We start from the raw sequence: 72,089 nt of genomic DNA, 5'->3' as shown, positions 1-72,089 counted from the left end.
TCTTTCTCTCCAGGCCAAAGTCACTCCCAGCGTCTGAATCATTAAGAATTGTAGCAAAACAAAAGATTGCTTTCCAAGCTCAATGGAACGGCTCACATGGAGACGTTTCACCATGCAATGTTATGCCTTCCCACACCATAACATCTGGACCTCCCAAACGATCGTGTTCGTCGGTTTTACACTACAGTTCATTCTATACATGGTCAAAGTTTCATAGAGGTATTTTACTTGGCAGCGAAAGTTATTTGCGTCCTTACGTTTTGCACTCCAGTGTAGTTATCTTATAGGGCGATGTAGCGAAAGTGACCTATTTACATATTCTGTACAGATATTAACTGCAGAACTATGTCTTACTTTTGAACGAATAAGTAGCTACTAGTGCATGATACTGGACACTTCTTGTTACCATGAGAAGTCATCTAGACAATTTGTTTCCTTCATAACGAATTAGATGTGAAGACCCTGTATATTTGCCAGTGGTATCGCGAGACCTTAATCCACATGTTTCCTTCTCACTGGTGTAACTGAAGGCTTCCTCTGTGCGCGACCTGCGGGACCCGTATCCTAGCTGCTGGCCACCGCGGCGACCTCTGCCTCCTCACGGGTGGTCCGCGGGTACAGAACGTCTGATTTCCACACGCCTCCGGCAGACCTCTGCAGTAGCAGCAGCAAGTCTGCAGCCGCCAGCTGCCAACTCGGTATAATTCACCTGTAACACCACAGAGAAAAAGTGAAACGTTAGACATACTGCAAGACTTGTTTTTCTGCAAGGGCATGCCACGGTACCATACAGTGTTAACATTACCTTCGTAGTTTGTCGACATTATACAGGGTGAGCGTAAAGTCATTCCCTGATTACAGATATTTGTTTCTAAGGAACTGTCCCAGATACAGCTACGCAGTTTGCTGCAAATGCTAGCTTAACTCATAAAGTTTTTATAGATCTACTTCTGCATGTGCTGTGACAGCATCTAGTATGAAAAGTTTAAAGAGTTCAAAATGGTTCAAATGGCTCTGAGCACTATGGGGCTTAACATCTGTGGTCATCAGTCCCCTAGAACTTAGAACTACTTAAACCTAACTAACCTAAGGACATCACATCTTTGGTGTGACGTCATAAGCGAGTGACTACGTGTGAGATCACTCACCAAGTTTTTATATATTTTTAGGTTTCAGATACATATTTTAACGGTTTTTGTGATAATATTTACTATATAAGTGACTTATTAGTGGTTTCTTCATTCTCCTCTGCCTTTCTTGTGTTGTGACCTGATATTTGTGAGTGTTTCGTATCGAGCAACGTAACCTCTTACCTGTGTTTACATTCCGCGCTGACCAGTTGCAGCTGTAGCGGCGCATCGAAAGCTAAGTACTAATTAATTGTTTGTGTATAGTGGTTTATTTAGGAACTTTAGTAGTCTTCAACCGAAGTTTTTTGTTTTGTGGTGAAATAATTTCAGAAGAACCTTTTGGGAACTGTTTTCAGCTTCGCTACTGTGTCATTAGACGTTTGATTCTCTTTCTGTATTAGTCTTTTGTTATATTCACATTTGTTGTTTATTAATACTGTTAATAATAGTAGTTACTTCCCTTGTAGAGTAAGATTGTGATTATTGTAGTCAGGTTTTTAACATCTTCTTATTGTAGTAGCGGAACTTAGTAAAAGTAAAATTTTACCATGAGTGAGAAGTGTGGGCTTTGCCGTAGGTTCGTGAGTAGTGGATTGCGGTGTGAGACTTGTTCGAAGTATTTTCACTGGGGGGGAATGCAGTGGGGAAGCCAGTGGGCATTCTGGTGTGATCCTCTCCTGGAACTGCAGGTTATGTAGCAAGAGCAAGTTGATAGATGAGCAGGAGCGTAAGATCTGTGCTCTTCAGGTGCAGTTGAAAAACGCACAGGAGGAGCTAGAGAGGAGGGAGAAGGGGGTTGGGGAATGGGGGCTGGCTGTTGGCAAGAGATCTGCTAGGAGAAGAAGATTTTCAGATAGTTTTACTATTGGTGTTTAAAATAGATATGACCAACTGTCAGAGTCTAGTGGAGAGGAATCTCTAGTAGCTGTAGATGTAGGAAGTATGCAGCAGACCTCAGTAGTTCCGGTGGCTAGAACAGTTGCAAATCGAAGACGAAGAAGAAGGTTCTGCTGTTAGGTAGTTCTCATGGCAGAGGTGTAGGCCAGCAGTTGCAGGAAGTGCTGGGGAGTGAGAACCAGGTCACCAGTACTGTGAAGCCTAATGCAGGATTGGCTCAGGTGACTGTTAACATAGGGGGGTTATGTAGGGATTTTACTAAAGAGGATCAGGTAGTGATTGTGGGTGGGGCCGGTAATAGTATTGATAGGGATGGGGAGTATGACATAGATGGTGACCTGGAAAAGATAGCCACTCAGACTGGCAACACGAATGTGCATTTCGTGGAACTGTTTCAGCGTCACGATCAGCCACGTCTTAATACAGCCGTCAGGCGTAATAACATGAGACTTGGGGGTGCGCTGATGACAGAAAGCATGGGTCACATTTCTGTGGTGTCGGTGGAGTCTGTCAGCAGGACGGGTTTCACTAGACATGGCCTGCACCTCAACAGGCATGGGAAGGGGAGGTTGGCAAAGCTTATAGGTGACAGCATAGGTGGGGTGGGTGGGATCACTAATGGGAAAATTCCTACAGTAGTGGGTGTTAGAGCTGCACCTTTTTTAGATTGAAGTCAGCTGATAGGTTTTCCTGCTTAAGGGAAGTCTCTCTAACAAAGGAACCAATTTTGACAAAGCTTAGGTATCCGAGTAATGAGGAAATTAGTATATTTATCAAAATATACAAGGTATTAGAGATAAAGTTAGTGAACTGCTTATAGATGTTGACTCTGAAATTATTGGTATATCTGAACACTTCTTAAATAAGGAGATAATTCAGAGGCTTCCTTTACCAGGATACAGGTTGGCTGGCAGCTTTTCGAGGAGCTCTTTGCGGTGTGGGGGAGTAGCCATGTATGTGAAAAACGGCATCCCATTTGAGTCAATTGATGTTTCAAAGTACTGCACTGAAAAGGTGTTTGAATGTTGTGCAGGTGTGGTTAAATTGAACGGAGCTAAACTGCTAACTGTTGTTATTTATAGATCCCCAGACTCCGATTTCACAACATTTTTGCTAAAGCTAGAGGAGCTTCTTGGTTCACTTTATAGGAAATAAAAAAAGTTAGTTGTATGTGGTGACTTCAATATTAATCGTATAAGTGATTGTGGAAGGAAGAGGATGCTGGTAGACCTCCTTAATTCATATAATAAGAGTGGCAAGATGTTTATAGCGCTGATACAGTAGACGATAAATATAATGCTTTTCTCAAGACTTTTCTCGTGCTCTTTCAAAGTTGCTTTCCGTTAGAACGTTCAAAACAGGGTACTAGCACAAACAGGCAGCCTGGGTGGCTGACTAGAGGGATAAGAATATCTTGTAGAACAAAGTGGCAATTATATCAAAACGTTATAAACAGTCAAAAACTAAATTCAGCAGCCTATTACAAACAGTATTGTAAGGTGCTTAAAAATGTTATTAGGAAGGCAAAAAGTATGTGGTATGCAGATAGAATAGCTAAGTCTCAGAACAAAATTAAAACCATATGGTCAGTCGTAAAGGAAGTGGCTGGTCTGCAGAGACAGGTCGAGGATATAGAATCAGTGCGTAGTGGGAATGTCCGTGTTACTGACAAATCGCATATATGTACAGTATTTAATAATCACTTTCTGAATATAGCAGGTGAACTAAATAGAAACCTAGTCCCAACAGGGAATCATATAGCGCTCTTAGAAAAAAGTGTTCCGAGACTGTTACCTAAAATGCTCCTCCATGATACTGACAAGAGGGAGATTGAGTTAATAATTAAATCACTAAAAATGAAGAACTCTCATGGATATGACAGGGTATCTAGCAGAATAGTGAAGTATTGTTTCATGTATGTTAGCCCAGTACTTAGCCATATCTGTAACTTTTCCTTTAGGAGTGGTCGGTTTCCTGACCGATTAAATTACTCGGTAGTGAAGCCACATTATAAAAAGGGAGACACTGATAATGTTGACAATTTTAGACCTATTTCTATGCCATCGGTGTTTGCTAAAGTTATTGAGAAGGTTGTATATACAAGGTTACTGGAGCATTTAAATTCACATAATTTACTGTCAAATGTCCCCCCATGAACCATGGACCTTGCCGTTGGTGGGGAGGCTTGCGTGCCTCAGTGATACAGATAGCCGTACCGTAGGTACAACCACAACGGAGGGGTATCTGTTGAAAGGCCAGACAAACGTGTGGTTCCTGAAGAAGGGCAGCAGCCTTTTCAGTAGTTGCAAGGGCAACAGTCTGGATGATTGACTGATCTGGCCTTGTAACAATAACCAAAACGGCCTTGCTGTGCTGGTACTGCGAACGGCTGAAAGCAAGGGGAAACTACGGCCTTAATTTTTCCCGAGGGCATGAAGCTTTACCGTATGGATAAATGATGATGGCGTCCTCTTGGGTAAAATATTCCGGAGGTAAAATAGTCCCCCATTCGGATCTCCGGGCGGGGACTACTCAAGAGGATGTCGTTATCAGGAGAAAGAAAACTGGCGTTCTACGGATCGGAGCGTGGAATGTCAGATCCCTTAATCGGGCAGGTAGGTTAGAAAATTTAAAAAGGGAAATGGAAAGGGTCAAAGTTAGATATAGTGGGAATTAGTGAAGTTCGGTGGCAGGAGGAACAAGACTTCTGGTCAGGTGACTACAGGGTTATAAACACAAAGTCAAATAGGGGTAATGTAGGAGTAGGTTTAATAATGAATAGGAAAATAGGAATGCGGGTAAGCTACTACAAGCAGCATAGTGAACGCATTAATGTGGCCAAGATACATACGAAGCCCACACCTACTACAGTAGTACAAGTTTATATGCCAACTAGCTCTGCAGATGACGAAGAAATTGAAGAAATGTATGATGAAATAAAAGAAATTATTCAGATAGTGAAGGGAGACGAAAATTTAATAGTCATGGGTGACTGGAATTCGAGTGTAGTTAAGAATCATGATAGAAGGTTGTATACATGGAAGAACCCTGGAGATACTAAAAGGTATCAGATAGATTATATAATGGTAAGACAGAGATTTAGGAACCAGGTTTTAAATTGTAAGACATTTCCAGGGGCAGATGTGGACTCTGACCACAATCTATTGAATATGACCTGTAGATTAAAACTGAAGAAACTGCAAAAAGGTGGGAATTTAAGGAGATGGGACCTGGATAAACTGAAAGAACCAGAGGTTGTAGAGAGTTTCAGGGAGAGCATAAGGGAACAATTGACAGGAATGGGGGAAAGAAATACAGTAGAAGAAGAATGGGTAGCTTTGAGGGATGAAGTAGTGAAGGCAGCAGAGGATCAATTAGGTAAAAAGATGAGGGCTAGTAGAAATCCTTGGGTAACAGAAGAAATATTGAATTTAATTGATGAAAGGAGAAAATATAAAAATGCAGTAAATGAAGCAGGCAAAAAGGAATACAAACGTCTCAAAAATGAGATCGACAGGAAGTGCAAAATGGCTAAGCAGGGATGGCTAGAGGACAAATGTAAGGATGTAGAGGCTTATCTCACTAGGGGTAAGATAGATACTGCCTACAGGAAAATTAGAGAGACCTTTGGAGATAAGAGAACCACTTGTATGAACATCAAGAGCTCAGATGGACACCCAGTTCTAAGCAAAGAAGGGAAAGCAGAAAGGTTGAAGGAGTATATAGAGCGGTCTATACAAGGGCGATGCACTTGAGGACAATATTATGGAAATGGAAGAGGATGTAGATGAAGATGAAATGGGAGATAGGATACTGCGTGAAGAGTTTGACAGAGCACTGAAAGACCTGAGTCGAAACAAGGCCCCCGGAGTAGACAACATTCCATTGGAACTACTGACGGCCTTGGGAGAGCCAGTCCTGACAAAACTCTACCATCTGGTGAGCAAGATGTATGAAACAGGCGAAATACCCTCAGACTTCAAGATGAATATAATAATTCCAATCCCAAAGAAAGCAGGTGTTGACAGATGTGAAAATTACCGAACAATCAGTTTAATAAGCCACAGCTGCAAAATATTAACACGAATTCTTTACAGACGAATGGAAAAACTAGTAGAAGCCGACCTCGGCGAAGATCAGTTTGGATTCCGTAGAAATACTGGAACACGTGAGGCAATACTGACCTTACGACTTATCTTAGAAAATAGATTAAGGAAAGGCAAACCTACATTCCTAGCATTTGTAGACTTAGAGAAAGCTTTTGACAATGTTGACTGGAATACTCTCTTTCAAATTCTAAAGGTGGCAGGGGTAAAATACAGGGAGCGAAAGGCTATTTACAATTTGTACAGAAACCAGATGGCAGTTGTAAGAGTCGAGGGACAGGAAAGGGAAGCAGTGGTTGGGAAGGGAGTAAGACAGGGTTGTAGCCTCTCCCCGATGTTATTCAATCTGTATATTGAGCAAGCAGTAAAGGAAACAAAAGAAAAATTCGGAGTAGGTATTAAAATCCATGGAGAAGAAATAAAAACGTTGAGGTTCGCCTATGACATTGTAATTCTGTCAGAGACAGCAAAGGACTTGGAAGAGCAGTTGAACGGAATGGATGGTGTCTTGAAGGGAGAATATAAGATGAACATCAACAAAAGCAAAACGAGGATAATGGAATGTAGTCGAATTAAGTCGGGTGATGTTGAGGGTATTAGATTAGGAAATGAGACACTTAAAGTAGTAAAGGAGTTTTGCTATTTGGGGAGCAAAATAACTGATGATGGTCGAAGTAGAGAGGATATAAAATGTAGACTGGCAATGGCAAGAAAAGCGTTTCTGAAGAAGAGAAATTTGTTAACATCGAGTATAGATTTAAGTGTCAGGAAGTCATTTCTGAAAGTATTTGTATGGAGTGTAGCCATGTATGGAAGTGAAACATGGACGGTAAATAGTTTGGGCAAGAAGAGAATAGAAGCTTTCGAAATGTGGTGCTACAGAAGAATGCTGAAGATTAGATGGGTAGATCACATAACTAATGAGGAAGTATTGAATAGGATTGGGGAGAAGAGAAGTTTGTGGCACAACTTGACCAGAAGAAGGGATCGGTTGGTAGGACATGTTCTGAGGCATCAAGGGATCACCAATTTAGTATTGGAGGGCAGCGTGGAGGGTAAAAATCGTAGGGGGAGACCAAGAGATGAATACACTAAGCAGATTCAGAAGGATGTAGGTTGCAGTAGGCACTGGGAGATGAAGAAGCTTGCACAGGATAGAGTAGCATGGAGAGCTGCATCAAACCTGTCTCAGGACTGAAGACCACAACAACAACAACACTGTCAAATGTTCAGTTTGGTTTTAGAAATGGTGTAACAACTGAAAATGCTATATTCTCTTTTCTCTGTGAGGTTTTGGACGGATTAAATAAAAGGTTGCGAACGCTAGATGTTTTCTTTGATTTAACGAAGGCTTTTGACTGTGTTGACCACAAAATATTACTGCAGTAGTTGGACCATAATGGAGTATGGGGAGTAGCTTACAATTGGTTCGCCTCTTACTTTAAGAACAGAAAGCAGAAGGTAATTCTTCGCAATATTGAGAGTGGTAGTGATGTTCAGTCCCAATGGGGCACTGTTAAGTGGGGCGTTCCCCAAGGGTCGGTGCTGGGGCCACTGCTGTTTCTTATTTATATAAATGATATGCCTTCTAGTATTAAAGGTGATTCAAAAATATTTCTGTTTGCTGATGACACCAGCTTGATAGTGAAGGATCTTGTGTGTAATGTTGAAACAGTAGCAAATACTGTTGTTCATGAAATAAGTTCGTGGCTTGTGGAAAATAATTTGATGCTAAATCACAGTAAGACTAAGTTTTTACAGTTTCTAACTCACAATTCAACAACAACCGATATTTTGATCAGACAGAATGGGCATATTATAAGTGAGACGGAACAGTTCAAGGTCCTAGGCGTTCGGATAGATAGTAAGCTGTTGTGGAAAGCCCATGTCCAGGATCTTGTTCAGAAAGTAAATGCTGCTTTATTTACCATTAGAACAGTATCTGAAATAAGTGACACTTCAACACGAAAAGTAGTCTACTTCGCATATTTTCATACGCTTATGTCGTATGGTATTATTTTTTGGAGTAATTCTTCTGATTCAAAAAGGGTATTTTTGGTTCAAAAACGGGCTGTTCGAGCTGTATGTGGTGTAAGTTCGAGAACCTCTTGTCGACCCCTATTCAATAGTCTGGACGTGAATGCCATTTTTCAATCCAGAAACAAAGCGCCAGTCAGCTCAATGGAAGCACACAGATTCACCGCCACCAAAAAAATTTCGGGTAACCGCCAGTGCTGAAAAGATGATGGTGTCCATGTTCTGGGACAGGGAGGGCGTAATCCTTACCCATTGCGTTCCAAAGGGCACAACGGTAACAGGTACATCCTACGAAAGTTTTGAAGAACAAATTCCTTCCTGCACTGCAACAAAAATGTCCGGGAAGGGCTGCGCGTGTGCTGTTTCACCAAGACAACGCACCCGCACATCGAGCTAACGTTACGCAACAGTTTCTTCGTGATGACAACTTTGAAGTGATTCCTCATGCTCCCTACTCACCTGACCTGGCTCCTAGTGACTTTTGGCTTTTTCCAACAATGAAAGACACTCTCCGTAGCCGCACATTCACCAGCCGTGCTGCTATTGCCTCAGCGATTTTCCAGTGGTCAAAACAGACTTCCAAAGAATCCTTCGCCGCTGCCATGGAATCATGGCGTCAGCGTTGTGAAAAATGTGTACGTCTGCAGGGCGATTACGTCGAGAAGTAACGCCAGTTTCATCGATTTCGGGAGAGTAGTTAATTAGAAAAAAAAATCGGAGGCCTTAGAACTTGAATGCACCTCGTGATGATGATGATGATGATGATGATGATGATGTTTGGTTTGTGGGGCGCTCAACAGCGCGGTTATCAGCGCCCGTAGAATTTCCCAACCTTTGCGCAGTCCAATTTCGCCACTTTCCTGGATGATGATGAAATGATGAGGACAACACAAACACCCAGTCATCTCGAGGCAGGTGAAAATCCCTGACCCCGCCGGGAATCGAACCCGGGACCCTGTGCTCGGGAAGTGCACCTCGTAGATGAAGTTAAGCGATTCTGCTACCTAGGCAGCAAAATAACCAGTGACAGACGGAGCAAGGAGGACATGAGTAGCGGACTAGCGCTGGCAAAAAGAGCAGTCCTGCCCAAGAGAAGTCTACTAATATCAAACGTAGGCTTCAATTTGAGGAAGAAATTTCTGAGAATGTACATCTTGAGCACAGCATTGTGTGGTAGTGGAACATGGACTATGGGAATGAACATAAGAGAATCGATCCCAACGGCCAGTTACTTAAAAAATCAGGAGAAGAGAACCAACATTGCAATCTTTCGTCTTGTATCATTATAAATTAGTTTATTGACCAGAAAGCGTGGTTTTGTTTTCTACTTGGTCTGTAATTTGGCTCGTATTGTTTCATAATGCTACAGCTAACGAATAAGGTAGAGGTAACTTTAGCAACGCACATTCGACGAAAAGCGGAAAACGATAATAAGATACTGTTTACATTCTTTCGTGTAAAATGTCGGATTTATATATTGTATGGCATGGTCTCGGTCTTCTTACGACACAAAATTAGAGTAAAAACTTTAGTTTTCGTGGACTAACTTCACCATCTTCGTCAGGAACAACTGGCTGTCCTGGCTGCACTAATATGGAGTTTAGTACGCTAACTCTACGCTGCAAGAATATCTGAATATTATATATAACATTACCACGCAAAACTTTTCGATCAGGTGTTGCTGGATAATCATAAAAACAAATATATCTACGATCTAATTGCTGCCCTTAAACCAAGAGTGCTTTATGTAATGGTGGTTCACCTCTGTCTTACGGTACTCGTTTTTCCTCAGTGATGCTTCCTGAGACCTCTAGAATTGCATGGATACCTTCAGTTCCATAATGTGTCCTACACTAAGGAACCATCTTGAAAGATGTCACAGTCCTTTTTTCTAAATTATCCCTTTGTTAAAAAGAACTGTATTGCGAAAAAGGATGAACGTTCACATATCTGCTAGCTCTAACGATCCCCAAATTTGCAGTGAGTCTATTCTCGGTTTTAAAGTATATCATTCGTGTAAGAACTGTGAAATGTACTGCCTTAGTGATTAGGGTATAACTAACGAGTTAGATACATTCAGTCTGCAGTAAATCGCTGCTGTAAGATAATCCATATTATTTATGTTCTTTACCGTGTTTCAGTTATTTCTGTAACTATTCGTAACCACATAGTACCCAACACTATGTCCTACTCCTGGGGATCGACTGTTTCACACAGACACTTTTGTATGCCGTATAGAATTACAAGAGTAATTCGACCTTGTCTTCGCATTTACTGCGGACTAGATCAGCTGTGATAACAGGGTTAAGGACAGAAAGCGTTACCGCGACTCTACTTGAATAAAAGTCGCCTAATTGGTTGATAAGGACTCACAAATATATTAATGCAGCTCACATGAGTAGACAAGATAAAAAGTTATTGAAATAGGTGGCGAAAGCGCTTGGATACAATAAAGTTACGATTGGTCTGCGAGACAATACTTCGTCAATCAAGAAAAAGCAAATATAGAAATCTTACAATTTTGAACATGGCCGATAATGCAGCAACCGTAGACGAAACTTATAATATAAATTGACAATAGTGAATGACAAAATCTCTTTCAATATTTTTCGTAAGGATTCTTTTTCTGACCAAATTGTGCCAGCCTGTTCCACACACCCACGATCTCACAAAAAAGCATTTTTTCGGTCTGCTGTTCATAGAGCAATCTCTACCCCTTTGTCCTCTGAAAATTTAAAAACCGAATTGAATCTAATTAAAACCATTGCAGTTAATAATGGTTACGAACCAAATATAGTAGATGATGTCTTCAGACAGAAAACCAATAACAGAATTAACCACGCTTGGGACCACTATTGACGAGCCTAGCGATTTGAAGAAATACTTCCTTTTACCGTATGTAGGGCCAATAACCTACAGATTGCAACGTCTTCTTAAAAGAAATATGGCTGCAACATAGTTTTCTCTACCAACAACTCCCTCAAAAATAATCTTATCCATAATTTAAAACCAAGACGGTCGCCTCTGCAAAACTCAGGTGTTTATAAAATCACCTGTGACACTTGCTCAGCTTGTTATATAGGACAGACTGGACGAGCATTTTCGATTAGATATAAAGAGCATCTATTAGGGGAAAAAGGTACGAACGTACGTAATTCGTCTTTCGCTGACAACCTTCTTATCACAGGACACAAACCTAAAGATGTTCATGATATTAGTATCTTACATACAGAAAAGAAAGGCTTCAGACTTGATATTCTCGAACAGTTGGAAATTTTCAAACATTTTTCCCGTAACGACCATTTAATCCTCAATGAGCAATTACAATTACGTGATAAAAATTTCTTTGATGGTGTAAAGCCGTTGCTTAAAATCACTTAACGCGGATAAAATATTGCTATTATGCTTCCCATACTGTAACCTTAAATATTGTTCTCTCTCTCCCTCTCTCTCTCTCTCTCTGTTTTACAGTATAATATTTTGTTCAATTTTCGATCTGTTACATACTATCTGACATAATGTAATCAGCACATTACGTGCACTCCTGTTCCAATGCTTCTGACAGCTGTTGTCACTGTAAATTACAAGCATTCAATACTAGATGGCGCAATACAAGGTGCCGACTTGCTAACATCGACGGCGCGCGCGCCTGCCAGTCTGATGCTGCTTACGGTGCCGGCCGCACACGCGACCCTTAGCGGCGCGTCTTAATCAAGTTGCATTCCTAGGAATATTTTATAATTTACAAATATATTTTTATCTTTAACGTGAGCACTGTTCCTCTAAACCATTTTATAACTATTTACTCTATGTAAGTATGCTTTATTTGTCTACTGTACCGTAGCAGTTAGCTATGATGTAATTTTATTACATATGTTTAATTTAATAATTTTTATATTATTCCAGAACTCTGTTATAGGTAATGTAAAAAGTTTTTACTGCTGATGAAGGCTGCCTTAGAGCAGTTGAAACCTAGGTAAAGTTGAAAATTTTTACCTGTGCAACCGAAGAGCTGTATTTTCAAGTAATATTATAAATATAGAAATTGTATGTATGTAGACTGAAGCGACGAATGAAAATTTGTATAAAGACATTGATTCGAGGTCTACCAAGTGGGCTGAGGCGTGAATGGAAGTCTGGATTGAGAAGAGAGGCATGCTTAAGTAGTCCATGCAGTCGTGCAAAGCCATTGTGCCAAGGTGGCGTAATGGTTAGCGCGTGTGCCTAGTCCCGGCTTCGAATCTTGGCTTTGGTAAAAATTTTCATTCGTCCCTTCTGTCGCCGCATACACATCATAGACGTCTGAGACTTGAAAAGGTCTCTGGAACCATATAGTTTCATTTGACACATATTAGTAATCAGAAGACACAAAATGAAAAAATAAAGCAAGTAATTGAGGGCAACCAATATAGATAGGGTCCAATGATGGCACGTTAACAAGTTGCCACCGTAATATAATGATCTGATTGTCTCACCTAGCAAGCAATAAGGTCATCAACCAATCTGCAATGTCTTATCAAGTCTTCTGGTGCCTGGAGGTCTCAGCTAAGCTGTCTCAACATAGTGCCTAAATGACAGGTCTGGAGCCTGTATCATCCACGGAAATGTGTTTCTGTAGCAAAGGAAATCGGGTCCCAGAGAGACAGAGCTCTTTCTGTTTCAAGGAAACTGGCCGACTACTCTCTACATTTCGCGACCAACGTAACTGAGCTCAATGGCACCTATTTGGTCAGGTTACTTAGTTGCAGAAGAAATTTATTCCGTCAATAGTCACAATAGTTTCTGCCCATTAGACCAAGGAGAAGAATTTTTTGTGATCATTGGATGGCTCTGAGTACTATGCGACTTAACTTCTGAGGTTATTAGTCGCCTAGAACTTAGAACTACTTAAACGTAACTAACCTAAGGACATCACACACATCCATGCCCGAGGAAGGATTCGAACCTGTGACCGTAGCGGTCGCTCAGTTCCAGACTGTAGCGCCTAGAACCGCACGGCCACTCCGGCCAGCTGTGATCATTGGAATTAAAGACATTTGTTCTACACTTTTTGGGTTACTGTTTTACATCCGACTATGGTAAGGAGTGTGTTATTTAAAGGGAGGATGGAGGGGGGGGGGGGGAACCACGTAGCAACCGGACTTCTGTGATTTTTTTATAAATATATTTATGCCGTTCCCAAAGTAGTTCGATGCCACTCTCAAAAATTCTTGAGAAAATCGTCTTTGAAGTTTTATGACCACGTTTAATATGCTGAAATAATATTGATATTTTTCGACAAACGGTGACCCTGTGGTAGAACTCTTGCTCGCTGCGTGAGAGGGGCCGGGGGAGAAGGCGGGTGGTGCTACAGAAGAATGGTGAAGATTATGTGGAGAGGTTGAGTAACTAATTAGGAGGTGCTGAATAGAACTGGGCATAAGGGAAATTTGTGGCGTATCGATTGGTAGGAGACTACCTGAGGCATCAAGGGATGATTAATTTGGTAATGGAGCGAGGTGTGCTGGTAAAAATTGTAGAGGATGACCAAGGGACGAATAAAGTTAGCAGATTTAAATGTGCGTAGTTTTCAGTGGTTATTCGGAGATGAATAAATTTGGTCAGAATATACTAGCGTAGAGAGCTGAATCACACTAGTCTTCGGACTGAAGATCACAATAGCAACAGTGTAATCGAGCTGGAATGGATCTTTCCGCATGTTTTTTCGCAAGAACGTTAATGAGTGGACCCATGACTCTCCATAACGATTCCAGTCCTCTTGGACCATTTGTGAGGGGTCGTGCACGAGCGGCTCGCTATTAACTTCACATCCAGGGCCTTCCCATGTCTTTTCTCGAATAAGTTCAGCAATTAGTTGTGGCTTTATTTCAAACTACTGCAAGAGGTAACTATCGGGAGGGCGTAAGTAGAGTTGGTTCTGTGTCAAGAGGCCTTTTGCCCGTTCGCTACTTGCCGATTTTCCTCGGAAGGATGGTAGTGACCTGTGGTCGCAAGTAGGTGCAGTGAAAGAAGATTCAGAATTAGTTTTGTATAAGTATAAAAATACAGGTAGCGTCTTGACTTGTTGTTGGCATCGTCTGTCAATGAGCGCTGAGGAATTGCGTCGGCGGCGGCCTTCAGTTCGCTCAAGGCAGCTGCACCGCACACTTTGTTCCAGCCGGCTGCGATGGCCCCAGCACCGGCTGTGCTGCGACGCCGCGGCAGTGAGTGGCGGCGGCGCGACTTGAGAAGTGCTGTGTCGCCTCCCGCTCACCACCCCCCTTCGTCGTCTGTCTTACAGCTATGACGGTTGTCGTGTGGCCGTGGAGTTCGACGATATTGGCCTGCCGTTCAGGTAGGCTCTACTCAGTTCGCCAGAATGTCAGGAATGCTGGTGTCTGATCCTAGTGGGAAGTAAAGACCTCCATGTCCTCTCACCTGCGACAGAGGCACACTGTGGTGTTGAACTATGCGACTGGTGATTACGGCGAGTTAGCCATCTCTTCCAGTAGTGGCTGCTGTTGTCCGCAGCGTGTAGGAAATCTACAACAGACTTGTACCAGACGTCACTTCGCTGCGATCAGGGAATGGAGGGCTAACGTAATGTATGTCATCGATCCGTCTGACCGACTACATTACGAGCTAAACTGCTGAGGCATTTTTGGAGTGAACTAGTTGCTAAAGTTTACCTGACGTGGGTAGTCATGACCGCATAGGTCTCGCTATTACGAACGTATCAGCGATTTTCCTTCTGTCGTGCTTGCTTAACAAGTTTGTTACAGTATAGAACTGGTTCGTAAAAGCTCCTGGTACCATTTCTTGCATTCGCCTTAAACTTTCTTTCGTCACTCACTGAAGGTGACGTGACCCTGTTTGGTTGCTCTGATCAACTGAAGCCTGCTGTCTGGCTCGCCAGCAACGCCAATGTTGTGTTTCGCCCTGACCCGGTTTCGGTGGCGAAATGTTTTCACTGCGGCCGCCTAGTGTCGACACTGACGTAATGTGGCGAGGTAGCTTCTCTCTGGGACTTTGAAAATTTTACCCGTTTTACTGCCCTGTGCAAGGTTGGCATGCAGCTCTGCGAAAATGCCTTAGCGCGCCAAGAAGGCACGTTTGCGTAACCGTGACGTGTGGCCAAGTAGCAGGCGAAGACTTGAGCCGTTCCCTTTGCCGCTGAATATTCCAAGAACGCAGGGGTGGCATAAAGAGACAAGCCGTGGCAGCAGGAACCTCTGTATGACGGCTGGCGAGACCGTCCGTGCTACACGACAGGCGTCGTAAAGCCGCTGGCTCGCCGATACGTGAGTCGCCCACTGACGCCGAGCAGAAACGCAAGGCGGTGACAGAGGACCACGCTGAGTCCGGCCACTACGTTCTGTAAGTGTAGAGTAACTTGCTACTAGCAAGTCCGTAGTTTTAAAAAATGCTTTCACTCATTCCCTTGTATTCACTGTACTTTCATCAAGCAGTAGTGCCAAAACATCATCATATACAAGGTGGTCCATTGATAGTGACCGGGCCAAATATATCACGAAATAAACACCAAACGAAAAAACTACAAAGAACGAAACTCGTCTAGCTTGAAGGGGGAAACCAGATGGCGCTATGCTTGGCCCGCTAGACGGTGCTGCCATAGATCAAACGGATATCAACTGCGTTTTGTTAAATAGGAACCCCTATTTTTATTACATATTCATGTAGTACGTAAATAAACATGAATCTTTTAGTTGGACCACTTTTTTCGCTTTGTGATAGATGGCGCTGTAATAGTCACAAACTTATAAGTACGTGGTATCACGTAACATTCCGCCAGTGCGGACGGTATTTGCTTCGTGATACATTACCCGTGTTAAAATGGACCGTTTACCAATTGCGGAAAAGGTCGATACCGTGTTGATGTATGGCTATTGTGATGAAAATGCCCAACGGGCGTGTGCTATGTATGTTGCTCAGTATCCTGCACGACATCATCCAAGTGTCCGGACCGTTCGCCGGATAGTTACGTTATTTAAGGAAACAGGAAGTGTTCAGCCACAGATAAAACGTCAACTACGACCTGCAACAAATCATGATGCCAAAGTAGGTGTGTTAGCTGCTGTCGCAGCTAATCCGCACATCAGTAGCAGACAAACTGCTTGAGAATCGGGAATCTCAAAAATGTCGGTGTTGAGAATGCTACATCAACATCGATTGCACCCGTACCATATTTCTATGCACCAGGAATTGCATGGCGACGACTTTGAACGTCGTGTACAGTTCTGCCACTGGGCACAAGAGAAATTACGGGACGATGACAGATTTTTTGCACGCGTTCTATTTAGCGACGAAGCGCCATTCACCAACAGCGGTAACGTAAACCAGCATAATATGCACTATTGGGCAACGGAAAATCTACAATGGCTGCGACAAGTAGAACATCAGCGACCTTGGCGGGTTAATGTATGGTGCGGCATTATGGGAGGAAGGATAATGGCCCTCATTTTATCGATGGCAATCTAAATGGTGCAGTGTATGCTGATTTCCTACGTATGTTCTACCGATGTTAGTATAAGATGTTTGACTGCATGACAGAATGGCGATGTACTTCCAACATGATGAATGTCCGGCACATAGCTCTCGTGTGGTTGAAGCGGTATTGAATAGCATATTTCATGACAGGTGGGTTGGTCGTCGGAGCACCATACTATGGCCCGCACGTTCATCGAATCTGACGTCCTCGGATTTCTTTCTGTGGGGATAGTTGAAGGATATTTGCTATCGTGATCTACCGACAACACCTGGCAACATGCGTCAGCGCATTGTCAGTGCATGTGCGAACATTACGGAAGGCGAACTACTCGCTGTTGAGACGAATGTTGTTACACGTATTGCCAATTGCATTGAGGTTGATGGACATCATTTTGAGCATTTATTGCATTAATGTGGTATTTACAGGTAATCACGCTGTCACAAAATGGTTCAAATGGCTCTGAGCACTATGGGACTTAACTTCTGAAGTCATCAGTCCCCTAGAACTAGAACTACTTAAACCTAACTAACCTAAGGACATCATACACATCCATGCCCGAGGCAGGATTCGAACTTGTGACCGTAGCGGTTGCGCGGTTCCAGACTGTAGTGCCTAGAACCGGTTGGCCACTCCGGCCGGCACGCTGTAACAGCATGCATTCTCAGAAATGTTAAGTTTACAAAGGTACATGTATCACATTGGAACAACCGAAATAAAACCTTCAAACGTACCTACGTTCTGTATTTTAATTTAAAAAACCTACCTGTTACCAACTGTTCATCTAAAATTGTGAGTCATATGTTTGTGACTATTACAGCGCCATCTATCACAAAGCGAAAAAAGTGGTCCTATGGCAGCGCCATCTAGCGGGCCAACCATAGCGCCATCTGGTTTCCTCCTTCAAGCTAGACGAGTTTCGTTTTTTGTAGTTTTTTCGTTTGACGCTTATTTCGTGAGATATTTGGCCCGGTCACGATCAATCGACTACCCTGTATATAAACTTTCGTCTCTCCCTGAAAAAAAAAAAAAACAAAAAAAAACAAAAAAACAAAATCCGTAAGCGGTGGTACCAGTCATATTTAAGGCGACTATGTATAAACATTATTTATCACTGCGTTTCTTGTGTTTTTTCGTGATTTCTTGCTGTGAAGGTCCCAATTTAGGGTGCCGGTGAGTTTTCTAATATGAGAATGCCACTTCGACCAGTGAGGTCAAACGTAAAGCTGTTTGATACGCAAAGCTCTGAAATGGTTATGCATTGGAAAGTGTGTCCTAGGATTGCGGTTACATAAAGTTTATTACTTTATTTTATCCCTTTCCTTACAGGGCAGTCCCAGCAATATATATTCTCAACTGTTCCCTTGTGCTCTTTTCTCTTCCTGAGGGCAGCGTTCTTAATCTATGATCATGCGACTCTCTCTCTCTCTCTCTCTCTCTCTTAGGCAGAGCATTTGACTGACTTTGACTGTGGTTAGTGGCTAGGAATGTATGAAAGAGAAAATTTTGCGTTTTTTTCAGAAAACTCGTCGCTACACTACAGCTCCTAATGATATATCGATATCCCAGCCTAGATTGACCAGTTAGCCGTGGAATCATACAGACCCCATAAGTATGTTGTGATGCACGCAAAAAGAAGGACGTCTGGTCCACGACATTATGGGCGTACAATCGTACAAACCCTATTTCGTCACCCGATGTTTCGGCCGTGTATCTTCCAGCCATCATCCGCGTGAACCGACAGACTGAGGCTACACCACTTCATCCGTCCTTTTAAACCTGAACCACTTTGTATCCAGCCACAGGTACACAGGCGCCAGAAACGTCGTTCGCTGGTAGAAAACTATGCATAAATCCTGTAGTTGAGGTTGGACGACGGTCCTATTATGAAGTGACTTCTGGTAGTTGATCTAGAATTGGCCTGTGAGGGTCATTAGCTACATTACTTGTTTGCCGGTACCAGTACCAAATGCATGAAATAACACTTGTGATGTAATTATGAAACGCACCTTTCGTCGATGCCTCGGACTTTCTATAGTGTCACTCGAAATCATACTCGATGCCGCGACTGGAATCCATTTATTCTTTGCAATGTATCTGGCACGAGACAGATTATCACCGACATGCTGCTCCACAGATTTGGTCGGAAACGCGTATTGGCGGTCAGAGACTCCTTCTCTGCACTGTTATACATGTAAAATCAACTTAAATAACAGAAGTCAGCCTGGACTTGATAGTGGGTCAAACTGTTCCAAGGTCAATAATAATTAATGCTCTGTAGCTACTTAACTATTGTCTGTAGGATTCCGAGACCCGAACACTGTACTGGAAAATATTCGTCGCTAACAGTTCACACAACTCCTCCAACTGGTTTCTAAAAACTTCCGCCACTACTCTCCACAACTACAAAACAGGAACACAGCTTATCGTCAAGAACTCAAAAGACACGCAATGACGCATACACTCAAATTACCATGTCTAACATTCTGCGTGGTTTCTGTTGTTCTATACCGTGTCTCCCTACCACTTTCGCGCAACGACGCTCTGAGCGTGTTTTCTAGGGAATTGACTAGTTTGAACCTGGGACCTGTTGCTGGTAAGGAGACGCCAGACCACACATGACATATAGAATTCAGAAGAGTTCAGCGAGACTAGCGATGATATAACCAAATACTTAATGATTTCAGCGTCAGTTCCACTGCATTCCCTGTAAAAGAATCTTAATACTAACTAAATTTAGTGGAAGGGGTTCAAGGCTTTCCTATTTTTAGTTAGCTGATAAAATAACGTCGAAAAAGCAGTTAAGTTTACCATTGGAAATTTTATTCTACTCACAAAACATCGTTTATAAATTGCACTATTGATAAAAGGAAATGTTTTAATACGGGATGGTAAAAACCAACTGCGTTCAACAAAAATGTGAACGAATATTCCCTGAATGGGTTTCCAAGTTCTACAATGGACCGAAGGATGACCTATGCCATATCACATCTATAATCTAGGTTTAAATTAAGTTTCATAAAAGAGAAAACTATCAAAATGATCTACAGTGACCCTCAATTATCTTTAATTACTTATCTAACTTGTCGTAAATTACAGTGGCTGATTTGGTTTCTCAATAACTATATAACAGAAAAATCATCACGTTTCAGATTTTTACTTCAAGTGGCAAATGTGAACACCATGAGCTTTAATTGACGATCGACACTAGTATTAAGCAAAAAGGGAGTGTAACAGATGAGACTTCTGCAGTTCTGAGTGAAGCTTTATGCGCTATTATGCGGCATCGCGTGCGTTCATTACCTTGTCGGTGTTCGTCAGGGGGTGGCGGGCAGCACAGCTCCGCTCACCTCGCCATCTCGGAAGCACCTCTCTCTCTTAACTTCTCCTTACTACAATTTACCGAAGTTGGTTTAAAAAAAAACTATCTGGCTGTGTTTTCATCTGACCAATCAGGGTCTCCATGTTAACCTTAAGCACCGCCTACAAAAATTCTGTCTAACCAATAAGAAACGTTATACTTTTCGTGATGGGGCAATGTTTTTAAAGTTTGCAACGTAACAGAGACGCGAAAAAGTCTCACGCTGAAACTTGCAGCTGGTGTGGTCCTTTTAGTGTTATCGTAAGATCTATACTGTTCTTCTGGAGGGCTCTATCTTTTAACATGGGCTGGGGGGTGGTCCTGACGTAACAGAGACGCAAAAAGTCTCACGCTAAAACTTGCGGCTGGGGTGGTCCTAGCGGTTAGCTGGCGACGTGGGTGTCCGTCCCTTATCGTAGGGCCTTCTAACTTAACACGGTTCTGCTCTCGGCTTCTGTTCTCGTTTCTCCCCTCCGAACTGCGTCTGTCTCACGGTGGGAAGGTATGACATGCATTTAGGCATTCTTGTGTTAGTCTGTGGTATTCCGTTTGCTCACTCGTTACTCGTATTACTTTGGTTAATTTAATGTCTCGATTTATTCGGAGCTATGTGACATACTACTGGATTTGCTTATCATGTCAGGGTTTTCATGGAAGGTGTTGGATTTGCCTGACACCTTACACATAGAAACAGATGACAACTCTTTCCTTCATTTAAGCGTTGTCAAGTCTGTCTCGTTGAACAAATTCCACCGTCTTGATAGCTCCTTGCCTCCGCAACCTTAGCACAGATCTCTCTATGCACGCTTGTTAAATGGGAACACTCGCCTAAAAGACTGGATGACTCAACCCGAAATACAGCGTTATTCAAAATGATCTTGATACGCAAGAAGTGGTTTTTCTTACAGCGATCACCGACAATAGTGTATCAGGCCATCGGAGAAGGTAGTTATGGTGGTTCATGCCGCAACTGCAAGAAGACAGTAATAATTTCATGTTTCAACAGAATGGTGCTCCATTGTACTTTCACAACGATGTTCGTGAGTTGTTGGAAACTGAGTAACTAGGAAGGTGAACCTGTCGTGCATCTGCTGGTAGTGTTCAGTTGCTGGCATGGAAACCACATTCTCTGGACCTCATAGGGTGTGATTTTTACCTGTGGAGATTTGGCACAGCTTTCATTCTTCCACCTCCCCATGAAACCGCTGATTTACGAGAACGTATGAAGGCAGCTGTGACTGATATCGATGTGGTCACCTTCGGACCAGTGAGGACCGCACTGGACTGTAGACTGGACGTCTGCCGTGAGACTAATGGTGCGAGCATGGCACAAAAAACTTTTTCAAGATATTTTTGAATAACCCTGTGCACACACACTTACAGGAAAGTACTTTCGGATTTTCATAATTTTCCATACCACAATGACTAACTCGGTTGATCACGAAGGATCACCTTCTCTCGACTTCTGAAATACACTGCGAAAACACCACCTCTTCCCCAATAGGCACAACACGACTTCTACATCCCACGGGGGCTGCAGGCAACTCCGCCGTTTCACGACCTGTGAATCGTCCCAGGAATTTATTAATATTTAGCTCTTGCAGCCAATAAAAAATCAGGCGAAAAGGCTTGAATTAAAAAAAAATCTTCTCTGTATTGAGAAGCACAAATAGTACTACCACGAAATAATGAAGTCCCCAATGAATTAAAGTAATAATAAAACATTTCTGAGTTCTTTGCACCTACACATGAAGATGTTTTGTCAATAGATAAATGGAGAAAAATAAAACACTATTTGAACATCTACCCTGTTCACCAAATTGGGAAGCCTCTACCTTCTACCCAATTCTAAAGAAACTTGTGGCTGAAAAATGTTTTGAGTGCAACGATATGTTTCGAGTCCAATGACGAGATTAGGACACCAGCTGGTGTGTAGGTACATACTTTGAATAATTTTACGAATCTTATCCAAAGGGCGGAATCCAGTCACTAGACAAAGCGTTTCGCCGTACAAAGAGACGAAGTCCATGTGACCTAAATAAACAATCTTCCATTACTAGGACAAGATATTTTATTCCTGATTTTACTGGTGCAAAAGATATATTTCCTGGAACTCTGGCACCGTATAGAGGGGTTTTCTAGTGGTGAACACAGCCAGCCATATACCATGTGTGGTCCAGATATACATTTTATAGAAAATAAACCACTTCCACAATTAATTGTAATTTGAGTAAAACATACACATCCACAAACAAACACACACACACTTGGTATCATTTCAGCGGCAGAGACACGCCATAGCACTTGCTTTGTTGTTTCCTCTACACTGCCGAATGCTACCCCCCAATAAATCATACTTAACTTGGGGAAGTGTGCTGTACAGCAGTGTAGTTGGACGGAGGAAGGAAGAGGAACCAGTCACGATATCCCAAGAGAATACTGCGCAGCACTGTAAGATCCGTGACACATGACCACCTCTCCGACAGTTACATTTATTATCTGTCTTATCACCTGTGTGGTGCTGCCCTACACAACTTCCTTTCCTGTGCCAATCTCTTCATCTCAGAATAGCACTTGCATCCAACGCCCTGAATTATGTGTTGGATATATTCGATATCTGTCTCCCCTAACTGTTTTTGTCCTCTATGGATCCTTCTAGTAAGTGATGTCGTAACAAATGTGCTGTCATGAGGTCCCTTCTTCTAGTCGGTGATTTCCATATGTTTATTTCTACGCCGATTCAGCGAAATGCTCTCACATTTCTAATTTTTATCAGTCCACTTAATTTTTAGAATCTTTCTGTGACATCTCATACATTTCGATTCTCTCCCTTCCGGCTTCCCCACAACCCAAGGTTCACTTCCATACAATGCTGAGCTTCGGACACACATTCTCAGAAATTCTTTCCACAAATTAAGGTCAATGTTTGACACTACTAGACATTTCATGGCCACGAATGCTTTCTCTGTCTGTGCTAGTCTGGATGTTATATAATTCTCGTTTTGTCACGCGTAATTTTGTTTCCAAGGTAGATGAATTCCTTAATTTTGTATTCTATTCAATCTCAAATTTCAATTTCAAATTTGTCGCTAACATCATTTCTATTAGTTCTCCCTATTTACGTTTACTTCGGTTCACTCTGAATCCATGTTCTGCATCAGTTTGTTCATTTCATTCAACACGTCCTGTAATTACTCTAATTCATTTTCTTGTGATCATGTTGTAAATGAAGTAATGATCTCATAAATCGGTTGGTTATAGGGGATAATGAGGTAATTAGTTAAAATCGATAGAGTTATTGAAAAAATAAGGTATTGAGCTAAAGCTTAGAAATCGGTTGAGGTAATTAAATAGACTGAATTTAAAAAAAAATCAATCGAGTTAATTAGTAAATGCGGTATTGAGTTAAGTGAGCAAGAACCTACAAAATATATCTACTTCAGTCCCTTCCACACTCATAAGTTATGATGCACTAATCAGTAACAGAAAATTACCGACCATCTGTCACTTACGGTGATAGCGAGGATCTCAGAGCACTACTGTATTTCTTCCATTTACACTTCTTGCTAACAGAGTAGTAGTGCGAAATTTAGATCAGCTCCTTTCTCCGCCAACCATTATAACCAGTTTTGAAGAACAGGAGCTCTATCCATTGCTAATCGTCTACGTAAATGATTGTTCAGGATGGAACTCACAGTTTAACGTCCCACGCACAAAGGAGGTTATTGGAAACGGATTACAGGAATTCGATCATAGCCACGTTAAAAATTTTGTCCTTGAGTAAAAGTGGCTGATGAGTGATTTGGGGAATCCACCCAAACATTAGATCGGGGTGGCTGAATTGGGATTTGTGAAGTCTTCCCTTGAATATCAATTTATCATCTTGACCGTGCACCAACTTGCACTACTGGACTCTCTGGTGTACACACAGAATTCCGTTTCCGAAATTTGCGTTTGCCAGGTACTTAACTCCGACATAGATATATATATAAAATGCTCTGTTGACAGAGAATTAAGTCTCAGTCAACGAAAATTACAGATCTAATAGTGCGTTTCATCTCGTCCGACTGTTTACCAAATACAAGGTTTTTATAACTGTAAAAAGAGTCAATAACTCACAGCACTGATTGCATTATATCTTCAAGTTTATTCACGCCTAACACTTAATTCTCGACGTTCCCGCTATGTGGCATGCGCGAGTGATTTATTCCAAAAGTCATCACAGAGTTGTACACTAACGGAAAAAAACTGAAACACCAAAAAGTAATTGATGTAGGGTAATGAAATTTCGGGGACACATTTGGCTAGATAACATATTAAAGTGATTAACATTTCAAGAACACAGATTATTCAAGTATGAAGTGGTGGTGGATTAACAACCTGGTGTATCCTCCATAATGTTGAGTGCAGGCGTGCAAACGTGCACGTATTGTATTGTGTAGGTGCAGGACGTCTGTTTGTGAGATGGAGTTTCATGGCCGGCCGCTGTGACCGAGCGGTTCTACGCGCTACAGTCTGGAACCGTGTGACCACTACGGTCGCAGGTTCGAATCCTGCCTCGGGCATGGATGTGTGTGATGTCCTTAGGTTAGTTAAGTTTAAGTAGTTCTAAGTTCTAGGGGACTGATGACCACAGATGTTATGTCCGATAGTGCTCAGAGCCATTTGTACCAGATTTGGAGTTTCATGCATGTTGCACTTGCTCGGTCAATACAGGGACAGTTAATGCTACTTGTGGATGCCGCTGGAGTTGTCCAATGACTTCCCATATTTGGTCTACTGGAGAGAGGTCCGGTGATCGAGCAGGCCAAGGCAACATGTACAGCATGTTGGGTTGCGTCAGTGGTATGTGGGAGAGTGCTATCCGGATGGTAAACACCCCCTAAAATGCTTATCATGAATGACAGCACAACACTTCGAGTCAACAGACTGACATTCAAATTTGCAGTCAGTGTGCGTGGGATAACCGCAAAAGTGCTCCTGCTGTCATATGAAATCGCACACCAGCCCATAACTCCAGGTGTAGGTCCAGCGTGTCTAGCACACATACAGAATGAGCCGGCCGCGGTGGTCTAACGGTTCTGGCGCTGCAGTCCGGAACCGCGGGACTGCTACGGTCGCAGGTTCGAATCCTGCCTCGGGCATGGGTGTGTGTGATGTCCTTAGGTTAGTTAGGTTTAAGTAGTTCTAAGTTCTAGGGGACTTATGACCTAAGATGTTGAGTCCCATAGTGCTCAGAGCCACGTACAGAATGGTTGCAGACCGTAAACTGGCCTCCTTTTAGCCAACACACGGCCATCACTGGCACTGGGGCAGAACCAGCTTTCATCAGAAAACACAACAGAGCTCCATTCTGCTCCCTATTAGCTCTCACTTGACACCACTGATGTCGCATATGGCGGTAGTTTGGGGTCAGTGGAATGCACGCTACGGGGCGGCTGGCTCTGGGCTGACCTTGAAGCAACCGATTTGTAACAGTTAGCTGTGTCGCAATGGTGCCAACTGCTGCCCGAATTGCTGATGCAGCTGCAGTACCATGAGACAGAGCCATACGCCGAGCTAGATGCTCTTCCCTCTCGGTGGTGCCACGTCTAGTGACCACCGCTGCCATTGCCAGCTATCATGTGCAATGGTTACGTTCTTGCCAACTCTTTCTGCAATATCGCAGAAGGAACATCCAGCTTCTCGTAGCGCTATTACACCTCATCGTTCAAACTCAGGGAGGTGCTGACAAAGGAGTCTTTGGCGCCTTAAAAGCATTCTTGACTAACATCAACCCGCCACGTCCAACCTCAATGGTAATTTCCACGAACGTTACAAAGTGTATTTAAAGCAAATCTTATATGTATATATCCTCACAGTGGCGTTGCTAGCGTCACTCTTGTGCGACTGGCGCCAAATTTCAATAGAGTCGTCTTTCCGATACAGAATCTTTGCTTAACAACTTTAGTGTACGTCGCGCAACTGCTTCTCGGTGTTGCAGTTTGTTCCCGTCAGTGTATAACGTTGCAGAGCGTGTGCAGTGTTGTTTATGGTTTTATGAATCCAGATCCACTACTACAGTTCAGAGACAGTTCAGGACTAAATAATGCAAGCCACCACTTCAAAGGCAAAGTGTTATTAATTGGTACAATCGTTTCACCGAAACTGGCTGTGTATCACATAGGACGCCGTGTAAGGGTCGCTCGGCAGACCCTCACCCAGGAATTGAATGAATTCAGCAATCGTACATTCGTAGTCCGGGTAATAAAACTGACGTGCCAACTTAGAATTGAACATGCGTGGGGTTACCTTGTGGAAGGTATAGCGGAAACACCTGTCATTCGGGCCCTACAAATTGGAACTGTTGCAAGTCTTAAGCGAAAATAACAAAGAAAATCATGCTGAATTTTGTGTAGTAAGTTTAACAAAATCCAGACTGAAGATGATTCTCTTAATAAAATTGAATTCAGTGACTGAGAAACCTTCCATACCTGCGGTAAAACATGACATTCGTATATTGGGTGAGCAAAAACCATGTCATGTAATCGAACATGAACGGGGGTCGCCTAAGGTAAATATTTTTGCGCTGTAAGCTGTAACAAGATTTACGGTCCTTTTTTTTTTGCCGATTCAGCTGTCACTGCCCTATCGTAGCTGTACACGTTTAAGGATTATATAACGCCTGAATTATAACCCTATATGGGGACAGAATTTATTTCCAGAAATATGATGCGCTACCACATTCTCTTCGCGAAGTTGTCACGTATGACTGTAGGAGTGTGCCGAATTGGACTGGACGTGGTGGAACAATATTCTGGCCACCACGATCACCTGATATGACACCAATGGACTTCTGTGCAAGGGATTAGTTTAAAGACAGTGTGTTCGTTGCTCCGCTTCTGGGAAACGTGGAGGAGTTGCGACAACGGATAACACAAGCAGTTGCCACCATACATCAAGGCTTGTTTCACAGAATTTGGCAGGAAACTGAGTAAGGACGGAACTTTAGTTGTCTTAACAAAAGGTAGCCATAATGGATATGTAAATCAAACTTGAAGATATACTGCATTCAGTGCAGCATCAAAAATTTCTGTAGTCATTTATTTTCACAGTTAAAGGCTACTTTCGTATAACTAGTTTATAAACACTCTATAATTCTTAGTTCGTATATGTACTTCTCCGCCTTTTGCGGTTTATCAAAGTCGTGAACTAACGTGACACTCTTTTTGTTCTCAGTGAGTGTCGAAATTTCGCTCATTTAATTTATGTCTCTGTTAAAAACATGTCATTAAATGAAAAATAAAAGTACCATGGGTTTTTTGGTTCGTGGTGACAGTTGACTGATAGTCCTCAGAAGAGAGGCCTGTTTTGTCAATGGAGATGAGTCTAACAACACTGATAGACACCTGTAAATAGTCTCCGGCACTGCCAATTCTTATTCTCGTTTCGTTAACTCTGTTTCCGTGCTCGTGGAAGAAATTCTGGGGAACGATCTCTAAATTGTTAGTTGAAGCAATATTTTAATGTTTCGTGTGACACTACGTTGAACTTACTGGAACAGCAAGAGCATCTCATCGACATTCAGTGATTTTATTATCTCCACCAATAGCGATCCTAACTCTTTGAGTGTGAATAAGGAAAGGTACATATAACCGATAATTTAGTTGCATTCTTTCATTCCGTTTCCATTATCTGTAGTTACTTGTAGTGGTATAGCCTGTATCTGCACTCAGTGGGGTTAGACACGAATAGTCCGACAGCATTACCCTTTTTTTTATGAAGTATTTGGCGATGGAGTTTTTACAGAAGGAGCATCTACAAAAAGGCGGCGGACTGTCGAACGTTGTTCCTGAAAGATGAAAAGGAATTAAATAACGTCCAGGAGCTATGAAGTAGGTGTTCGTGTTTCGTTCTCCACAGACCCTGACGTGCGTGTTGTCTAATTCGTTGTACACCGCTGCTCCTTAATATTTTGAAGTCTTCTGTCATCCTTATTTTCAGAATGTATAATTTAAAAATGAGCTTTCTGTTTGTACAAATACAAATAATTAATTTTAAAGAATCGGATGGCGGGGCTCCTATTTTAATTTTGCATTTGCCTTGTGTTGCTACTTGTCTTCTCAGTGAGACAGACGGAGAAACAGCCCAGAAATTCTCATTTTTTGCTGGCAAAATAGTGTGTTGAACTGTAATTCGGTCTCAGGGATGACGTAGAACGGATCTCGTAACAGAATAGCCTGAAAGAACGTATATGAAGACCTTTACTCGGTTTATTTCCAGGTGCACAGCTCGTGTGACTGTAATCCGGACGGGGTTTAACAAGTGATTTCACACTCTTGAACACGTGAATAGGGACGAAACAATGGTGTCACGTTTCCCGGAAACAGATAAAGCCCTGGGGAAGGAAATCCGGCTTTTCTGTGGTTTCTGGATCCAATATCCGCGATTCACAACCACGTTCTGAGGACGTATCTGCAGGCCGAACTCCGATGAGAGAGGCCTCCGAGAGAAGAACTGAGGCAAAATTTATTCAGAATTGCTCTAAAGTTTACTGAGATGTTTGTTACAACAAGTAATTTGCTATAAAGTCGTAAATTTGTAGAATCATATCAGGAAAAGTAGCCATGACAACAAGAAAAAAGGAAAGGTGCTACAGGGAATAGCGCTGTGGTTCGAGCAGAAATTAAAACTGCTATGTGTATGTTTACGAAGAATATGGATTAAATGAATTACGATATTGCTTTGTGTATTGAATTGTTGATCGATGTGAGATGTGATGTAATATTTAGTACAAAGTGTCAGATATAATTTTTATTAATTTTATGTCTGTCAAAGTAACAGTTCCTTATTTCAAAGCAGACTGAAGGAGACAAATTTGCTACTGTCGTCAAACATTTGTATTGGCTGTTCATTGTAAAACAGTATTTTCGCAAGTAGTATTTCTCTAACAGCAAGGAATGTTGTGTTAACTTTTACTAAGAATCCAGAGATTGAAATCATACTGACGACTGTATAGGCACACTCCTATCCGGATAACGGAAGATTCATTCCACAGAGCAGCTGTTCTGTTTTTGTGACAAACAAGGCTTACACATACGAGTATGTTAACAGGAGCCTTACAAAGTCACCCCAAAACGAATTAACTAAGATTCGTATAAATCACACTCATCAAGACTTGATGAATTCTTTCATCACACATGTGTGTGTTGAGGAATGATGTACGCTTAACTGTAATTAGACACTGAATTTCTCCAAGACAGAGGTCTTTTAAATATATTACATATTGATGTAGCCTCAAACGATCTTGTTACCTCACTAATTGGAAAACATACTCGGACTGAAGCACAATGTGAATCCTCGCCAGGCAGAATTATACTCGCAGATGTCGGTGTATGCATCTGGCAACCTACTCCAATAACTAATACAGAGTGTGCTTTTTTAAAAATTAAGCTGATGAATTCATCATAGGCTTACAGGATACTGACGACAACAGGACTGTTGTTAAATTTTCAGAAATGAAAAGTTTGCACTTCACAAAACATACAGAACTTGGTATCCTATGATTATGATATCAGTGAGTCGGCCAATTAATACAAATACCTGGGTGTAACGATTTATAGGGATAGGAAGTGAAATGAGCTCATAGGCTCAGTCATTGGTAGTTGACATCGGCTGATTTGTAGAATACTGAGGAAGTGCAGTCAGTCTACAAAGGAAATTGCTTGCAAATTATTCGTACGACCCTCTTCTAGAATATTGCAGAAGTGTATGGGATGCGTACCAAATCCGACTAACAGAGTATATTGAGAGTATACAGATAAGTGGAGCACAGGTTTCTCTGAATCGTGGGAGAGTGTCACAGAGATGCTAAAGAAATTGAACTGCCAAACTCTTGAAAATCGACGTAAACTATCCCGAGAAAATCTAATAACAAAGTTTCAAGAACCTGCTTTAAATGATGACTCCACAACCTGCTATGTCTAGCTCACATATGGATCGTGAGGACAAGATTAGAATAATTACACCATGCACAGAGGCATTCAAATAATCATTCCTCCTGCGCTCTATACCTGAACAGAACGGGAAGAAATCCTAATAACCGTTACAATGGGATGAACCCTCTGTCATGCACTCCACGGTGGTTTGCAGAGTGTAGATGTAGACTCTTGGAGTAAAGTAAATGAATTGTCATTGCGGTAAAAACGTGGATTGGTCCCTTGTTGGATACGGGGGGTAAAGAGGTTCCCTTTCATACGTCTATGAATTATGGAAAATTTTAGCTAATTATAGTGAACAGGTTACAGATTTATCGTAAAAACAGTTACTTTGGTTTTCTAATACTATTTAATCACCAATTCTATGTCGATGAGACATTTCAGAATTTACTACCTGGGTATTATAAGCCAGTTTTCATATTTGGCATTTGTGTATGTGACGTTTCCTAAACAGTTGTGATTGTAAATGTTGCATTCTATGGCTCTTCATTTCTGGAATATACACTCCTGGAAATTGAAATAAGAACACCGTGAATTCATTGTCCCAGGAAGTGGAGACTTTATTGACACATTCCTGGAGTCAGATACATCACATGATCACACTGACAGAACCACAGGCACATAGACACAGGCAACAGAGCATGCACAATGTCGGCACTAGTACAGTGTATATACACCTTTCGCAGCAATGCAGGCTGCTATTCTCCCATGGAGACGATCGTAGAGATGCTGGATGTAGTCCTGTGGAACGGCTTGCCATGCCATTTCCACCTGGCGCCTCAGTTGGACCAGCGTTCGTGCTGGACGTGCAGACCGCGTGAGACGACGCTTCATCCAGTCCCAAACATGCTCAATGGAGGACAGATCCGGAGATCTTGCTGGCCAGGGTAGTTGACTTACACCTTCTAGAGCACGTTGGGTGGCACGGGATACATGCGGACGTGCATTGTCCTGTTGGAACAGCAAGTTCCCTTGCCGGTCTAGGAATGGTAGAACGATGGGTTCGATGACGGTTTGGATGTACCGTGCACTATTCAGTGTCCCCTCGACGATCACCAGTGGTGTACGACCAGTGTAGGAGATCGCTCCCCACACCATGATGCCGGGTGTTGGCCCTGTGTGCCTCGGTCGTATGCAGTCCTGATTGTGGCGCTCACCTGCACGGCGCCAAACACGCATACGACCATCATTGGCACCAAGGCAGAAGCGACTCTCATCGCTAAAGACGACACGTCTCCATTCGTCCCTCCATTCAAGCCTGTCGCGACACCACTGGAGGCGGGCTGCACGATGTTGGGGCGTGAGCGGAAGACGGCCTAACGGTGTGCGGGACCGTAGCCCAGCTTCATGGAGACGGTTGCGAATGGTCCTCGCCGATACCCCAGGAGCAACAGTGTCCCTAATTTGCTGGGAAGTGGCGGTGCGGTCCCCTACGGCACTGCGTAGGATCCTACGGTCTTGGCGTGCATCCGTGCGTCGCTGCGGTCCGGTCCCAGGTCGACGGGCACGTGCACCTTCCGCCGACCACTGGCGACAACATCGATGTACTGTGGAGACCTCACGCCCCACGTGTTGAGCAATTCGGCGGTACGTCCACCCGGCCTCCCGCATGCCCACTATACGCCCTCGCTCAAAGTCCGTCAACTGCACATACGGTTCACGTCCACGCTGTCGCGGCATGCTACCAGTGTTAAAGACTGCGATGGAGCTCCGTATGCCACGGCAAACTGGCTGACACTGACGGCGGCGGTGCACAAATGCTGCGCAGCTAGCGCCATTCGACGGCCAACACCGCGGTTCCTGGTGTGTCCGCTGTGCCGTGCTTGTGATCATTGCTTGTACAGCCCTCTCGCAGTGTCCGGAGCAAGTATGGTGGGTCTGACACACCGGTGTCAATGTGTTCTTTTTTTCCATTTCCAGGAGTGTAGTTCAAACATACGTTAGACGTCCTAGTATTTCCACAGTGTTTGGAAGTTGTCTGCGTCATTACTTTGCACGCAGTGCCTTGGTAGACGTATTGTAGAATGAAGGTAGACAAGTTAGTGCTGAAGTTTCAGTTGACTTCAAATTCAGTATTACCAGAACACCAAATAAGAAAGTTGGGATAAATAATCGGTCAAGAAATATTGATGCAAACGCGTCTTTTATGGCAAAGAAGGGGAAGCCAAATAATGACCACTAACGTTCCTTTTGAACACGGGTCCAATGTCTCAGCCACCTGACTGGACCAATCGTTATATGTCGAAGCTGAACACGAGGTCATAGGGTAACACATTCTTTACACTGGCAGCAGAGGACGTTTTGTGATTGGAACTGGCAGCAAAAGGTTACTCAGTGACAATGTTTAGGAATGATGTTCAACAACGGAGTATGTGTGGAGATCCGAGCGCTGCTACCTGTTTCATGACGTGCGCCGGACTTTTGGGAGCTTGCACTCTGGCTGCGGCTGCCCAGTAAATCGGAATGTAGGCCAAGCATCTGTCCTAAAGGAGCCTAGCCGTCGCACCAGAAGGAAAAGCGTTAGGTATTTTCAGTAAAAACGCAATAATTAATATAAAATACTGGTAATTGCTGTATAGAGGCATAGTCGGTCAAGAGGGATCGCTTCGAACATCACAAGCACAGACACTGGGGTTGGGATAAGGATACGTCTAACAGCAGGAAGTGCGTCTAGACGTTCATATAATTCAGGTTACAATTGTTTTTCTTGCTCTTACAATACATTAGTTCGTTAATTAGCTGGTTATTAAACCATAGCTCATCTACAAAATGATATCAGGCATGTCATCTTAAATGAAATACGAAATTATTTTAAAAATTTACTAAATTATGTCTACTGAAATGTTATTAATATTTACCGTAACAGTACTCATTTGTGACACGTCACTCGTCGCACATACTACACAGTGCGAATGAGAGCGCGAGCGCACACATACACGCGCACACACATTCAGCTGGCATCAGGATCTTCACAATACTTCTGCGAGCCTATTGAATTCTTCGAGTTGTCCCCTCGGCCCCTCTCGAATATGTGAGTCAGCCCCTCTCCACAGTAAATGAGATGCAGATCTCGAGAAAGTGGAAAACGGCTACAATTTTCCATCATAGTTTCTTGGCATAGGATTTTAGAGTAAGAATCATGTAGTAGTAGTAGTAGTAGTATGGTAGTCTGCCTTACGGTAGGTTTTTTCATGGGTTAATCCTCTTCCACTTTTGTCTGTCCACAACCAGTCTTTTCATTTATGAATATTTCTCTCCTCTGATATTGCCCAGCAATTGATATCTTCTTTTTCCTCTTCCCCTTTTTCCCTCCGCCATTCCTTCGATTTCTTCCTTCAATAAACAGTCCCTCCTTAAAAATGTCCAATCCAGTTCCGTTTTCTCTTTCTGATGACTTTCAGCATGTTTCTTTCTTCTTCGACTCTTCTTAATACTTTTTCATTCCTTACTCTGTCTTCCCATTTCACGTTTTCTATTCTTCTCCATATTCACGTGTCTAGTGCCTCCAATCTTCTTTCATCTTCGTTCCTCATGTACAGGTCTTCGCACCATACAGTGCAACGCACCAGATCTAACATTTGGCGAGTCTTTTCCGCAGATATTTGTTTAGTGGTCCATAAAGTAATTTCTATTTCCTCTTGAATCCTTCTTTTGTCATTGTAATTATTTTCCTAGCTTCTGTTGAGCAATACATATCATCCATTAATATACTTTCCAAGTAATTGAAGTTATTCACTTGCTCTATTTCCTTTCCCCTATGTCCATACTTCATTTTCTCCCCTTTCCTCCAATTACCATGCTTTTCGTTTCATTCTTGTTAATCTTCATTCCATATTCTTCTAATTTTGTGTTTAGATCATCTACTATTTGTTCCATCTCTCTTACACTCTCTGCCCTCATAACCATGTTGTCTGAAAACCTTATACACTCCACTCTCCGACCCCTTATACAAACTCCTCTTCTTCCATCAAAACTTTCATTAATAATTTCCTCTAGATACATGTTGAACAGTGTTGGTAATAAACAACAACCTTGTCTTACACCTCTTTCCAGATCAATTTCTTCACTCGTCACACCTCCTATTCTTACGCTTGCTCTCTGATTCAGATATAAATTTCTAATTAGCCGGCTATCCCTCCAGACAACTCCATGTTTCCTTAGGATTTCCATCAGTTTGTCCCATCTGACACAGTAAAAAGCCTTCTGAAGATCAATGAACACAACATACACCTTCCTTTTCTTCTCCATGTACGTCTCCCCTATCACACTCAGTAGCCCAATGCCATCTCTGGTTCCCACTCCTCGCCTGAAACCAAATTGTTCATCTCCTATTACGCAATTCGGCTTTCGATATAGCCTTCTATCGAGCGCCCTCAGCAAGACATTGGCTGCATGCGATATCAGACTCACTGTTCTATGTTGCTCACACTTTTTGCTATTCTTTTTCTTTTCTATAGGTATTAAGATACTTTCTGTAAAGTCCTTTGACCATTTTTCTCTCATGTATATTTGATTACACATTTAGTGAACCCCCTTTTCCCTTCTTTTCCAATAACTTTAACAGACCCGCAGGAATCTCATCAGTTACCATTGCCTTTCCATTTTTCATCTCCTTCATAGATTCTTCAATCTCACTGGTTAGTACTGCATTTCCTTTGTCATCACCTGCAACTATATCTTCTTCTTCTATCCCAAGATCTCCTTCACTTGGTCGGCTGTATGCAGCTTATAGCCGTTCTATACAGGGTGTTACAAAAAGGTACGGCCAAACTTTCAGGAAACATTCCTCACACACAAAGAAAGAAAATAAGTTATGTGGACATGTCTCCGGAAACGCTTACTTTCCATGTTAGAGCTCATTTTATTACTTCTCTTCAAATCACATTAATCATGGAATGGAAACACACAGCAACAGAACTTACCAGCATGACTTCAAACACTTTGTTACAGGAAATGTTCAAAATGTCCTCCGTTAGCGAGGATACATGCATCCACCCTCCGTCGCATGGAATCCCTGATGCGCTGGTGCAGCGCTGGAGAATGGCGTATTGTATCACAGGCGTCCACAATACGAGCACGAAGAGTCTCTACATTTGGTACCGGGGTTGCGTAGACAAGAGCTTTCAAATGCCCCCATAAACGAAAGTCAAGAGGGTTGAGGTCAGGAGAGCGTGGAGGCCACGGAATTGGTCCGCCTCTACCAATCCATCGGTCACCGAATCTGTTGTTGAGAAGCGTACGAACACTTCGACTGAAATGTGCAGGAGCTCCATCGTGCATGAACCACATGTTGTGTCGTACTTGTAAAGGCACATGTTCTAGCAGCACAGGTAGAGTATCCCGTATGAAATCATGATAACGTGCTCCATTGAGCGTATGTGGAGGAAACTAAAATGAGCTCTAACATGGAAATTAAGCGTTTCCGGACACTTGTCCACTTAACATCTTTTCTTTATTTGTGTGTGAGGAATGTTTCCTGAAAATTTGGCCGTACCTTTTTGTAACACCCTGTATATATTTTTCCCATATTCTCATTATTTCTTATGGTTCACTCACCATTTTACTGTCTGCTGCATCTACTTCCTTTAGTCCATTGTTGTCTCTTTTTTCCCTGAATGTCAAATCCATTGCTTATTTACACATAAAATCATATTTTCCTTCTTTCTCTAATTTCTCTATCTTGTCGCGCTTTTCTGTCAGCCATTTCTCCTTTGCTTTTTCTGTCTCCCTTCTTAGTTAATTATTTAACCTCCTGTAGTTGCGCTTACCTTCATCTGTGTTTACAGTTTTCCATTTCATGCGATCATCCATCTTGGTTATCATATCTGGTGTTAACCCATTCTTTCTTTAATATGTTCTTCTCCTTGGCTCCAATCGTTTTCTTAGCTGCCTTTTTGATCCCATTTTTAAAACGATCCCATCTTCCTTTATGCATCTTTCGGTTTCTCAAAGTTAATGTGCTCTCTATTCTGTCCTTTCCAGGTTCTTTTCAATGTAACTAGAACCTCAGCTACTACTAATATATTATCTGAATAAATATCTGCCCTGGATAACTTTCGACACTCTTTAGGCAATTTAGATATCTTTGTTGTATCATTATGTAATCAATTTGATATCTTTTGTTGTCAAATCGAGATATCCAAGTATTCCGTCGTCTTTTGTGGTTATCAAATAGATTATTTCCAACAATCTTTGCCCTCTCTCATTTCTTTCTCCCAGTCCATATTTTCCGAAAGCTTTTCCTTTTGGTCCTTCACCAACTACTGCATTCTAATCACTCATTACAACAATACTGGCATTTCTTTTCTCCCTCTGTGCTAAGTTCTCTATCTTCTCATAACATTCTTCTGCCTCTTCATCTGAATGATTGTTTGTTGGCATATAGACCTGGGTGATAACTCTTTCTTTTCCCCTTTCAGTCTCATCATCATTATTCTTCCACTAACGTATTCAACCTTGATAACCTTGTCCCCCAGTCTTTTACCTATCAAAATTCCAACCCCATAAATTCCATTTATATTTTCATCTGAATAGTACAATCGGAAGTCGGTACTTTCTAGTTCTCCACAGCCACCCCATTTCACCTCACACATTCAGAGTACATTCAATCTTTTTCTTCTCATTTCATGTTTGGAGTTTTCTAATTTCCCTTTCTGGAGAAGGGTTAAAACATTCCAAGTCCCAATCCTCAATAAGTCTTCCTTCTTGTTCTTCTTCCTTCCTTTTCCATTTGCCCTAATCTCTGGAGTCCTCGTTGTATTCCCCTCCCGGAAATCCAATTGAGGGGAAGCTTTACCTCCGGAATATTGAGCAAAGAGGTCCACCCCATGAATGTCTATGGAAGTAATTCCCGTGGTGGGTTCCCGTTGCCTTCCACTGTCCTCCACATCCTGTTGGCTCGCTGACCCAGTTACCCGCTGGGGTTGGTTACACAATCTTCCACTGGGTTGCTCAGCTTAACAGGGGCACCACGAGTAGGTAGGATTGTGGAGAATTCAGAATCATGAAATTATGACAATTTATAGTAGAATGACAGTTAATTATCAATAAATAATACTACTTTTCTATCATTTTATACTCCGTGTTATCTAAGCAAACCTCGTTTGTATATATGAAACATTAAAGAGCAACGTTATACTTTGTCTTCTTTAAAAAAATTTAGATTTTAGTAGGCCCTTTTATCTCCTTGGGCAGTTTATTGCGCAGTTTTACTTCTTTGTAGAAAATGTTCTTTTACGTGTTTCCTTAGATTGCTCTTGATAAATGTTAGTATAGTTTGGTTCCTGTCCTACGACCACCAAAGTTGCTGTTTGTGAGATAACTGCCGATGTTCTTGATTTGCAAAACAATTTGGTAAACGTGTTCACATAGCGCAGTGAGAAACACCAGCTGGTTAAATAAATCCTTACAGGCAACCCGAATAATGTTTTTAGTTATTATTCTAATAGCCCTTTTTTTGTAGTGTGAAGACTGTGTCCATTTTTAGTGTATGGTGCCACCAAAATGATTCCATATGCAAAGTGGAAGTGCGTAATGGACAGTAAGTAATTGTAAGTATTGTTTGTTACATACTGATGAAAGAACTGCAAGGGCAAGTATTTGGTGAAAACTTTAGCCTCCAAACGGAACTAATATGTGGCACACACGTTTACACCTGGAAACAACGTAATGGACGTGCCTGTTTCATAAAAGATAATAACCTGCTAGAAACGACTACTTTTAACGTTTTGGCTTCATTTAATGTTAGTGGATTCTGTAAATTTAATCAGTTCAACTTAGTATTCAACTTTACTTTTTCTTTTCTGTGATATGCAAGTAATGTGTGTAGTTTAGCAACTACTGAGTTAGTAGGCTGGTGCTTACAGGATTTACAACAAAAAGAAGTGGAGCAGCGTGGAAATTTTCAAATGAATTTTAATGAAATGGATTTGCGTGTTTCCGAGAACAGTCTTTAGCAAAACGTTCTCAGAGGTAAATTTTGAGAACAGCTTCCGTCACAGTCGTGATGAGTTTCATTTAGTTACAGACCCATTAAAAATGTTTCAGTTGGCGTCTACGAACATTAGTCACCAAAACAGCTCTTACATTTAAATATCCTGTAAGTACTTGTAGGAAAAGAATTCCGATATTGAGCCAAAAGGCCCTGAAGATAATATATACACTTTTGCTTTCGCTCCAATGAAAAGAAAACATCACTCTTATGCTACACCATGGAGGTATGAATAGAGGGAGACGCCGTGACGTCACAGCTGCGAAGCTATGTGAAGCCGAGGGTAGCCATCTCAAACCGACCAAAACATTGCTGCTGTAAGCTTGTGTGCATAGGCTTGTCGCTCGCTTTTGGAAGGATTTTGCGCTATTATGGTGACTTGTGTGGTGTTCGGATGTACGAATCGTTCTGATTTTGATGCGAAATCGAAGGGAATAACATTTCATGTGTAAGTTGTCTCGTTAAGTGTGATTTTACAACTTCATTGTGAACGAACGTGTGCTACATCTGTACTTGTACTATAGCGTATATTTCTCCTGTATGATTTTTAGATTTCCTAAAAATGAAAGTCGGAAAGGTCTGTGGGAGAATGCCGTGAGGAGGAAGAATTGTCGTGCGTCTAAATGGAGCTCTGTATGTTCTCAGCATTTTCGAGAAGAGGACATAGACCGAACTTCCGTTTCAACAGGAAGGCTGCGTGAAAATGCTGTACCATCAGTTTTCCCTACACACCCAAAACATTTGCAAAAGGTATGTTAATTCAAAGAATTAAATTCTTAGTTTTCAAGTTCACGTTTCAGTTTAATACGTACGTATCGTCGATAATCGAAATGTTGAGTGACTCACTTTGTCTTCATCATTTACCAAATTAAAAGCTAACACTACATTAACTTGCGTAAAGTATAGGCCTAAACAGGACACTGCGTAGATTTGCCATTCTATGTACCGTATTTCAGTAAATATTGGCGGCAATGAACAGCGTTTCCCAGTAGTGTAACGTAACAGAAATGTTCCAGTACGTATTACAAACAAAATGTATTTATGTGGCTTTGGAGGGAGGGTATAGCTGACTTAGTTTTCAGTTACTATTATTTAGTCTGTGATGCACGTTTATTACTGAATTAACAAAATTGTATCGTTTACATTGAAGACTAGCTATTTCTAATATTACATTAAAAACTATTTTTAATCAGAAGAAACGCTGTATTTCGCCTTTACGAGATTTTAAACAAAAACTTTGAAACAACCAATCTGATGACGTTACATGCGTATATGGTGCAATTAGCGACTGTAATACACGCAGCGCTATAGCGCACTGGCAATGTTTTGGTCAGAGTGTCATGGCAGCGAGCCACGCCCCTATGGCTTCAAAACGTAGTACGGCTGGGATACGTAGCGCCATCTCCCCTTATTCTTACCTCCATGTGCTACACACACTGACTGAGCTGAGAGGAATCGTATGTCATTTCAGTAAGTTCCATTCTGAAAGACAAAGACATCCACTTCAACAACGCTTGAATGTGGTTTCAGGAGGGAACGAAAGATGATGGGCTTAAACGCCAAAAGACCACGAGAGAAACGAGTTTCACAATAGACCAAACACATTTTTGGTCTTATTGTTTAGGCTCTCCCGACTTACTTGTTGACGAAACAGTCCGCGTGTATAGTTCTGGTACTCAGTACCTAACGGTCACATAATCTAGCGACCCACGTTGCTCTCCGTGATGCTTGCCCACCGTGCACTGATTATCGCCTGTACACCTATTGACTGTTTTGAAATATTGATAATGCTTCAGTATCATTTCATTGTCGTATATATTCTGTAGAAGAAATATTAGGAGAAAATATTCGGGTAAGTTGGATGGGGATGGAGATCACCACCGTATTTGCTTAAATTTGTGCAGTGATAGACTTACGAGAAACTGACGAATTTCATCTGTAAAACCGCTGCAGGTTATAAAATAATAATTAATGAAAATACACTCCTGGAAATGGAAAAAAGAACACATTGACACCGGTGTGTCAGACCCACCATACTTGCTCCAGACACTGCGAGAGGGCTGTACAAGCAATGCTCACACGCACGGCACAGCGGACACACCAGGAACCGCGGTGTTGGCCGTCGAATGGCGCTAGCTGCGCAGCATTTGTGCACCGCCGCCGTCAGTGTCAGCCAGTTTGCCGTGGCATACGGAGCTCCATCGCAGTCTTTAACACTGGTAGCATGCCGCGACAGCGTGGACGTGAACCGTATGTGCAGTTGACGGACTTTGAGCGAGGGCGTATAGTGGGCATGCGGGAGGCCGGGTGGACGTACCGCCGAATTGCTCAACACGTGGGGCGTGAGGTCTCCACAGTACATCGATGTTGTCGCCAGTGGTCGGCGGAAGGTGCACGTGCCCGTCGACCTGGGACCGGACCGCAGCGACGCACGGATGCACGCCAAGACCGTAGGATCCTACGCAGTGCCGTAGGGGACCGCACCGCCACTTCCCAGCAAATTAGGGACACTGTTGCTCCTGGGGTATCGGCGAGGACCATTCGCAACCGTCTCCATGAAGCTGGGCTACGGTCCCGCACACCGTTAGGCCGTCTTCCGCTCACGCCCCAACATCGTGCAGCCCGCCTCCAGTGGTGTCGCGACAGGCGTGAATGGAGGGACGAATGGAGACGTGTCGTCTTCAGCGATGAGAGTCGCTTCTGCCTTGGTGCCAATGATGGTCGTATGCGTGTTTGGCGCCGTGCAGGTGAGCGCCACAATCAGGACTGCATACGACCGAGGCACACAGGGCCAACACCCGGCATCATGGTGTGGGGAGCGATCTCCTACATTGGCCGTACACCACTGGTGATCGTCGAGGGGACACTGAATAGTGCACGGTACATCCAAACCGTCATCGAGCCCATCGTTCTACCATTCCTAGACCGGCAAGGGACCTTGCTGTTCCAACAGGACAATTCACGTCCGCATGTATCCCGTGCCACCCAACGTGCTCTAGAAGGTGTAAGTCAACTACCCTGGCCAGCAAGATCTCCGGATCTGTCCCCCATTGAGCATGTTTGGGACTGGATGAAGCGTCGTCTCACGCGGTCTGCACGTCCAGCACGAACGCTGGTCCAACTGAGGCGCCTGGTGGAAATGGCATGTCAAGCCGTTCCACAGGACTACATCCAGCATCTCTACGATCGTCTCCATGGGAGAATAGCAGCCTGCATTGCTGCGAAAGGTGGATATACACTGTACTAGTGCCGACATTGTGCATGCTCTGTTGCCTGTGTCTATGTGCCTGTGGTTCTGTCAGTGTGATCATGTGATGTATCTGACCCCAGGAATGTGTCAATAAAGTTTCCCCTTCCTGGGACAATGAATTCACGGTGTTCTTATTTCAATTTCCAGGAGTGTATTAATTTACCCACTAAATAGCACGACACTATTTCATGTTTATTTACAGTCAACATTTATGAAAAACAAAGTACTGCACCGTCGTCTTTGTATTTGTACTCCGGCGACTGAAGAGTGGAATCCGTCGCTGTAAGCCCGCACTCTGAAGAGGGAGTGAAATGATAAGACAAATACATTGTTCACAAAATCCCCCAACCACATACAAATGTCTGACAAGATTAGGTGAGCGATATGGTTGTCCTCATAAAACAGTCAGGTGATTTTTTTGGAAGTTATTCTTGCTTAGTCATGGAGCTGCACTGCATAATAAACTCAGAAGAAAAACTTCGAAAATCTTTGATCGTTAGTTGTTTTGTTTGTTTTTAATAAAACTTATGGGACTTAACTGCTAAGGTCATCAGTCCCTAAGCTTACACACTACTGAACCTAAATTATCCTAAGGACAAACACACACACCCATGCCCGAGGGAGGACTCGAACCTCCACCGGGACCAGCCGGACAAGCTGGTTAGTAAAGCATTAATTTCGATAACTGCTTTCGGTAAGACTACACTGCCATCTGCGGATCTTATGCTGTACAAGTCCACTAGTTTCCACATGCGTATTCGTGATATGGCACGATATATAGAACAGATGGAGGAAACTATGTGAATTTGTAAAGCATGAAGTTCGAAGGTGGTAACGTAGTCTTGCCGTAATTGATTATCGAAATATATGCTTCACTAACGATCTTGTATTTTTGAAGTTTTTCTTCTGAGTTTATTCAAGCGGTACTAGGAGCCACGTGACATCTTCCTTCTCCCTATCACTGATACTAAGGATATCCTAGATTATGGATCTACATCGAAGCTCAGTTCAGTTTAGATTAGTCTAGTGTTTTCTGTGTTCTCGGATACATACTGATTACAAATCGCTGTGATGTCGAACGAGTCAATAGGTTCACAAATAATGTCAACGTTCTTCGTGAAAACATGGCTACGGTCTTGTTATTTATATTACTAGATTCTTTTTAAAACTCGATTTACCACAAAAGTTGACCAACGATATACAAACCAGCTTTTCATAATTTCATCTATGGAATGGAAAGACGTGACAACAGAAATGATTTCAGTTTGATTTAAAATTTATTGTTATTGGTCAGCATAACGCCCAATGGATGTGGTCAAACATTTTTATGGCTGCGTTTCTTCGTCCTTTCCGTGGAACAGAAAGGTTAAATTATGCGTACTGGAGGCTGTTTTTGCTCCCAGTGTTACATTTATGAATGTTACTCTTATTTTCAAATTCTGCCTGAAGTAAACATATTGTGAGACTGTTGTTAGTTAGTCTTTTTTTAAAAAAAAAGTTGCCTAAATTAAGTTCGATGACTGGCACATTTGTGGGCAATGAATGCTTCGTGTTGATCCGTGAAATTACCCGATAAAATAATTCCTCGTTACTTCAGTGCAACGGAATAGAAGTACTCGAAGTAAGTTTATATTCTAATGCCATCATCAACAAAATCAACAATTACGCGTAGAGCAATTGCTCAAGTTCTGATCACTATGCATGCTTAGGAATTTTGAACAACATGTGTTATATATTTCGTTTCCCCTATACTGTACTGTTACTGATGATGATATGTCTTCCACTGAATGAACTGCGTTTTTCGTTTGTTTATCGAGAACCAATCAATAATGCTTTGGAACGTATAATTTATTACACCTTCTCTTGTTCTAGCTCTGTTGAGTCTGATTACGATACTTACATCAATAGCAAATAGCACCATTTCTTCTCTGCCAGTGTAGAATGGAAGGTTATTTATATACAGAGTCTCTCACTTACCTTGATTGCGCCAAATAAGTCTGTGCAAGCAAAATAAAAAACGTATCAAGCAGAGGTTGTGCAGTTATCAGGAGACATAAATCAGCAATATTTTCGGTCTTGTAGTGTGGTTCGTTGCGAAGAAATGAATGCAGTACATTTCTATATTAGGTTCATGCATAAGTTCGTGTCGCTTTTTTATGTTTAATTAACACAACACATACACATAACAGTGAATTTAGCCATCAGTAATGTATTCCGCTTCCCTGTTTACAACAGTTTGCCAACGCTTCGGGCTTGCAGAAATCACGTGGGTTCGAGGCGAAGAATTAGTCGAGCCATGTTCGGAGAGCATTTTCATCCAGAAAGGAAGGTTGTTTGAAAGACAGCGGCAAAGGTGAAAATCTGGTGGCGTAAGGTTAGTTGAATAACATGTGTACAGCAATATTTCCCAACCCAATTCCTATATAGCGTTTCTTGTCAGTCTAGCAGATTGCAGATGTGCGTTGAGCGTGGAGTAGCATCACTCCATGCAGTCTTCCTGGCCGTTGTTCTTGGATTACGTCTGCAAGATGTCTCAGTTCTCAGACACCGCACCGTTGCTATAACACCAGGTGCATAACATTATATTTTGTGAATGCGCAGGATCTTTGTACGGGGAGTTCTGCTTTGTTGGGGCTCAACTATTCCTTTCTTTTCCTTATGTTAGCATAAAGACACCGTTTCTCGTAACCAGTGAAGATACAGGATGGGAATGTTCGGTGTTGTTCACGAGCCGATTGATGACGAGCAAACAGAAATGAACATATGACCACTCGCTGATTTTTGTTATTTTGGCTTAGAGCATACAGTACCCAGCACACGATTTCTGAACCTTCCCACTGCATGCAAATGTCGGAATATGGAGGAATGATCACAGTTCATCACGTTTGTCAGCTCTCGAGTACAACGATATGTATTGTTTTTGAGTAAAACGTTTAGACGACCTTCATCAAATCCCAAAGGTCTTCCTGAGTGCAGAGAATCATTAATGCCAAAATGATCCTCCTTAAAACGAGGAAACCATTTCATTTCAGTGCTCTGTTAATGGTACTACCTCCCCCCCCCCCGCCCCTCCCATACACTGTGCAGATGTTTCTGACTCCCTCTGCTCTGTCACCCCTCTACTTAACTCAAGGATAGCAATACGTTCGTAATTTATCCACTTGGCATCCCATTTTCTAGCGTACACGTCTCCACCCACTGTCTCCAAATGGCAATATGTGAACTCAGACAGAAATCGTGAACTATAAATAAAAAAATCCATAAAGAAACCCATAGCAACCGGAATACCAACATGCAAATAGAAACACCAACCTATTAAATAGCACCCTATACCTTTTTATTCGGTAACCTACTTCCTCTACTGAAGACCTGCTCAGAAACGTATTAGAGGGACCATTCACTTAAACATGACATTATTAAGTACGTTACACAAAAATGAATGTATTAGAAGACGGTACTGATGCCGGAGGTAGCGTAACTCATCCACTTGCTGGAGTTGACAATGAAAACATGGAAACAGGAGGAAAATGAACCCCAGTCACTCAGTGTACTGTCTTTTGTTGAAGGTTTGTGGGAATGCAAGTAGACAAACGAAGAATAAGTCACATCTATGGAGAACGTAAGTTAGCAGAACCATAACTGCAATAAAGTGCACTTTCCTTGTCTTTCCATCTGTTTACGGCCAACTCCAGCGCGTAGAGGAGTTACGTCACTCCGGATGCCTGCACTGTGAGGTAATACATGAAAGTCAATGTCAGTTTCGTCTTATGTTTTTAATAACGTTATTTTTACATGAATGGTACACGGGGGTACTTTTCTCAACAGGTCTTGAGGAGACCAAGTGGATTACCAAATAAAGAACAACGAGTATTATTTAGAAAATGAGACGTACTGCTGTACATATCTCCGTAACGAACAAGAATACAAGAAAGGCAATCATGCTGGTCAGTGTTCCCCTGGCAGCTAAACAATATTAACTTCATGTTATTGTCATGGCCTTCAAACTGGTTTGATGAATCCTGTGCAATCTTCTTCATTTCCGAATTATTACTGTAGCCTTCATCCTTCTGAATCTGCTTTGTGTATTCACCTCCTGGTCTCCCTTTCCGAATGTTACCCTCTGCACTTCCCTCCGATATTAAATTGGCGATCCTTTGACATGTCTGAATGTTCCCTACCAACCGAACCCTTTTTCGAGTCACATTGCGCCACAAATTTCTGTTCTCTCCAATTCTATTCAGTACCTCCTCATCAGTTGCATGATCTACCCTCCTAATCGTCAGCGTTCTTCTGTAGTACCACATTTCAAAAGCTTCTATTCCCTTCTTGTCTAACCTGTTTATCATCCATGTTTCACTTCCATACACGGCTGCACTCCATACAAACATTTTCAGAAGAGAGTTCCTAACACTTTAATTATTGAGAGAATGGGACACCTTGTGTAATATGATCGGGAGTGTTCCAAGAATTGAACCCTCTGGAAAGTCAGCAGTAAGTTGTCCCTATTCACGAAAGCTCCGTGAGCCATCTAACACGACCTCTGCTTCGTAAATATGCCGACGACAGAAGGTTCCAGCGCCAGCAGGATACAAAATCTATCCGTATGGGGGGGGGGGGGGGGGGGGGGGAGCTGCGTGCCTCGCGAAGCGGCCGGTAGAGGCTGCGCGGGCCGCCACCTCGAATCATGTGGCCGACCGCAGCGCTTTGTGGCGAGTTTTCCGGTGTCTGACCGCGCAGACGCCGACCGCGGGATGTCCCACCAGTAGCCTCCTACTGAGCCACGTAGACTGCTACCCCGCCGTCTGACGGTAAAAGCACTGCTCGGCCGCTTTATTGTAACTACCTGTGAATATTCAGAACAACAGGTGTCAGGAGTACAAGTATGAACGCGAGCTGCAATTCGCTCAATCACCTGATGATAGGTCTCTGCTGGTATGCGAATCCAAAAAAGTGTTCTTCACATCTGTTAAATGGGCCGAATTCACGCAGTAAACATCGTAGTATGAGGCTTATGTGCACAGTTCGTTGTAGTGCGTGGGAGTTGACTAGGATTCGGCAGTAGTGAGAGCAAACTACTTGCGAACTCAAAACACGATGAACTCTAGACGCAGCATCACAGATTGGCATTCGGAATGATGACTACTCACACTGCCCAGTGCAGATGCAGGTGAGTTTTCAATAGGAAAAATACTCTCAAAAAAATCATGAAATAGAAATGAAACAATTAACTTTCCTGGTTAATCAAAAGTATTCCTAGTAATGGCACTTGTTTTACACCGAAAAGCTGACACAGCCACTGCACAATTCAGTCATACAGGAACGACTCATGATATTTATTAAGAGAAAAAAGCTTGCCTCAACAGTCAGATGTAGAACAAAATATGTTAATATTCGTTAAAATTAACGGTTAATTTATTGATCCTTAAAAGTGATACACAGATTCACTATGTAAAGGAAAAAAAATAATGTACGTGAAATTAAAAAAAAAGTATTACGTTACTCAATAGCGAGACAAGATTCCTAACTATTTTGAAAGCACTGCATAAACGTTGAAGGCACTGAATGATATGTGGACGACTGCTATACTCAACAAGCAAATAAATTTTCAATTTCTGAGCAGCTCGCAAATGCAATAACACTGAAAAGATCGACTTATGGTCCCAGTACAAAAAATTTAATATAAAAAAGCAAACTCACGTTGCAGAATAAACTGGCAAATTGTGAGCTGTACAGAGGAAAAGTAGTGCAAGCGCTAAACGTGACACTAATAAAAAAAAATTAAAAATAAAAAAAACAGTGAAAGAAGCGCCTTGCTGTGCCAAACATCTCTTGATATCTCCACGACGAAACGTCGCCCCTTCGTTCCCGAGTGGTGAACATCAAGTATTTCCTCCTGTCTGTCTTCCATCCTACTCCTAAGCGAGACTGGTTCGCAAAATTCGTCACCAGGACATCCGAGAATTTCTCCACACCTTCTAAACTGCAGGAGAAGCCAGCAGAATTTTCACCACAACTACTTGCTATATTTCCGTAAACTGACAAGAAGTTGGCACCGAAAAGGCTGCCGCACAGCTAGTTTCTCGGGCTGTATACGGTAAAATGGCGGTGACTCATTATCTGCTTATGCTTGTCCGGAAGTCCATGGGCGTTTCTGGCTATTGTTCTGAAAAAGGGGCTTCGCCGTACCTCAGCCGGGGAACACCATTACATATGATGACCTTCTCACACGGCTCTACCGTCCATGGGGTAATTTGGAGAAACGTCCAAAATATCCGCCCCTCGACCACCCAACGTAAAGCTTGCAGGTGGCCTTTCGTTCAACCCTCTACCAGCAATGAGGAATTTAGTAAGCTCTTACTCCACACTTCACTAGCCCTGTTCCTCCACCGAGAGAATTTAAGATAATAGAACAGGAACGAAATTATTTGTCATCCCTTAGCGTCATGTGAATAACCAAGTACGTCTCAACCTGAAATTCACAATCTTCTCGCATATTGATATTCTTCCTCGTGTTCGCTGCCTTAGAGCACAAGACGAGTATACCAGGCATCGAAACGTTGTGCGCAAGATGGAATCGTCACTTCGGTTTGTCATCGGAAAGTATAGTTTAAGTCGGTCATGCTAAAAAAAAAAAATCCTCAGAAATCACGTAGCAGGTTAGTGTACCTTTGTCGGACTTGCTGAGAGGTACAACAGATGTAGATATTCCCGGGGCAGGTGATGAAATATTACGAGAAGTGGACTGAGGGGTCTCAGGAAAGTATTCCAAGTTAAATGCCGCGTGTAGCTCAATACGTCACACAAACCACTGATCACCGTCCCGGATACAACACACCAGAAAAAATAGTTCAAATGACTCTAAGCACTATGGGACTTAACATCTGAGATCATCAGTCCCCTAGACTTAGAACTACTTGAACCTAACTAACCTACGGACATCACACACTCCATGCCCGAGGCAGGATTCGAACCTGGGACCGTAGAAGCAGCGCGGTTCCGGACTGAAGCGCCTAGAACCGTTCGGTCACAGCGGCCGGCTACAACACACAAGTACCGAGTATCACCGCGTCTAGTCTTAACAATGGGCGCAATTTTGCGAGGAAAGAGTTCACAAGTTTCTTCAGGTATGCCACATCAAGGTGAAGCCACGGTTAATGATTAGACCTCATAGAGCTATAAACATGATGAAGTGCTCGGATGCTACGATTCACCTGCTGCCCAAATAGTCCCACATATTTTCGTTGGGTTAAAATCGGATGAAGTGACGTGCCCGTTTGGGCTCGGTAGAATGCCTGAGAGTAACGTGCTTGTGGATGCGTACAGCCCCGAGAACCTGACTGTTCTCATGTTGAGTGACGGAAGCGTCCACAGCATGCTCGACAGGAAGATTCAGAACAAAGAAAAGAACTTTGGTTCAAATGGCTCTGAGCACTACGCGACTTAACTTCTGAGGTCATCAGTCGCCTAGAACGTAGAACTAATTAAACATAATTAACCTAAGGACATCACACACATCCATGGCCGAGGCAGGATTCGAACCTGCGACCGTAGCGGTCACACGGTTCCAGACTGAAGCGCCTAGAACCGCTCGGCCACTATGGCCGACGGAATTTGACTCCCTAGGAGACTAACTCATGACAGATATAATAAGAAGGACATAAAGAGCACGCTAGCACCGGCAGAAAGGGCATTCCTGGCCAAGAGAAATCTGCTGGTACCAAAGAGATGTCTTAATTTGAAGAAGAAATTTCTGAGAATGTACGTTCGGAGCAGAGCACACCATTTTATGGCAGTGAGACATGGACTGGGGGAAAGAAGCAGCAGACAAGAATCGAAGTCTTGGAGAGATGTTCCTATGGAAGAATGAAGAAAATTAGGTGGACTGATAAGGTGAGTAATGATTATATTCTTCGCAAAATCGGATACGGGAAACCGCGACAAGAAGGAGAGACAAGATGGTAGTACATCCGTTAAGACATCAGAAAATAACTTCCATTGTACTAGAGGGAGCTGTAGAGGGTAAAAATTGTACACGAAAATAGTGACTGGAACACATCCGGCAAATAATTGAATACGTAGGTTGCGATTGATTCTCTGAAATGAAAGTGTTGGTACAAGAGGGAAATTCAGGTGGCCCGCAGCAAACCAGTCAGAAGACTCATGATACAAAAAAGCTGTAAATATATTGTATTACATACCAAATATGCAGTTACGTGCTTGACAATCAACACGGGTTTGGAAATAGGACCTCGCTCGTTAGATCATAAAAAAAGAAAAAAAAAAACGATGAAGGGGAGGAAACATTTAAAATGGTAACTTTGAGTTCCTACACATTTGAAATGGACGCTCGGCAATAGATGGGTACAAGGAATACAAGGAGCTATTAACAATTCGTATAATCTCGAGTTGGGGTGTGTCGGAGCTGGGAACTAACGAGGCTGTAAATCAGGCTGTGCGAACCAGAAATGAGTGAAGCCTGTCGTGTCCGGGATCAATGCGCGTCGTTGCGCCCTTGCTAGGGCAGCAGAGTGTTGGCCGGCGCCGCAGTAACCACAGCTCGTCGGCCGGCCTGCGCCCAGTTGCACCGCCAGCGGGCGTGCGGGCTCTGCTATTACCGGCCTGGCACCGCGAGTGCAAGTGGTGGCCGGCTGGCTGCCGATACGTGTACTTACCGCCCTAACAGCCCTTCTTCCGCCCACTCCCACTCTCGTCCAGGACCACCTATCACGACCTGCGTGACGTCAGCTCCCGAGGATCACCTGCTACAAAATGAATTTTAACAGTCAATGATCCTGAAAATAGCCAGTTGTCTTTCGAGAAGCACAGAATGAGGGAAGGAGTGCGTCGTATTGTCAACTATACTGGTCTCTGATGAAATTATTTTAGTGTGGTACCGGTACTGAATTGACTGATGAGAAAAGTAGAAATGACAGTCGAGTAGGATACTAGCTTCACGTAGATTATTTGCTTGTTTAGAGCCGGCGGCCTTCTCCTCCTTACCGCTTCAGATGGACTTAACCAGCAGTCTGAACTTAGTCCAGCTCCTTGTGGGCAATATTAGGCCTGATTATTTAGTGGCAATTGCCGGCCGGAGTGGCCGTGCGGTTCTAGGCGCTACAGTCTGGAACCGCGTGACCGCTACGGTCGCAGGTTCGAATCCTGCCTCGGGCATGGATGTGTGTGATGTCCTTAGGTTTGTTAGGTTTAAGTAGTTCTAAGTTCTAGGGGACTGATGACCCCAGCAGTTAAGTCCCATAGTGCTCACAGCCATTTGAACCGTTTTAGTGGCAATTCATAAACAGACTGACATCCTTCCAGTAACCGATGCTGTATTGAAATGCAAAAGAAACGGGGATTGATTCTTTCGCCTCTAGAAACTACCTCAATGTCAGAAAGCAGGTTTGCCCATTTTTGTGCATCAGTTAATTAAGTTTTCGGGAAATAACAAAGTTGTTAGAAAAATAATCAAGGGATGCCCGCAATGGTCGATCTGTGCCCCATTTCCTGGGACATCTCCCAACCAATTTCCGACATTCTGGATAGGGTCGCGGGAACGTATGGAATAGTTGCATATGCAGATGACGTTTTAGTTATCATCTAGCAGACAACTGAAGTCATCTACAAGAGAATGCAAGTGGAATATTAAACAAACTTACGCAATGGTGCAGTATGAACAAACTTACAGTTGTCGACAATAAAAGGATATACATTCTACAGAAAGGAATTTTCTCTTTGCCACTGAATTCCAACTTTGCTTGGAAAGCCGACGATCTTTAACTGTGCAAGGACTGGCAGTTGAAGCTCAACTTTGCGACATATATCGAGCAGGGAGTTAATAGGTGGAACGACCTGTTAAAGATGATAACACAATTTCCATACAATCTCTGGAAGCCGTCACATCCATTAAACATCTGTGAGTATACAAACGGAGAGATTTAAAGAGGCACGGTTACATAAAACTAATCGGAGGAACGGCTGATCGAGCTTCATTGGACGAATCCTCAGCAATTGTAAGTGCTACCGCGAAGAAGACAGCTTAAAAAGCAACCATTCCACCGATGTTTGAATATTGCTAGCCAGCCTGTAACATTTTGTAGACAGAATTGATAGAAAACAGAAGTGCACAGCGTTTCATCACAGTTTCGTTTAGGAGAGTGAAAATGTCACTGACATGTTCACACCGACGGAGTAAGTTCCTTGAAGAGTCAACCAATAACTTTGCTTCATCCTACGTATACATTGCGATAAGACCATGAAGCTAAAATTAAAAAGATTCGAGCTCTGATGGGGTGCTACCAATAATCTTTCTTCTCCACGCAGCATTTGCGACTGGAGCAGGCAAGGGATATGTGACAGAGATACGCAATGTATCCTCCTCCACAGACCATGGTTTCTTGTGGAGTATAGATGTAGAGGCAGATGTGGATGTAGGTGAAAGATATGAACAACGTGCAGGCCGAACAATGGTCGAAAACCCTCTGCTGATGTAGGTCAGGACAGGACGGGCAACATGCAGTCTTCTGCTAGCTTGTTGAAAGACAACGCCATGAACAAGTCGAAGATAAGCCACAGTAATTGGCCTTAACGCTTCAGAAAATGTAAAAGCTGTTGTCCAAATTGCCGGCCATGTGAACCAGAGGTGACAGTGTTGTGTATCCAATGGTACCCCGTACCATCGCCCAGCTTCTGGGCTTGGATGACGAAGACGAACTAGTCTGGCAACGTTTGCCCTCCTCGGAGCCCCCCACACGGATCCGTCCGTCGTGATGCTGTACGCAGCAGCGGGACTCGTCTGAAGCGACGACTTGCGACCACTCGTGAGTCGTCACTAAACAATGCAAGATCGCACAGTGACAGCACGTACATAGAATCAGGAAATGGGCTTGTTGGCAGCCAGGCCTGTACCCACGCCGACAGGACAACGACCTCTGATGCACCAAGGTTCGTCAGTACGGCGACCATGGTTGCGGCTTCCCTCGACGCGGCAGCATAGGCAGAAGCCCGTCGCACTGTCCGTGTGGATACTGGCCTCGCTGCAAACAAGCCCGTTTCCTGACTCGATGTACGTACCGTCACTGTGCATTCTTGCATTCAATAGTGAGCAGTGTATGTCCTAGTAACGTGAGGCCGTTGAAAGCCTGCAGAGCGCTGAATATAGCTTTCGTTAACTCAGCGATTCGATATTTGCATGACAGTCATGGCGGTCCCAACCAACGCAAGTAGCGGTAGCATCTAAAGACAAACCGCATTCTCGACAGGGCACGGTCCTGCCGCTGTCGACTTTTGCCTCGTGCTAGGCGACGTTTCTCTTTCTTTCACTAGGTGTAACACGACCTTGTAACATAACAACTAATATTCAAAATCGATTTCCGAATGTGAAACCCCGGTGCGTAATAATTTACAGAAAGGAGCGTTGAAAGGGGGTGTATAAAAACTCGTGCTTGTTGGTAATTTTATATCGTGATTCAGAACCATCTGAGGCCATTGAGATTTTGCTTATGCGCTTCATATTCGCAGCCCAGAATGCCCATCTGATAGGTTGCGTGCAAACCATTGGTCTGATCCAGTAAGTGAGATGGTATTTAGAGAGCCGAGTTTCATGTGTTACGCTCGAGGATGCGTTCCCTTGATTCCTCAGAGAGGAAAGAGCTAGGTCTTATTTGTATGAATAGACAGTAAACTCATACGTCAGTACCATTATTATTGAAAGCAGGTAATGTATTAGATTTCATCAATATTTGTGGCATTTGTAAATGGTATGTTGGTATTTCTTTTAGTTGTCATGGGAGCCAATCTCACAACTTCCAAATCGATAACCAACCGATATTCCCCACATATGTAAGTAGGCATCGTATTCACAATCAGTCATTGTCAAACACTACTCAATTTAGACGTCCGTAGGAAGCAACATTGGCGCACATGGCTGGCTGAGGACCAAAACTACTTCCATCTCGAATAAATTAAAAAAATAAGCAAAAATTTGTTATGCATGTGAGTAGTTGTTACACTCAGGGCTTTGAGTTTTATTATTTAAGCAACGCCATTTATCAATAAACTTTAAGTATAGGTTATGTGACTGTGTGAGAAGTAGAATTTAAGGAAAGTCCAGTAAACTGACAACCCATGAAACAAAATTTCCGTACGCATGTAAGTACTCGTTACACTCAGGGCTTCATGTTCTGTCGTTTACTGAAGGTTATCTATCAATAAAGTTTAAGTAATGTGCATATGATCAGCTGAACCATTATTCAGTCAATCACAAAGAAACATCGACTGCTTAGAGCCCTGCACTTGAATAACAAAGAGATTGCAACACACTGGAAACAGAGATGATCATGATACTTTAAGATTATACCTATGAGGGCGCAAGTTTAATGGCTTATCTTACAACACAAAGTGAGCCACGCAAAGCTACAGTCAACACTCTAATTTACGCTAGAAAATTAAGGGTAATGAAGGATCACAGAACACATGCCTAATCTATGCAAAGAAATGAATAAAATTCACTGCAGTCTCAGTATAAACTAAACCGACCGAATACGATTGTCCATGATATCAGAGAAATGCTTTCAGAAAGTGTTGACAACTTACCAGCCCTACGGAGGAGCAACGGAAGGGTCCGTCTGAGAATGTCCACACTGCACACAGCGAAGGCGGTTCCCGGTTCCAGCTGTCCAATTGCGCCGTGCAAAAGCAGACTTCCCCTCTGGGCCACTGATCATCTACGGTTTCAACATTACCCATCTAAAAGTCAAGGTGGCACTGCAATGCCACTGCCCTATGAAAACTCTGCACAGGAACGAACATCAAAATAGTCGCATTCTGACATATTAGTCACACAAGTGGGAAACAAAACGGACTGTGTCAGGTAAAATACGCTGAAGTGACAAAAGTCATGGTGTAATGATATGCACATATACAGCTGGCGTAGTATCGCGTACATGGGGTACAAAAGAGCAGTGTATTGACGGAACTGTCGTTTGTACTTGGGTGATTCATGTGAAAAGGTATCCGAAGTGATTATAGCCGCACAACGAGAATTAACAGACTTTGAACGAGGAATGGTTGTCGGAGCTAGGCGCATAGGACATACCATTTCGGAAATCGTTAGGGAGCTCAATAACCGGAGATTCATTGAGTCAACAGTGCGTCGCGAAAATCAAGCTTCGGGGCTTACGTCTTACCATGGCAACTCAGTGGCTGGAGGCCTTCACTTAACGATCGAAAGCGCTAACGGCCGAGCAACACTCCGTGAAATAGCTGCAGAAATCAGTGTGGGACATATGACGAACGTATCCGCTCGGACAACGAAATGTGGCGTTAATTGGCTATGGCAGCAGACGACCGATTTGAGTGTCTTTGTCAACAGCATGACATCGTCGGCAGCGCTCCTCCTGGGCTCGTGACCATATCGGTTGGATCCTAGACGACTGGAAAACCGTGGCCTGGTCAGATGAGTCGCGATTTCAGAGCTGATGGTAGGGTTCGAGAGTGGCGCAGACCCGACGAAGGCATGGACCCAAGTTGTGACCAGGCTACTGTGCAGGCTGGTAGTGGCTCCATAGTGGTGGAGGTGGGTTTACGTGGAATGGAATGGGTATTCCGGTGCAAATCGTTATGTTCGGCTACTTGGAGACTATTTGCAGCCATTCATAGACTTCATGTTTCCAAATAATGATGGAATTTTTATGGAAGCAATGTGTCATGTTACAGTATCACAGTTGATCGTGATTGGTTTGAAGAACGTTCTGGATAATTCGAACCAATGATTTGACCACCCAGATCCCCAGAAGTGAATTTATGGGGCATAGTCTAGAGATAAATTCGTGCACAAAATCCTGCACTGGCAACATTTTCGCAATCACGGACAACTGTAGAGGCAGCATGGCTCAATATTGTGGTGTCACCGCCAGACACCACACTTGCTAGGTGGTAGCCTTTAAATCGGCCGCGGTCCGTTAGTATACGTCGGACCCGCGTGTCGCCACTATCAATGATGGCAGACCGAGCGCCGCCACACGGCAGGTCTAGAGAGACTTCCTAGCACTCGCCCCAGTTGTACAGCCGACTTTGCTAGCGATGGTTCACTGCCTACTTACGTTCTCATTTGCCGAGACGATAGTTTAGCATTGCCTTCAGCTACGTTATTTGCTAAAACCTAGCAAGGCGCCATGTTCAGTTGCTATTGATATTGTGAATCATGTACCGTGAAGAGCGACATTCATCATTAATGGATTAAAGTTAAGTATTCCACCAGCTACGTCCGTTTTTCTAAATTCTAATTTCCTTGTCCTGTTCCAGACCTCACGCCAGCCTGCGTGAGCTAAAACGCGTGCATTTCGGCCTCCTCTTCTAACACGGTGTTGGCTCTCTTGCCAACCACAACAAATATTTCTGCTGGGGACTTACAACGACCTGTTGAGTCGATGCCACGTCAAGTTGCTGCTCTACACTTGGCAAAAGAATGATGATTATTAGTGTTTTGGGGCGCACAACAATAACCTATGAAACCACTTAGGACAGGGCTTCACAACATACGTGCTCGCGGAGCAAGCTGTGAGCAGCAAGGCGCGAGCACGGAGCAGCATTCCGCTGCCGGACTCGCTGCGACGCACATCGTCTCCGCGCACGCACCGCCATGACTGGGAAGCAGATTGCCGCCGCATTAGAAGACCTGATCAAGGCGTTGGGTTTCACCGGCGGCCGCCAAGGGCAGTCAAGGCGCAGGAGAAGCCAGCGGAAAGGGACGCTGCTCCAGTGCTACAACTGCCAGCAGCTGGGGCACACCGCGCGCGGGTGTAAGAACGCCGTCGCGTGCTTAAAGTGCGCGGCGGCCCACGACACCCGCAGCTGCACGAAACCTCGTGGGGTGGCTTGTAGCTGCGCGAACTGCGGCGGGCCACACGCCGCCAACTCGCGTAGCTGCGGCTACCTCCGCGAGACACGCCGTCTCCTCACCGCACCACGCCCTGCGGTGACGCCACGCGCCTCGACGGCCTCCCCGCCCCCCCGCTCCAGCGTGGGGTGCGAACCGCGCCGACGTGAGGCCGCTACCGACGACACTCTGGCCAGCTTCCAAGCCGCCTTCGCGGCCGAAAGGGCTGCACTGAAGGAGGAGCTCGCAGCGGTCCATCGCCAGCTCCAACAGCTGCGCGATGAGCTGCGGGCTCACAAGAAGAAGCCGCCAGTTCCCGCCGCCGCCCCCGCCGTGAGTCGTCCGGTGAGGGTCGACGCGACGACGCAGACAACCGCCGCTCCCCCTCCCGCAGCAATGCAGGAGGTGGCGCCCATGGAAGTAGAGGATGTGCCGCCAGGACTGCCCCCCACCAGGGTGGCAGCCGCAAGGAAGAGCAACAAGGCGCCTCCCGACTACACGCCAGTCGGGAAGCCAGCGCAGAAGAGGAGGATTAGCCTCCCATTCCCCGACAGGTACAACGTTCAGGACATCCTAAAGGACACAGCCGCGGCTCTGAAGAACGGGTCCTACCTCTATACCGACCAACCCTACCCTTCACCCCGCCAGACCAACCCATACCTCCACTGCCCCATCAACCGCTCCACCTTCGCACGTACAGATACCGCTGGGTATTTACGGAAGTGATCACTAAGAAGGAACTATCCTTGCTAAACTCACACCCCATCTTCACGCCCTCACAGTGGGACGAATTAGTGGGCGTTATTGACTTATTCATGAGAGAAGAGTTCCGGTCTGGTAGGAGGAGGCAAACCCCTGAAGACCTGGAAGCCATTGCAGAAATCCAACGTAATCAGCGACAGTTCTAGTAATGCAACGCGAGGCCATCAGCAGTGTAGCGGGACCCACGCAAACCCCACCGGCCCGTCACTTCGGCCGTTCGTTTTCCACTTCTCTCACTATCCCTCTCACTATCCTTTAATCTTTCTTTTATTTAAAAAAAAAAAAAATCCAAAGCACAAAGCCAAAAGTCAAGCAGAACCACACGTCAAGTATTTCCCTACCGAAAACGTCATGCCAGAAGGAGAAGCGCCTCGTGCGCTAGCACTTCACTTCCAGTCGAGGATACTCCCTCATTCAAATGTGCAGGTGAGCACGGAGCAGCGCGAGCACGCTACCCCCTCTACCGGACCAGAGCGGAGAGTGGGGAGAGTCACGTGGGGCATACAACAGCTGCCGCCAGTCAATGTAAATCCGCGGTCACCTGCAGGGATATCATTCACGAATTATTACCGCGACAAATGAAACAAATAAAGGAGAATGTACACGTGCCACATAATTTTATTAGCTTAGTGTATGCATCTACATTCGTATTAATTTGTGAACTGTTACACAATAAAAGGTGTCACTGAAGCGTGGGATTCTCGGTTATCTTGTACTTTTTGCCCTTTACAATTGCGTCTATGTACGGAGTAATTGTTCTTGTGCATTGTAGACGCAGCGTGCAGTTTAAATTTCGATCAGACAATGCGTTTCTCAGGCGCGTCTTGTTACATTTCATTGCAGAAAACAGTTGTTCACAAACATGCGTGGAACCGAACATTGATATTATTGTAGCAGCTAGTTTGTGCAAACGAGGAAATCTATCCTGAGGGAAGTGTCTGTAGAATTCCAAAATGTTTTTCTTGTTCTGAAATTTGTCCCACTGCAGGTCAATAATTTCTAGTTGCAGCTCAGGACGAATCTCTTCAATATTGGCTGAATATGGAGAGGAGAACAGATCAAAATCACTGTCTAGTGCTGTCATATCTTGAAAGCGTTGATCAAATTATTCCTTAAGGGCAACTAAACTATGTCAATAACGTTCACAGTCTTTGTGAACATCTTGCATGGATGATAATTTAGGGAAATGAGCTAGATTTCCTGTTTACAGCTGACTCACCCAAAGTGTCAATTTCATTTTAAAAGCTCGTACTCGATCTATGAAATGAGTAATTAGCAGATCTTTATCTTGTAGTGAAATGTTCAAAGCATTCAGACGGCTAGTTAAATCTGCTAAGAACGCGAGATCACATTTCCATGAAGGCTCTTTCAATTCAGGAACACACATGTTATGTATGTACTTCCATGAACATATTTATCTCATCTAATAGGCAAAAAAATCGATTTAATAATTCGCCACGACTAAGCCAGCGGACCTCGCTGTAATAAGGCAGGCTACCATACTGGCTTTCTACACCCTCAAGAAAGCTTTTAAATTGCCTGTGTTGTAGCCCATGCTTCCTTATATAATTGGTTGTACGAACAACAACACTCATCACATTTTTTAGAGTGATACTCTTTGCACTTAAGTTCTCCTGGTGGATCACACAATGAACGCCCCTTATTTCATTCGGCACGGTCAGTTTTTGCATTTTCTCCTTCAACAGCGCAACGAAACCTGATTTTTTCCCTGTCATCGCTGGTGCACCGTCTGTAGACACTGAAACTAAAGAATTCCACGACAATCCTATATTATCAACACTTTCTTCAACACTACTTAAAATATCACCGCCGGTTGTAGTGTTCTTCATAGCTACTACATCGAGGAGCTCTTCCCTCACCTGAAGATCTCTGTTAACACCTCTAATAAATATGGCAAGCTGCGCTGTTCCAGTTATATCGGAGTGGCCGTGCGGTTCAAGGCGCTACAGTCTGGAACCGAGCGACCGGTACGGTCGCAGGTTCGAATCCTGCCTCGGGCATGGCTGCGTGTGATGTCCTTAGGTTAGTTAGGTTTAATTAGTTCTAAGTTCTAGGCGACTGATGACCTCAGCAGTTAAGTCGCATAGTGCTCAGAGCCATTTGAACCATCCAGTGATATCAACACTTTCGTCTAGAGCTAGAGAATACGCTATAAAATCTTTACAGATGTTTGTAAGCTGGCTCTGGACGTCGTCTGCCATGTCCTGTATGCGACGCATAATGGTCATGTTAGATAATAGCACAAGCCGAAACTGTTCAACTTGAGATGGACACAAATGTTCCGCTGCAACTACCAAACATTCTTTTATTAAATCGCTATCAGTGAAGGGGCGCAGGGATTTTGCTAAAAGCAAAGCAATTTTGTAACTCACTCTGAGAGCTGCTTCAGTTGATTTTTCTTCGTCGTCCAGATCTTCTTCGGATAGCTTCCTTTTAAGTTTAATAACTTCCTGTGCACGATCTGGTTCATCACATTTTCCACTTCCGTAGTCTTTCGCGCGGTACGACATATAATGTCGCTGCAAATTAAATTTCCTAAAAGAATTCAGCGTTTTGTGACAGATGATGTTGCAAAATGTTTAGTATGTCACATACTAAACATTTTGCAACACCATCTTTTTCTGTAAACAGATACAATTCCTCCCAATGGGGGTTGAACTGCGAAAGCATGGTTGGGGTTACACAACGGCGACTTGATATGATTCTTAACTAGCGAAGTGACTGTTAGAGCTGATCATCGTATTTTAAACGTTACACAGTCGGCGCGAATTCAATAGGCACGCTGCGGCCCTATTCAAACGTGCGCGCGCATTTCCCCTCCCTCCCTACTCCTCCACTTTACACCAGCTCGCGAGCACGTGCCTGAGCAGACGCGAGTACTCGCACTCAAAACCGGCCAGTTGTTAAGCCCTGCCTTAGGATTTCTGTCTCTTGCTTAATAATAACAAATGAAATCTCCACCTTGAAATTAATTCTATTTCTCAATACTAATAAGTGCAGTCTTCGCATACAAATTTAAATGCTGCTTATAAAAAGTGATTTGCTGATTATTTCGATGAAACATAGAATGTGTCGTCGTCGTAGTCCTCAGTCGTTACCTGCAATAACCCAAAACTGTTCCTTACCTTTTTTACTGTTACTGGATCGCCATCTGACTGCTACATCGAACTGCGACATGAATACACTTACTCTGTTTTACTACACTTTATTAGCTGTTGGTGGGCTGTCATAATAAGTGGCTGTATTTATTACCAAAGCTGACGTTATACTTTAATAGCAACGCTGACTTTATTCTTTAATTAATTTGACTGAAGTTACGCAATTCATAGTTAAACTTCTTCTTGACAACAATAAAATTTTGCAAAGTTTTACGTTGATGGTTTTTGGGATGGATTATAATCAGTAATGCAATATTGCTGGCAAAAGTTAATTATATTCTGAAAACGATTCTCCAAATATTTACTTTTGGTAATGAAATGATTTTACAAACGTTCAAATGGGACACACTTTTCACTATAATCTTACAACTAGCATTGCGCAAACATACCTTCTGTAGTCTCGTGTTTCTCAAAAAAATAATTCAACAATATTAGTTCCTCTTATGATAATAGTTAGCTGATGTCTCTGTACATCCGTTTATAATGTCTTGTAAATCATAACTGGTGTCTGGCAGGCACACCGCTCTTCTCAACCTCTCGGTTCAGACCTGCTACCGACTCGCTTCACATCTCGCTTATTACTGACTTCCTACGAACGCTAAAGTGCGGTCTCTCCCGCCAACAATGCTTTCTGGTGCAGACAATCCCTGCTACCATTACAAAATGTATCAATGCGCAGTCTTTCCCTCTATTTTCTTAAAATGTATCCATACGCTGTCTCTCCTGCCCTTTTTAAAATTATATCAATGTGCGGTCTCTCCTGCCAACAGTGCTTTCTGGTGCAGACAATCCCTGCTACCATTACAAAATGTATCAATGCGCAGTCTTTCCCTCTATTTTCTTAAAATGTATCCATACGCTGTCTCTCCCGCCCTTTTTAAAATTATATCAATGTGCGGTCTCTCCTGCCAACAATACTTCGGTGCAGACTTTCCCCGCTACCACAATTATTTCCAAAACGACAAATATAAATTATTCCTACTTAATCCTATTAATGAAATATAAACATCTTTCATAAATTGTGGTTTGACAATAAATAATAGAAATATACACGTCTCACAATTCTATTCCTCATTTTCAGAGTTATTCTTACATGTTTTTCTGCTGCGGCGCTAATAGTTCTTCCTGCGCACCATCCACAACTGTAATAGGAGGTAGGGTAAGTGATTAGTACATGATGTGGGCTCTGCTTGAGGAGTTTAGATGTAAGAGTACGAAGACTATTACCCAGCAGTATAAGCCGAGTGGATAATGATGACGTTGATGATGACGATGATGTTCATTGTATTGAATGTGGTGTTGACTTTGCAACGTCCCCTTAGAAAAATTATGCATGAATGTGCTTAAACTGACACACAATATTTTTAGCGTAACGCAATCTGACTTTCAGTAATCCCTGCAAAAGAATGGCCCTGACTAACAATAACCTATACCTTTCATGAATTCTTACCTCACAAAAACCTTCGTTACTCGAACTACTGCAATACAGCGAGCGCCAATACTGCCAGCTAATTAAAAGATTCAAACTACTGAAGGCACAAACTACTGATAGGCATAGTTAGCAAGTGAAAGACTTTGATTACTTGTTTTATTTTCTTTAGGAGAAGATATGTCTTTTTATAATCAAAATAAATGTAAAATAATCCAGAAGATGGAAGGAAAATAAATTCAATAATGAACGTTTCTGATATGACAGGACTTTATGTTGCACTCATTATAACGATGAGTGGATTAGGCATCATTTTCCTTGCAGTTCCAGATCTGATGGATCATGATACATGGATTTTTGCTTTCCTAGATTTGTTGGCTAATTGGGTTTTGGTGTGGGAACTGACAAGTTTCTGTTACTTCCTTGAGGGTGTGCGACAGACAAATGTATTTGGAATGGAGATAGCCACTCTTCGTATTTAGTATTATCACAACAAAATGTGATTATTATACAAGCTGATTGTTTTTCTGTGTGTGCAGTATGCTTGTTGTAATGGATGCAAGGACAGCATTGGGAAAAACTTGCCAGTTACTTTCAGAGAGGAAGGTGGAAAATCGGCCAGAGTGTCCACCCGTCCTGTGCTCTGAAGGAGAATTTTATCATGCCTTCCTCTCAGCCAATTGGTCTCAAGCCACACAAGACCGAGTAAAACATAGCATCATAATGATGAAACATTTCGAACACTCTGAATTTTCCAGTCCTGTGAAATATTTCGAAGACATGTTGCACAAGAATCAGTACCTGCCAAACCCTTACAGCCCCTCAGAACTCATCCGCATTTGCTTAATCAAATTGCCTGAATATTTACGACATATTATTTTGGAAGGACGTTGCAAAGACGACATTGAAGCTTTTCAGGGACTGTTACAAGATTTGGAAATTGACACTGACAATCGCGGAACGCGAAAAACGTTTTGAACTAGTATGATGACAATGCTGCTGATAATGAATGAATATTTTAATGATATATACAGTGTAAGGAAAGTGGAAGAAGGGATTATTGATTTAAAAAATAAAAAAGAAAAAAAAACCTATACAGCCTACTTACAACTTCGTGTACAGGATCACACATGATCTGTTCATTTTACATCACAAACGCAAGCTAGTCGCTAGAGACAACCACCCCTTACAGTCATTCGACCCCCACTTGTGAAGTCGTGCCTTATAGTTGGCGCTCGGTTCACTACGACCCGAAGACGAGTCGACATCGGCTCCTGCCTCTCGACGAGACGGCTTCCCAGATGGCGTGCGTCGCTCGGCCTGCCTCTGCGGTATCGCATGATGAGACGCCAGGAGGCAGGTAGGGGTCGCCCTAATGACGCGCTAGTTGATTTTAAATTAATAGTTTGCGAGGCTGATTTTAGATTAATAGTTTTCGCCGGCGACACCTGCTCGCGCTCCGGTCGTCGTTAGGACTGCCCCCGGGTCGTTACCGGCGCACTGAAATTGCGGGTTCACTGCCGCCCGTGGCCGGTTATTGAATTACGCTGATGACGACTTCCATAAGCCTTTGTTGGTTCTTCCACAAATATCCGTCTCGTTTTTTATTTCGCAGTTCGGCTCTTTCCGGAACAAGCGAGCACGCGCGTTTTCACTTGCATTCCGCTTCGATGGTGGGTCTGAGAGGAGGGCAGCAAACGACTTCCTAAACATACGTCACTGAGTGGACGAACAGGTGGGGCTCATCTGCGAACCGGTCATTGAAGGAAAGCGGGAAGCAGCGGAAAACTGCTCTGAACCGTCCTGCTTAATGATAAATGAGTTACAGAAACGCTGTTGTGAGCCTGATGGGCAGCGAAGCTAATTTCAAAAGCAAGCAAGAAATACTTATTCATAACAGTTGCTTCTGTTTGGTAGGTGATCATTATCAACAAACTTGTTACACGTGGTGCACGAAAAACAGATTACGTACAGCACCTAATACACAAATTGTGATATAACAGGTGTTCGGTAATCATAGTATAGCCCTCCTACCTCTGCGGCTAATTAGGCTTTTCTATATGACCGTGTAACTAAAGCCCCTAATCTGTGGGAAAAGGAATCCACTCCGAAGAATAATGCAAAATCTAGAGAGGTAGATGAAGTTATAACCAAATCGCCACTGCTCAGTACTTTAGCACTGACTATTAGAAACAAAGTTCGGTTAACTTTATATATTTTTATTACGTAAACTAATTTTTAAATAACAGTAGTTTGTGGAAAATTTGAAAAAAAAAAGTTTTCAAAGTATGTCAATGAAAATAACCGACAGTCACCAGTTCCTCAGCGGAGTAAGAATAATTAAATTGAAACTGAAATTTATGCTCTTAAGCAGTCGTACGTGAGAATAATTATTTACGTCATGGCTTAGGAACAGTACCTAACGCACACTTCCAAGTACTTCATACCACACATGTCACAGTAGTCAGATAACAATCAAATGGCCAACACATACAACATAATATATTAGTTTTCAAAGATCAAAGTAAGATTGTTGCAGAAAATTTGTTTGAATTTATTCATTGGTAACGACTATCATTTAGCTAGCAGTTACTCTGACATTTCTTTGTAATAAGGTTTAGAAATTATGCCACAAGTTATAAATTAGAAACTGTGCTTTGACAGTCAAATTCAGTGTGCAAGTTACGTAAAGTTTTAGTACCAATTTTTTGTTATGAAAGCAAATGAATTACTACTGACTTTTGCACCGTTCTATTTCTGACATTATTCATACTACAGTCAAATATTTCATTATTACTTAATTGTCCAAAAGTGGGAAAAATTATGTTGTCATCATCTAATAAATTAATTTTCACTTCATTTTCAGTTAATTTACTGATTATCTCGGTTCGTACAAAGGGATAGGATGGATACTACATGAATAACGACTTACGAAAATTATTCACGTGACAATATGCACGAAAACAATGTTATATAAGCAAGCAATAAAATTCCAACTACGCTTGTCAGCCAGCTAAACTTCTAGTTATAAAGAGTCCAGATCTTTATTTTGCCTGCTGGAGTGGTCGAGCGCTTCTAGGCGCTACGGTCTGGAACCGCGCGACCGCTACGGTGGCAGGTTCGAATCCTGCCTCTGGCATAGGTTTAAGGAGTTCTAAGTTCTAGAGGACTGATGACCTCAGCAGTTAAGTCCCATAGTGCTCAGAGCCATTTGATTTGAACCTTACTTGATTTTATGATGCCGTTGGAGCGGCTTCAATTAGCGGTAAAATAGGGCACAGGATGATCTTGCCATACCATATTTAATAACAAGGGCCAGCAGTCCTCTTGATGTTACGTGAATTACTCTTTCTGCATTTGTGCTGCGCTCTGTAAATGCCATATACATAGCTTGCCCACATTAAACACCCGCCGAAACAATTATTTCAGTTTTCACTGCTCTGCACTTCGGAAACAGACTTTTTATCTCCGCACTTTCGCATAGCCACACTGGCGACTACACACAACCAACGACGACAAAAGTCTCGTCGCGACTCCGAACTGCTACTTTTTTGGCGCACTCGCACGCCCAGGGATTATGCGTACACTTTGATTATAGCTTTTCCCCGACTAGGCCAGCGTGTCTACTTACAAAATGTTAACATTGCATGCGTATTCTCTTTCTTAAATAACAAATAGCGTTTGTAACTTAACAACATATCTGCAAGAATGATATTCAGCACAACTAATAAAACAAACTTCGTAAAACACATAGAAAACGCATGGTCATCCACAGACTTGTGGTATTATAATAGGCCTGACAGAAATTTTCAAACAGTGTTCGTTCGCATATGATCTAGTTATACTGGTCTTCGAGATAAACATCTGTATATGCTCATTATTGTTATTATTATGAATTTCTTTTACTTCCAACCTCAAACTGTACAATGAAATGACGACATTGAAAACTTGTGCCAGATCGGGAATCGAACACTGATTTTCTGCTTGTCGCGAGCAATCACCTTAATCATATCGGCTATCCGTGCACGCTTCGCGGCCAGCCTCAAATTTTCATATGTCGTCGTCCATGCGTCATTAACCTGCACCCGTACTCTTACTGTAATTCCCGTACAGGGCAGACATTTTGGTCGAAAATCGCTAGCCAGATATCGGCGGATAATACGTTAGTTCAGAACCTATGCATTCCCGAAGGAACATTGCTTCGTATTCTTCGCAAACAAAATATCATATGGTTTTATTTCTTTTCTTATCAGAAATTTACAATAACCTGTGTTTGATTTTCAGCAGCTCACAATATATTTCTGGCAGACCGGAATAAATTTACAGTAAGTACAACAATTAACAATATATTTTCAAAAAGCCCATCACCGACTTCCATGCACTCTTGTACAGTCGGGAGAACACGCTGAGCTGTATACGTTATAAAGGAATGTACGTTAGTCGTAAGGATAAAAGCAAAAATCAAGTAGCCCAGAAGTACACGTAACCAACTATCTAAAAAATTTCCCATTCTACCATGGCAGGCTGTTACGGCAACCGGTTTAAGAGTGTTTCAGAATAAGACTGTCGGTTGTGAAATTATTTAATGGCAATGACACGTTTCACCCTTTTGGGGCATCATCAGATTCTGTAGAAGTTGCTGGTTACGTGATCCATCAGTTATAAAACCACATATAACATAAAACAGATACCAAGGCAACCGGATATATAATCCATCCGTCATGAAACATCTAAACCTTAAAGTGGAGCTTGTGTGCACCAGTCGTCTCCGCTGTGGCAGTGAAACATCCCCTTAAAAAAATTTATGAACTACTGTGCTGGTAAAACTCTTTCGTTATTTGATACAAAGACAGCTGAGTAAGACTGAACGTACTCAGACATTTCTCTCTTTACTTATTCTGATCATCACTAAACTAACACACACACACATACACACACACACACACACACACATATATATATATATATATATATATATATATATATATATATATATATATATAGAGCTATTACAAATGATTGAAGCGATTTCATAAATTCACTGTAGCTCCATTCATTGACATATGGTCACGACACACTACAGATACGTAGAAAAACTCATAAAGTTTTGTTCGGCTGAAGCCGCACTTCAGGTATCTGCCGCCAGAGCGCTCGAGAGCGCAGTGAGACAAAATGGCGACAGGAGCCGAGAAAGCGTATGTCGTGCTTGAAATGCACTCACATCAGTCAGTCATAACAGTGCAACGACACTTCAGGACGAAGTTCAACAAAGATCCACCAACTGCTAACTGCAGTTTAACGCTTCTGGATGCCTCTGTAAGGGCAAATCAACGGGTCGGCCTGCAGTGAGCGAAGAAACGGTTGAACGCGTGCGGGCAAGTTTCACGCGGAGCCCGCGGAAGTCGACGAATAAAGCAAGCAGGAAGCTAAACGTAACACAGCCGACAGTTTGGAAAATCTTACGAAAAAGGCTAAAGCAGAAGCCTTACCGTTTACAACTGCTACAAGCCCTGACACCCGATGACAAAGTCAAACGCTTTGAATTTTCGGTGCGGTTGCAACAGCTCATGGAAGAGGATGCGTTCAGTGCGAAACTTGTTTTCAGTGATGAAGCAACATTTTTTCTTAATGGTGAAGTGAACAGACACAATGTGCCAATCGGGGCGGTAGAGAATCCTCACGTATTCTGGCAGCAAATTCACAATTCACCAAAAGTTAACGTGTTTTGTGCAGTCTCACGGTTTAAAGTTTACGGCCCCTTTTTCTTCTGCGAAAAAAACGTTACAGGACACGTGTATCTGGACATGCTGGAAAATTGGCTCGTGCCACAACTGGAGACCGACAGCGCCGACTTCATCTTTCAACAGGATGGTGCTCCACCGCACTTCCATCATGATGTTCGGCATTTCTTAAACAGGAGATTGGAAAACCGGTGGATCGGTCGTGGTGGAGATCACGATCAGCAATTCATGTCATGGCCTCCACGCTCTCCCGACTTAACCCCATGCGATTTCTTTCTGTGGGGTTATGTGAAAGATTCAGTGTTTAAACCTCCTCTACCAAGAAACGTGCCAGAACTGCGAGCTCGCATCAACGATGCTTTCGAACTCATTGATGGGGACATGCTGCGCCGAGTGTGGGAGGAACTTGATTATCGGTTTGATGTCTGCCGAATCACTAAAGGGGCACACATCGAACATTTGTGAATGCCTAAAAAACTTTTTGAGTTTTTGTATGTGTGTGCAAAGCATTGTAAAAATATCTCAAATAATAAAGTTATTGTAGAGCTGTGAAATCGCTTCAATCATTTGTAATAACCCTATAACCCTGTATATATATATATATATATATATATATATATATATATATATATATATATATATATATACTTTCAATAATCCCTAAGTATGGCCCTGACTGACAATAACCTATACCTTTTATGAATCACTTACTTCACAAAAATCTTCGTTACTCGAACTACTGCAATACAGCGAGCGCCAATACTGCCAGCTAAATGGCAGCTGACTACTGAAGCCTCTAACTACTGGTAGGAATAGTTAGAAAATGAAATATTTTGATAGAGAACAAACGATGTATTTACCTTAATAATGTTCAAAAGTCATCATCAAAAGTTCATGATATCCGGTATTACAAATTTACTCTTTCTGATGGACACACGTCCAGTTCATCAACTCTCAAAATTCTGCCATATCTCTCCCCACATCCACCACTGCTGGCGGCTCACCTCCAACTGCGCAACGCTACGCGCTGTTCACATCCGACTGCCCAACACTACAATAGCGAATATTCCAACAACGCAAACCAGCCACATATCGCACACAGCACAGTGAGTGATTTTCATACAGAGCGCTACGTAGCGTTACCAACATAAAAACCTAAACAGCCTACTTACAGCTGTACAAGGAAGGGCTACGCTTACAAAACCGGCAAATCTCTGTTTTCAAAAAGGGTGAAACGCGTCATCGCCATTAAATAATTTCGCAACCGAGACTGTTTTTGTTCAGAAATAACCAACTATCCTTTTATATACTCAAGTTTTTGTCAAATACAAGACAAAAAAGTCTGAGAGTGTGGCCCCATATGTGGAAGACACACATCATACTCAAAAAACATTACATTTCGTGTAGATAATGAAACATTCTCAAGTCAATCAACTAATGTGTTTTTTAAAAAAGTGCAAGTAATCAATCCTGACATTCGTAACCAAAAAGACATGATTTTCAAAAAATCACATTAGTCGTGACGATTCGCAGCTTGATTGGGTCTCGAACTCGGAAATTTATTTCCACGGGCCCATATGTGTTTTCTGCGGTTATCAATACTTACGTTGGTTACTGAGACTCTTCTCTAAAAATTTTGTTACTTCAGTAAACTAAACACATTGCGATTAGTATTTAGCAAGTTATAAACTTCAAATATTGCAGCACTATCTTCAGTGTGAATTGGAAGTACACTTCAAAATAAATTAACTTTTCCGCCTTTTGTTTGTACGGCAATCACGATGTACCGTTTCCGTGACTGGGTAAAAAAAACGAAACTCTAAATATAATACATGCTCTTGTTTTTGTGGAGACCACGCACTCGTATCTAAGGTTCACATTACTGACGTACTAATTTCGTAAATATTTATCAAAAAAGTTTAAAATTATATCTATTCTTCGCCAAAAGTTTTCTCGAATAGATTCAATGAAAAAAATTACAAACTTGATCTTCACACATCAGAACCGAAGAGGATAGAACAAATGAATGACGAAATTTTGACTTTAAGCATCCAGTTCATGCTCTTTCTAGATTATTAATCTTTCTTCCTCGGATACTGTCTACTCATTTATGAAAAGGCAGTAAGTATCTTGCGCTGAAAACTAGATAAGTTACATTAATATTGGAAGTGTAAAAGGAGGAGGCTCAACATCTCGTCAATGACGAAGTCATGTGAAGCAGGGCGCATTCACAGCGCGGGGATAGATATGGCACGTGTCCTTTTCAAAGGTACCATTCCGGTATTTATCTTAATTCATTTGCCGAAATTATGAAAACCTAAATATATCTGAGCAAACTACATTTGCAAAACTGAATATGTTGTGTCTTTTTCAAACTGATGGTGATGCCATTCGCAAAAAACTGTCAATGATATTTTTGAGAACTTTGTTGACAATTTCTTCTGGTTTTGTACCTATGCTTGAGTTGATTACAATACTGGCGTCATTTACAAGAAGAACTAATTCTGATTGTTGTATACTAGACGGAAGATCGTTTTCATGTTGAAGAACGGTAGTGAGCCTACGATTGAACCTTGGAGAACCCCATACGTGGTATGTCCCTGGACTGTATTGCTTGAATTACTAAGTGCAACTTGCCGGCCGAAGTGGCCGTGCGGTTACAGGCGCTGCAGTCTGGAACCGCAAGGCCGCTACGGTCGCAGGTTGGAATCCTGCCTCGGGCATGGATGTTTGTGATGTCCTTAGGTTAGTTAGGTTTAACTAGTTCTAAGTTCTAGGGGACTAATGACCTCAGCAGTTGAGTCCCATAGTGCTCAGAGCCATTTGAACCATTTGAACTAAGTGCAACTTCCTGCATTCTTCTGGTTAGATATGACATTATCGATTCGTTTTCTAATCCACCAATCTCATAAAATGGCTATTTACCTAGGAGAATACTGTTATTCATGAAGTCAAATGCATTAGAGGGGTCGCAGGAAATACCATCCGGCGCTATTTTATTACTTAATGTTTGTAAAATCTGCTTAGTGAACGTGTAAATACACTCCTGGAAATGGAAAAAAGAACACTTTGACACCGGTGTGTCAGACCCACCATACTTGCTCCGGACACTGCGAGAGGGCTGTACAAGCAATGATCACACGCACGGCACAGCGGACACACCAGGAACCGCGGTGTTGGCCGTCGAATGGCGCTAGCTGCGCAGCTTTTGTGCACCGCCGCCGTCAGTGTCAGCCAGTTTGCCGTGGCATACGGAGCTCCATCGCAGTCTTTAACACTGGTAGCATGCCGCGACGGCGTGGACGTGAACCGTATGTGCAGTTGACGGACTTTGAGCGAGGGCGTATAGTGGGCATGCGGGAGGCCGGGTGGACGTACCGCCGAATTGCTCAACACGTGGGGCGTGAGGTCTCCACAGTACATCGATGTTGCCGCCAGTGGTCGGCGGAAGGTGCACGTGCCCGTCGACCTGGGACCGGACCGCAGCGGCGCACGGATGCACGCCGAGACCGTAGGATCCTACGCAGTGCCGTAGGGGACCGCACCGCCACTTCCCAGCAAATTAGGGACACTGTTGCTCCTGGGGTATCGGCGAGGACCATTCGCAACCGTCTCCATGAAGCTGGGCTACGGTCCCGCACACCGTTAGGCCGTCTTCCGCTCACGCCCCAACATCGTGCAGCCCGCCTCCAGTGGTGTCGCGACAGGCGTGAATGGAGGGACGAATGGAGACGTGTCGTCTTCAGCGATGAGAGTCGCTTCTGCCTTGGTGCCAATGATGGTCGTATGCGTGTTTGGCGCCGTGCAGCGCCACAATCAGGACTGCATACTACCAAGGCACACAGGGCCAACACCTGGCATCATGGTGTGGGGAGCGATCTCCTACACTGGCCGTACACCACTGGTGATCGTCGAGGGGACACTGAATAGTGCACGGTACATCCAAACCGTCATCGAACCCATCGTTCTACCATTCCTAGACCGACAAGGGAACTTGCTGTTCCAACAGGACAATGCACGTCCGCATGTATCCCGTGCCACCCAACGTGCTCTAGAAGGTGTAAGTCAACTATCCTGGCCAGCAAGATCTCCGGATCTGTCCCCCATTGAGCATGTTTGGGACTGGATGAAGCGTCGTCTCACGCGGTCTGCACGTCCAGCACGAACGCTGGTCCAACTGAGGCGCCAGGTGGAAATGGCATGGCACGCCGTTCCACAGGACTACATCCAGCATCTCTACGATCGTCTCCATGGGAGAATAGCAGTCTGCATTGCTGCGAAAGGTGGATATACACTGTACTAGTGCCGACATTGTGCATGCTCTGTTGCCTGTGTCTATGTGCCTGTGGTTCTGTCAGTGTGATCATGTGATGTATCTGACCCCAGTAATGTGTCAATAAAGTTTCCCCTGCCTGGGACAATGAATTCACGGTGTTCTTATTTCAATTTCCAGGAGTGCAGCTTTCTCAATAGAGCAACCCTTCTGAAACTAAAGCTGTGCTGCGCTAAGGATACTGTAGTTGCAAAGGTGAGATACTGCTCTAGAGTACACAAGCTTCTCAAAGATTATGGAAAATGATGTCAGCAGTGAAACAGGCCAGTAATTATTGACGTGTGTCTTACCACCTTTGTTAATGAGGGTTTTGACAACTGTATATTTCAGTCTCTTCGGAAAAATACCTTGAGTCAGTGATGCGTTACGCATTTCAGATAAGACTAGGGTTATTACAAGGGAGTAAATTTTTAATGCTCTGTTGAGAACATCATCAAAATCAGATGAGCTTTTATATTTGAAAGACTGTATAATTTTCTTAATTTCAGCTGGTGATACATTCACATGATTGAATTTTATGAATGTTACCTTTTAAAC

This window comes from Schistocerca cancellata, chromosome 9, assembly GCF_023864275.1.
Source record: "Schistocerca cancellata isolate TAMUIC-IGC-003103 chromosome 9, iqSchCanc2.1, whole genome shotgun sequence".
In the NCBI taxonomy this organism is placed as follows: Eukaryota; Metazoa; Arthropoda; class Insecta; order Orthoptera; family Acrididae; genus Schistocerca; species Schistocerca cancellata.
Note: the sequence above shows the minus strand (reverse complement) of the source record.